At 43.7% G+C, this 72,089-nt stretch overlaps 2 protein-coding genes across 4 annotated transcripts in view; both read left to right on the top strand.

The window, feature by feature from the left end:
• The window catches only part of LOC105353823 (hemicentin-1), a 62,558-nt gene extending 58,574 nt beyond the window's left edge, over positions 1-3,984 (top strand). The window contains exons 7-8 of the mRNA XM_023950054.1: positions 2,898-3,001; positions 3,318-3,984. Coding sequence (XP_023805822.1) covers positions 2,898-3,001; positions 3,318-3,323 — 110 coding nt within the window. The 3' untranslated portion in view covers positions 3,324-3,984. The remainder of the gene's footprint in view (positions 1-2,897; positions 3,002-3,317) is intronic.
• A 42,898-nt stretch (positions 3,985-46,882) lies between these two features.
• gcm2 (glial cells missing homolog 2) lies at positions 46,883-68,101 on the top strand. Of its 3 annotated transcripts, none has more exons than XM_011473574.3 (9): positions 46,883-46,969; positions 47,040-47,166; positions 58,213-58,276; positions 58,611-58,799; positions 58,869-58,981; positions 65,650-65,775; positions 65,851-66,104; positions 66,894-67,128; positions 67,272-68,101. In XM_011473574.3, exons 2-9 carry the CDS (start codon positions 47,074-47,076, stop codon positions 67,584-67,586), a joined length of 1,389 nt encoding a protein of 462 aa, XP_011471876.1. In that variant the 5' UTR covers positions 46,883-46,969; positions 47,040-47,073; the 3' UTR covers positions 67,587-68,101. The 3 variants fall into 3 exon arrangements, with proteins under 3 accessions (XP_011471876.1, XP_020557738.1, XP_011471877.1); XM_011473575.3 differs by having other exon boundaries at positions 46,913-46,969; positions 47,045-47,166; XM_020702079.2 differs by having other exon boundaries at positions 46,903-47,166.
• Positions 68,102-72,089: the final 3,988 nt, after the last annotated feature.

Below are 72,089 nucleotides of genomic sequence, written 5' to 3'. Positions count from 1 at the left end.
GGCACTTTAACATTAGGACTGGGGTCATCTAGACCCACTAGACAGTGCTCTAAATCTTTTTTCTTCAATGATTTGTGATCTTCACTGGTGTCCATGGATTACATGAAATCCTCTCCACCTTTATCCACCTTTGTCATGGTAGGGAGAACACGTCAATGGTGTTCTTGACCACAAAGGATAGCACAAGGGCTATAGATTTTTTCGAAGTTGCCAGTGGTATGATTATTGTACAAGATTCGTTACAAAGAGCCACACTGTTGCATTGCATAGGAGCGCAGACTCAGAGGATTTTCGCCAAACTTGCTGGAGACAAAGGTATACATGAACAGACTGCTGCTGCGCTAGATGCATATTTTACTCTGCAGAGAAATATAGTTCTGGACCGACACAAGTTTAGGCTCCGAGCTCAGTACCCAGATGAAACGGTTGATGAGTTTGTAAATGCATCGAGAGAGCTGGCAAGGTCATGTGACTTTGGCGCACTGGAGAATGACATGCTACAGGATCAGGTAGTGAAAAATGCGCGATGAAATGGCTACGTGACAAGGTATTACAGGAAGAGGACTGAGTTTAGACAAAGCACTGTCAAATGCACGAGCTTTTAAAAGCCACACAGGCAGAATCGAAACTTTTCACGGAGAGTTTTGGTCACAGAAAAAGGGACAATCAAGTTAATTTCACCAAGAAAAGCACACACGCAAACGCTGGACGAGCAGCCGGAGTAGTGCGTGACAAAAAAGCAGCCAAGTGCAAGCTGACAGCGACACCCAGTGTTACAGATGTGGAATGAACACTCACACAGCGGATGAATGCGGTGCAAAGACAGCGATGCGTCTTTTCTGTCGGAAAACGGGACTTCAAGCACAAATGTGTTTTAAAAAGAAAAAGAACACATAGGCCGCATAAAGACAGGAATAGAGATCAAGAAAAGATAAAGTCAAGTAATCCATTGAGAGCAGTAGTACAGAATGCTTCTGACTCTGATTCAGATGACTTTATCCATGCTGTAAACTCTGAAGGCACTGAGACAATTAAGGTAAATGGACAATGGTTGAAAATGGTCATAGACACAGGAAGTGGCAGAAACTTCATTGGAGAGTATCTTAATAGGAGAATAGTGTCCAATAAAACAAAACTGAAACCAACCAAAAACAGATTTTATGCTTATACTCAGACAACTCCACATAAATGTGTAGATTATTCTAAGGCAGAACTGAGATGAAAGTACAACATAGTCATGGACAACACATGTGTGACTGAAGGTAATGTAGAAGCACTTCTAGGTAGAAAAGCAATTTTTGTGCATAAATGCCCCGGTGATGGTCAGAGGGGCCGTAGGCGCGAACTGGCAGCCACGCCTCTGTCAGTCTGCTCCAGGGCAGCTGTGGCTACAACCGTAGTTACCATCACCAAGAATGAATGAGGAGTGAATGAATAACGGACACACTGTAAGCGCTTTGAGTGACTTGAAAAGCGCAGATAAATCCAATCCATAAAATATATTTAATAACAGGGGAAAAGGTAAACACTGTAGAGCAGAAAGAGCGATTCAACAAACTCGTTAAAGAGTACCCACCAGTCTTTTAGTGAATTGATCAGATTAAGGGTTATAGTCATTAGGTTACAGTTGATAAAAGAAGTCCCTCCTGTAGCACAGGGTTTGAGGAGAGTCCCTTATCCCATGTTAGAACCTGTAAACCAGGAACTAGATAAGATGTCCTGATCGTACCAAAGAAGAACACAAAAGAAGTGAGGTTATGTGAAGACCTCAGAGAAGTCAACAGAGCCATGATCAGGGAAAGACACCCAGTACCAACAGTGGATATCATCTTACAGGCAGTTGAAGGAGCTAAAGTGTCCGCTAAGTTAGATGCAAGGAAAGGGTTTTGGCAGTGTGACTTGGCACTAGAACCCAGACCCCTGACGACGTTCATTACAAACACAAGTAGCTACCGCTTCCGAAAAGTAACTTTGGATTATTGAGTACACCAGGAGCCTTCCAGAAGGCTATAACACCATATTATGTGGAATGCCTACCATGGTTTGCTACATGGATGAACTTGTGGTGTTTGGAGAGAGGGAAGAGCAGCTTGAACAGAGACAAGTCTTTCAGAGATTTCAGGACAGAGGTTTAACTCTCAACAGAGAAGAGTGCATTTTCAAGTGCGCAGTTGCAGCGCTCTTGTGCTTTGCACCAGAACATTCACAGACATACAGAAGCACATTTGAGCAGTTGTTATCACAGATTGGAGGTTGTAACTCTAGATGCATGTATGGAAAATGGAAAGCTGGATCCAACATTCAAAGAGACTCTCATTGTACTGCTGATAAACACTCTTGACAACTCCTTTGAACTGGTCAACTCAGAGGATGGAGCTAAGGTGATCAGAAATGTCAAACATCTTCGTAAAAAACCACTGGAGGTTGACTTTGACATCCCTGAGCCTTCATTGTCCTGCAATGAACCAAACCATCATGAGACAGTGGATGTGTCAACTGCAGAGACCGCACCAGTAGTTGAGATCCCACCAGAACATGACCCCTCTGCATCTGATGTCCTCACTACCAGGAAGGGTTGGGTTATCAGAAAGCCCATCAGATACAGACAGTTTTGAATAGAAGAAAAAATAAAATAACATGTATATGTTCTTATAAGTTTTGTCACAACGGTATTTGACAAGAATTTTTGATTTAGTTTGAGAACAATGTGATTTTTTATTTTAGGAAAATGTATACGGAAGAAATGTTTTCTTTTAAACAAGGGAGGGAAATGCAGTAAGAAGTTACCAAAGACGGCAACGTTTAGCTGCAGAAGATTTTCTGTCAACTTTCCTCTAAATGTTCTTTCATGTTTCACAGTTTTAAAGTAAGAACTAAATAACTGTTTTCTGTTTCAGGAAATTTTCTTGTCACCATCATCATCATCATCGTAGTGGTTATAGTTATTGGGGTCGCTGCTGCTGTAATCTATCTGGTGATTTATAGCAGAAAAAAAGACACGGTAAAGTTCCTCAAATCCTGCTGTTGTTTAGTTGTGGAGGAAGTTGTTGTCGATCAGTGATTTTCAAAATAAAGTGAGGAGGTGAGAGTTTGTACATTTAGGACTGCTCTGTGTGAGGAAGACATGAAGGTCAGTTGATGAAGAGCAACAAGAAGATGATTAGTTTCTTTATTGTGTGCAGAGTCTGTCTGACATTAAGAAATGAGCTCAGAGATGAACATCCCAGCTGAGAATTTACATCCATGTGTGTTAGTGCACGTGTCTGTGCACGTCTTTGTGTTAAACACTAATGTGTGTGTCATCTTCTCTGTTACAGGAGTGATATGACAAAAATCCTTCTTCATGGAGTCAATCCTGTAAGTGTGTCTGTTTGCTGCCTTGTTCACAGGTTTGTGTTCAGTTTTTGCTCAGACAGCAGAATCTGAAATGCAGATCTAGCAGATGACCTTTAGGTGACAGAGGTCAGCTGCAGGTCTGTGGGCCTGCTTTCAACAAACACTCTCATCAGCTTCATGACTGCAGTTCAGCTTCATTTTTCCTCAACAGTCTTTGAGCTTCAGCTGCTCTGACTTTGAGGCTCCAGAGTCTCCAGAAGATGAAAAAGGACTGAAATGGAGCTGAGCTGCAAAACTGCAGAAAAAGACAGAAAGAAAGATGGATGGATGTGTTGAAAGTGTCAAAGCAGAGCAGAATCCCAGCTTGTGTTTGATCCAGGAGAAAATGTTGGACCATCAGGAATGTTTGGACTCAAGTCTTCCATTGAAAAACTAAACATGGATTTTCTGAAAATCTTTCCATCCAAACTGGAAACACAAACCACTGAACAACTTCTGGTTCAGGTTTCATCCAGCTTACAAGTTTCTTTCTAGTTTGGAATCAATGTGAAAAAGAGACAGTGAGCAGAAAATGTGCAGAAGTTTCTGAACAGAATAGAGAATGATTCTAAAAGATCAGAATAGAATAAAATCTCACTTTTTATCACACATGGTTGTTGTTTGGATCAAAGCTGGTTTCTAATCAAACAAACTGATTCACTTTTGGAAAAAAGAGGAAATATTGAATCAAATAGCACAGATGTAGCATTCTGGCGTCACAGTGAGAAGGTCCAGGGGGGTATTCCAGAAAGCATGTTTAAACTAGCCTGACTTTAACCCTGAACTCTGGCTGAAATCCACCTGAACTTGTTTACTCTGCATGTCGGTTCCAAAAGACCGGATATGAGTTAACGTAATTACGCTCGACTTGGTAATCCTGGGTAAATGCACGTAACATAATGCACATAACAATAAAAAGAACGAAACAATTTGCTCATAGAGCATTCATTCATTTAGGAATTTTCCAACATCGTCATTACAGAGCTTGACTGTAGGGGTGCTATTTAAACTCATCATCCTCTCCCTCCCTCTTAAGCATAGTAGGACAAAATGACTCGACAAAACACAGTAAAACAGCTAAACAACTAAACACATTCTGTCAAAAACCCACACTTAAACCCAAATCCGTCCAGACAGGCAAAGGGAATGGTATCCCACAATCCCTTGCGGCGCCGATCTAACAGCAGCACCAAAGTTACACCTACTTAATTGAATTAATTTAAACGAAAGGAAAATAATTGTCTGAAAACTGCGTGTTATTTTTAAACTGACTTGACAAACAAATGATTTATCTTAACTGAAGCAAATAATTAAGTTAGATCAAAGTCAAAAAGTTTATCTTTCCAACATCCATATGTGGTCTTATCACCCTCTCATGGTGGAAAAAGTATTATCTGAGCTTCTTCATCCACTAAATCATCTTCAAATGGACACGCCATGCTGCTTCACCTCTCTGAAAACAAACTAACCTTCAACTAAACCTGCTCCCAACCAGGATATGTTCAGAGCATGAGTTGCCATGGCAACTTGACATACCCTGAAACATACCTCCATTTCTGGAACCAAAAGCTGAGGTTATCAACTTCCTTAGCCTCAAACTAACCATGGGAGCTAGCATAACCTGCTTTCTGGAACACCCCCCTGGTTCAAATCCCTGCTGTTTGTTTCTGTGTGGATTTTGGATGTTCTCCTCATGCATGTGTGGGTTTTCTACAGACACTCTGGTTTTCATTCCACTGTCCAGAAACATTGTGTGTGTGTGTGTGTGTGTGTGTGTGTGTGTGTGTGTGTGGGTGTGTGTGTGTGTGTTTGTGATCTGTTCAGGGTGTCCTCTGCCATTACCCAACAGTAGCTGGTTTGACTCTGTTAAAGGGATAGAGCAGGTTCTGAAGATGGATGGATGGATGATGGACGGACGGAGAGATGGATGGAATCATGTTTTGATGGAAATGAGGAAAGGTCTCAGTTCATGTTTCTGTTAAACTTCATGATCTTTCGGGGGGGCGCTATGGAGCAGGCAAAGGAGTAGGCAGCATAGAAGACGAGCTCTGCTAAAAATAAATTAAAGTAATTTTGACACTTTATGCCAGAAAAAACACCAGAACTCTACTTGTCGTCATCTTAATCTCAAAGAATACTATTTATTGACGAGTTGAACCCGAAAAATGGCCAATAATCTTCGAAAATTCAAATACTCCGGAGCGGCGCCAACTACAGGACCCAAAACACCGACCGGCGAGGCGGGTTCACCACCCAAAGCTACCACATCACAACCTGGAGACCAAATGGACCCGTCGGTTCTGAAGGCCGAAATTCTATCCTCTCTGAAAGCGGACATTGCGGCAATGTTCAGGCAGGAACTAAAGACCGCGCTCACAGAGGACTTTGAAGCCATCAAAACGGAGCTGTTAGCTCTGAAGACCGAGCTGGCCAGCAGCACCGCAGCAGTCCGCTCTGAGGTGGAAACGATGAAAGCAACGATGACACACATGGAACACGCGCTTTCATCCCAGTCAGATGATCTAGTATCCCTTCAAACCAAGGTTGACAAACTCGAAACAGAAGTGAACAACCTGCGAGGGAAATGTCTGGACATGGAGGGGCGAATGAGGCGCTCCAACATCCGCATACTGAATGTCCCAGAGACCTCCGGCTCCAGCTCGCCGACAGCTGTGTCCAAACTTCTTAAAGAAGTCCTAAATATGGATAAAGATATCCTGATAGACCGTTCTCACCGAGGATTACAAACAAGAAGCCAAAACGACAAACCCAGAGTCATCGTTGCAAAAGTGCACTACAATCAGGACTGTGTTGACATTCTCCGCCGCGTCAGAGAGTCCGGGCCGCTCCGCTGGAAAGGAAAAGACATCTTCATCTTCCCCGATTACCCTCCAAGCGTGGTACAAGCCCGGTCAGCCTTCGGCGAGGTGAGGCGGCTCCTACGCGGGAGAGAGGGCGTCAAATACGGGCTTCTGTATCCAGCGCGACTCACGCACAACGGGACTGAAAAGTGGTTCCAAAACTCAGAGGAAGCCATGGCTTATGTGAAATCCAAGATCTTACTTGGAACATCAAATAACTGACTGTTGCTCTGAGTAAGTAGGAGCTGGAAAAAGGATGCGAACAAGGTTCCATTTGTTAGAAGCATTTATCTCAGTAATTACCGTTCTGTAAACACTTAAATACTTCCCACTTTGTTGTTGATCCTTGGAAAATCTTTCTCAAAAAGCTGTTTTATGTTCCCCCAGGGTCACATTTGTTAAGCAACTACAATCTGGGATAAATATGTTCTGATTTATACCTTACTCTTTTTCGAAATGGCATGAGGTGCCTGATAATTAATAATTTAATGTCATAGCAGACCTCTCTCAGTAGGAGGTACATCGCCCTTCTTTAAGCACTTAGATGTGCATTTACTTTTTTGGGGGTTTGTGTTGTCACTGCGTTCTGATCAGTGACGGTTTGGGTTTTACTTACTTTTACTTTATTTTTATTTTGAATTTTTTGATGTTTTGGTTTTCAATCTCAATTTGCATTTATTTTTTACTTCTCTTTTTAATGGTCATCCTTATTTCCAAATGAACATTTATATAAGGGACAAACCAGTAACTCAACTTCCGATCAAATATGACCACAACCAAAGTGGATTTCCCAAACAAACCAGCTGGGTGTGACGTAAATTTTATAAGTTGGAATGTAAAGTCTTTGAACACCCCAGTCAAACGTAAAAAAGTAATGAACCATTTAAGCAAATTAAAAGCAGGAATTGTTTTTCTTCAAGAGACTCATCTCCGAAATTCTGATCACTTTCGACTAAGGGGAGGGTGGATTGGACAAGCATTTCACTCGAACTTTCACTCTAAATGTAGAGGTGTGGCTATTCTTATTAATAAAAACATCCCATTTGTAATGTCCAAAGTTGAAACAGACTCCTCTGGGCGCTACTTGATTATCACAGGCAGATTATACAATACACCAGTTGTCCTAGTTAATGTCTATGCACCACACTGGGACGACAGCTCTTTCTTCCTAAATTTTTTTGCCAAAATCCCAAACATGGACACTCATCACTTAATATTTGGAGGAGATATGAACTGTGTACTGTCACCAAGTTTAGATCGTAGTTCGTCACGATCTGCAACCTTGTCCAGTTCAGCTATTCAGTTACAACGCTTTCTTAATACGAATGGCGTTGTTGACACATGGCGATTCCTAAACCCCAAATCAAAAAGTTATTCTTTTTTCTCTTCCGTTCACGGGACATACTCCCGCATAGATTACCTTTTTTTAGATAAACGGCTCCTCTCCCTGGTTAAAAAGTGTGAATATCAAGCTATAGTTATCTCAGATCATGCCCCTCTAATACTCACACTATGCATACCAGTATCATGCAATAATTACCGCCCCTGGCGGCTTAATAATACATTACTCTCCGATGAAAACTTTACTAAATTTATATCCTCTGAGATATCATTCTTCTTGAAATATAACCAAACCCCTGGAATGTCTTACTCTACTGTGTGGGAATCAATGAAAGCATATATCAGGGGACAAATTATATCCTACAGTGCGCAACAGCGAAAATATCACAGTTTAAAACTAGAAAAACTAACCAATGAGATACTTAAATTGGACATGGCACTTGCAGTCAGCCCGTCTGATGACATGTTCAAATTAAGATTAAATCTTCAAACAGAATTCAATTTGTTGTCAACCAAACATGTTGAAAACCTCATTAATAAAACACAAAGTAAAATCTATGAACATGGTGAAAAAATAGGAAAACTTTTGGCCCAACAACTTCATCAAAAAGCTGCTAGCAGATGTATTATTGAAATAAATGATCACTTGGGTGCTAAGCACAGAGATCATTTAGAAATAAATTCGTGCTTTCATAAGTACTATTCAACGTTGTATAAAACAGAATCTCACAATGATAGAACTTTAATTGATACATTTTTTAGAAAAATAAATGTCCCCTTAATAGAAGATAAAATATCCTCAGAGCTGGACAAACCCTTCTCTACCCAGGAGCTCATAAATGCAATTAAATCTATGCAAAATGGGAAGAGCCCTGGACCTGATGGGTTTTCAGTTGAATTTTTTAAAAAGTTTGCAGACCAGCTTTCCTCAATCTTACTTTTAGTCTTTGAGGAGTCAATTACTACAGGCTGCCTCCCCCTGACTATGCGACAAGCAGTCATCTCTCTTAACCCCAAACAGAATAAAAACCCTCTCGAATGTGGCTCATATCGTCCTATTTCACTTTTAAATGTGGACAACAAAATTTTCTCAAAAATATTAGCAGGCCGCCTAGAACAGGCTTTGCCTTCGATAATAGCTGATGACCAAACTGGTTTCATTAAAGGCCGCCAATCATTTTATAACGTTAGGCGTTTTTTAATATTCTTTATGGTCCCACTTCACCCGATATTCCAGAAATATTGTTGTCTTTAGACGCTGAGAAAGCCTTTGACCGAGTGGAGTGGGACTATATGTTCTACACTTTGAAACAATTTGGTTTTGGCGAAAAATTTATCTCTTGCATTAAAGTTTTATACTCATCGCCTCTGGCAGCTGTTCGTACTAACAATAACCTCTCTCCCTACTTTCCCCTTCAACGCGGCACTAGACAAGGTTGTCCTCTATCACCTCTTTTATTTGCCATAGTGATTGAGCCACTGGCTATAGCAATACGTCATGAAATCAACATAATAGGAATACAAAGATATGGCACTGGGAATAAAGTATCCCTGTATGCAGACGATATGCTTTTATTCCTATCCAACCCTTTAAAAAGCTTACCAGTCACTTTAAAACTCTTGCAAGAATTTGGTAAAATATCAGGATACAAAGTCAATCTTCACAAATGTGAAATTATGCCAGTAAATCCAGAAGCTAAGAAAATAAATTTGGACCCATTTCCATTTAAAGTTAGTCCACAAAAATTTAAATACTTAGGTATTTGGATTACACAATCATTTAAAGATATTTTTAAGGCTAACTACATCCCATTATTAACTCAGCTCAAGAAAGATCTAGAATGTTGGTGTCTATTACCCTTTTCACTGGGAGGGAGAATTAACACAGTCAAAATGAACGTGCTCCCAAAGTTTTTATATGTATTTCAATGCATCCCTTTGCATTTATCTAAATCTTTTTTTACAGATGTGGATAAATTAATATCAGTTTTTTTGTGGAATAACAGAAAACCTAGAATAAGAAAAAATATATTACAGCAACACCGTCAACAAGGTGGATTATCCCTTCCTAATTTCCAATATTACTACTGGGCGGCCAACATTAGATCCATGTTATATTGGAAAGATTTACAATTTAACAAATCCACAAACCCAAAATGGTTACATATGGAGGGAGCTTCTTGTCCTCATGCCTCTCTACAATCACTGCTTTGTTCAGAACTACCTTTTTCTGAACCTATATCGAATTACACCTCAAATCCCATAGTTAAACAATCTCTGAAAATTTGGAGACAATTTAGACAAGTGTTTTCCCTGAAAAGCCAATCAAAATGTACACCCACAAATAACAATCATAGGTTTATACCCTCTACTACAGATAAAGCTTTTTGGGAATGGAGCAGAAGAGGCATCGTTTCATCTGAGGACCTATTCATTGATGGTATGTTTGCATCCTTTGAGCAACTTGTAATTAAATATAATATCCCCCGCTCCCATTTCTTTAGATACCTTCAAATTCGTAGCTATATTTCAACTTCATTCCCTCATTTCCCGTCCTGCCCACCTGACTCACTTCTAGACTCCATTTTGAAACTTAACATAAACGTCAGGGGAACAATTGGGAACATTTACCATTTGCTAAACACATACAATGCAAATCAAAAGACACCTCTAATATTGCTAAAAACCCAATGGGAAGAGGATTTAGGCTTAAATATTACTGAGAAGATATGGGAGAAAGCCCTAGACAGAATATACTCTTCCTCAATTTGTTCACGTCACAGGATTACTCAATTTAAAATTGTACATAGACTCCATTGGTCTAAAGCAAGACTTACAAAATTCATTCCAGATATTAATCCAATTTGTGATCGATGTAAACAATCAACAGCCACTACCTCACATATGTTTTGGTCCTGTGCAAAATTAAGTTACTTTTGGCATTCAATATTTAAAGTATTTTCAGACGTTTTACAAAGGCCTATAAAGCCTTCTGTAATTTCTGCAATATTTGGTGTAATCCCACAGGATCTTAATCTCAACCACAAAGCACAAAACATAATTATCTTTGGGACCTTAATTGCTAGGAGACTTATTCTTCTCAAATGGAAGGATGACTTTCCTCCAACATTAAAGATGTGGATAAATATTCTCTTACAGTATTTGGTTTTGGAGAAAATTCGCTTCTCTGCTAGAGGTTGTACACAAGATTTTTATTCCACTTGGAACCCCTTCTTAAATTATATGAAGAACTTAGACGTCACTGCTGTTAGAATATTTGATGATTGACTCTGTATTTTAGAAATGTGCAATTGAGAGGTTTATTTCTTTTGACAATGTATATTTTACAAATTATTTGCAATTTGAAAGAGTGGTGCAGTAAGGGGAGGGAGGGGAGGTGTGAGGGGATCGGTTTTGTGTACTTTGTCAAACTTAAATCCTTGTACCCTCTGTTTAAAGTTGAAATACCAATAAAAAGACTTGGTGTAAAAAAAACTTCATGATCTTTCATTTCTTGTTTTTCATGTTTTTCAGCAACAGGATTTCTGAAGTAGCAAAAAGTGGAAAATACTTTGAGAATTCCAGACCAACAGACTACGGAGCGGTCAGGAACAATCAGGAACAACAAGCAGAAACAATATTGTTAAACTTTTGCCTCATCTGTGTTTCATCAGCAGAACCAACACAACAACATTCATGAATTTTGAACTTCCTTATGCATTTTGTTATAACATGGTCCATGGCTGGGGGGGGGGGGGGGGGGGGGGGGGGCGTCATTACACCCACAGCAGCAGAACATGAACCAATTAGGAGGGAGAGAGAGAGTTCAGGTGCAACAACAACAAACTACATCAACACAAAAACATAAGACTTCCAACAAGATGGTGGACGTTATGCCTGTTTAATTTGCTGGTCCCAACAAAACAGCAAAGAGACTCCTCAAAATTCATCATTAACAAACAGAGCGAAACAATCAATGAAAGGAGGAGTAGAAACCAGAGGAAAAATGAAAAAACAAGATCAGATGAAAGAACGAAATGTGGATAAAACCAAAGAAGACGGAGACGAACTCTCTGGAGCTAACCAGCTAGCTGTAACATGCGCTGTGGACTCGACTCCATTATCATTACCATTAGCGCGACCTAAGAGCTGACACGAAAAAGGACATGAACTCCTTGAAGGAGCAAATTACAGAAGATGTCAAGATGGAAATCAAGGAATTAACCCTTGTGCTATCCTACGCACTTTACTATTGGGAGTTGGGTCATCTAGACCCACTAGACAGTGCACTGAACCTTTTTTCTTCAATGATGTTAAATACTTCACATTGTGTCTTTAGATTCTGTTTTAAGAATGGCTTTATACCGTCAATTTGGTATAAATCGATCATCAAGCCAATTCCAAAATCCCCTCAAGCAGACCCAAGAGTCCCTCTGAATTATATCTTCTTGAATATAAATTACTCATGTATGGTATTAATGGTAAATTTTATACAGCAATTAAAGCTCTGTACAAGGCTCCATTAGCCTGTGTACAGGTGAATGACCTAAAAACATAATGGTTTTCTACCCCATTTGGAGTTAAACAAGGAGATGTTCTTTCACCAACTCTTTTTACTACCTATGTCAATGATTTAGCTCAAGAAATTAAGAAAACTAACTTAGGTATTGATATTAATGGAACTGGAGCATATTACTTTATGCTGATGATATTGTTTTGATAGCTGATGAGGAAATAAAATAACAAGGAATGTTAAATACAATGAATGACTGGTGCAACAAATGGAGACTCACTATCAATGGTGATAAAACACAAATAGTTCATTTTAGAAAGCCTTTTGTACCTCAAAGTAATTTTCTGTTTTATTTTGGTAAAACTATTATGTATACTGATACTTATAAATATCTTAGTTTTGTTTTTTTAATAAAACAAATATGATGTTCTCAGAGGAAAGCAGCTGTTATCAGATTCTGCTGGGAGGGCGCTTGGTGCAGTGATAATTAAGATGAATTAGTGTTAATTAGTGTAATCAACATATAAAATGAAAATGGTTCATCTCACATATTTGCCCCCCCCCCCCCCCCCCTGCATGTTTACATCACGTAGATACTGTTCGGGTCAATTTGACTCAGCAGTCAAACTGGAGGTACAAGGATTTCTTATTATTATTAGTATTTCTTTATTTGCAGCTGTGAGAAATATTTCACCCCAATCACACACACACACGCACGCACACACACAGGTGCATAGGTGTTGTGACTTTTGACAGGAATCATTTATGTTCTCGTGGGAAACTCCACCCACATTCAGTAGACACTCAACAGGGGAGGGGCAAAACATGTAAAAGATTCTCTGTATGGGAGTCCTTCCAACATTACACTCTGTCAGGCAGACCTTTACAACATGAGCAGCAGAAGCAGAACGATGACAGTCCAGGAGGCTCTGGAAGTCGTCACTGATCATGATCAGAAGAAGACTATCTTGAGCTAAATTCTGATTCTAATAAATCTGATTTTGAACCAGATGAGGGAATTATTATTGTTCCTCCAAGTAAGACATTCATATCAAAGAATGGTGAATTACATTGGTCTTCATCCCCAAATATGCGTCAGAGAAACCTGTCTGCACGAAACATAATAAAGACAGTTCCAGGGCCCACAAGGATGGCAGTGACTCATGTGAAGATCTCAAGACAAGCATGACCTGTGCGAAATGTGCAAAATTAATTTGCACAAAGCAGTGTGATGACTGGTCACTCTTGTGCTGTGTATATGTACAGACACACACACAAATTCATATTGCGATTGCTTGTCTGTTGTACTGTGATTTTGTCTTTTTCTGGTTCATAGTACATGTATGTAAAACAAAATTTCAAGATTATGTTTCAATGTTATGTAAAAGTATTGCATTTTATATGGTGGTCTTTCAAAAGTAATACAGTAATGAAAATTTTTTAAAAAAGTTTGAACATGTATATATTTTTTAAGAAAAACGAGTGAATTATCTAATAATTGAACCACTTCCTGTTAGAGGTAAGGAACACCATTTCACTAAATACTGGTAGAATAATTAGTAAAAGAGTTAGTAATGAAATATTCACACTGCTTGTTAGGATTTTTTGGGTTTCAGACATCTTTTGGATAATTAAACATGCACCGGGTTAAATTGACCCAGGAACATCATCTCTGTTCCTCACAAATAAACATAACAGGAGGTTTAAGAAAACAACAAACTAATAACACAATAACTATCAAAAATCCCAGAACAAACAAATTAACAGATGATCCAGAGGAAGTACTAGACATTTTTAAAAATTTCTACAAGGATTTATATTCAAAGCGCCTACTAGCAAGTGCAGACAATGTAACTAGCTTCCTTAACTCACTTGATCTACCATCAATAGGAGAAGTGCAAAACAAAGTATTGCCATCAGAAATTAAGACAGAAGAAATGAAATGTGCTATTAGAAAAATAAAGACCTGCAAGGCACTAAGTAGTGATGGGTTCCCTTCTGAAATATGCAAGATGTTTGAAAGTGACCTGTTACCTTTACTACTCAGATGCCTTAATTGGACATTAAAGGAACTATCCCCCCTTCATGGCAGGAAGCAGTTGTTTATCCTATCCCTAAGAAAGGGAAGGATACAACACTTCAGACCAAATTCTGTTTTGAAAGTAGACTTTTAAATATATTCATTAATATTATGTAAAAGATTTGAACTTTTTGTGTCGATCTAATAGAAGAAGACCAGACAGGTTTTATTAAAGAATTGCCAGAAACAAGACAGTATTAGGAAAGTCTACATATTATTAACCATGTACAAAAGAGGGGAATTAAATCTGCACTTATTAGCCTAAATGCAGAAAGGAACTTTGACAGAGTTAGTTGGGAATTTTTATACTTGGTGCCTAAAAAAATTGGGCTTGATGAGAATTCTATTAAAATTATTAATTCTTTATATCAAGACCCAACAGCAAGAATAAAAATACATGGAGATTTGTCAAATAAAAAAAAATTAGAAAGAGGCACCAGACACGGCTGTTGTTGAAGTCCAACGCTCTTTGCATTATACATTGAACCATTAGCTCAAGCCTTAGAAGGAAGAGAGATAGGCAACAAAAAACAGATAATTGGCCTCTTTGCAAATGACGTAATAATTTTTCTAGAGAACCCAGACAAAGAGCTTCCTAAAATGATGGAATTTTTGAAACTATTTGGTCACTACTCAGGATATAAAATTAATATAGATAAAACCCAAATTCTTACACTTAACTACTCCCCATCTAAACAAATTAAAGAAACGTACAATTTGAAATGGGAAAGTAATACTATAAATATCTTGGTGTCATACTTACTAGAGAGATTGGCAAACTATATGAAGCAAATTTTAACCCGATTGAACAAAACATGTAAAAGAATCTGCAAAAAACAGTTGTAAATTATATCTAGATTGGGGTTCCGGTTATGACGGTCACCTGAAAACACACATTACTCACTGCTCTGCTATCTGTACACTAAAATCCTTCAAAAACACTAAATCTGAAGGGGTTTGAGAACACAAAAGGAATACCGAGGGGTAACAAACCAACGCCGGACAAAAAAGTTGCGAGTTAATATGTATGTCTTAGTTGAATATAACACAAGAAGTAAAATTTAATTGTGTTTCTTGGAGCTGCAGAGGTCTGCAAAATCCAAACAAAGTGAAACAAGTCATGAACAGAATAAAATAGATGGATGGTCAGGTGGTATTTCTGCAAGAAACTCATCGTCTTGACAAAGATTTGAAAATTATTAAAAAGAAGATATTATTAAAAGAAGATGGCAAGGCAGTTTACTTCCTTTGGTCCCTATCTTCCCTGATCGTGTTCACCTGTGTCTTGTCTGCCCTGTCTGTATATAAGTCTTGTCTCTGCCTTCCTCCTGTGTTGGTCCATTATTCCTGTCTTGGTGTTCATGTCATGCTTTATAGTTCCCTGTTCCTCGCCACGCTCTCGTTTCATGTTTCACGCCACGCCAATGTAAGTTTTGTTCTGACATCCTGCTCTGCAGCGCTTTTTGTTTGTTTTTGTGAATTAAATCCGTTAGACTCCGATCCTCATGCCTCCGCCTCTGCATCTGGGTCCAACCGGCTCCCGAGCCACCCCCCACCATGACAGAATGGACCAACCATGTTTTCTGGACCCAGCAGAGCGGGACATGCAGCTTTTGGAGGCCTACTGCCTCGAAGCAGAGAGGACCAGGTCCTATTGGGACTTTGACATGCTCCAGTTTTGCACTCCTGCTATGGAAGGGGGCCGTCATGACTGGAGAGGGAGCCCGACGCGCCGGAGCCTGACTCCTGGCCCGACGCGCCGGAGCCTGACTGCTGGCCCGACCCGCTGGAGCCTGACTGCTGGCCCGACCCGCCGGAGCCTGACTGCTGCTTATTAAAGACCCACCCAGATGCCATTTCCAGCATAAATGGTTACAGGACAAAGAATTTATCAAATAATAGGAAAACGTATTGATGAGTTTTTCAAAATGAATAAAACGCAAACATCTGCATGTATAAGATGGGAAGCTTTTAAAGCGGTTCTTAGAGGTCACATCATTAGCTACACAGGTTCAAAATCAAGAAAGTGGAGAGGGGAGAGGCAACAGCTGGAACACAAGATTAAAACTCTTCAGGGAAAGGTAAACAAAGAAAATAATTTGTAACTGATAAACAAGTTAGCAAATTCAAGAGCAGAATATAATAAACAATCAGCTGGTTGAGCAGCAGCAAGTCTCTTAGGGCTGAAACAATCCTTCTATGATCAAGGTGACAAGGCAGGCAAACTGCTGGCTTGGCAGATAAAACAATTGGAGTTTAAAACACCAATAACATCTATTATATCAAATGACACAACTCTTGTAAATCCTGCAGAAATTAATGAAGCATTTAAAGAATACTACAGTGAGTTATACAATGCAGAAGAGAAAACAAATACTCAAAATGTAAACAATTTCTTAGATCAGTTAACCACTCCTCCTATAACTAATGAAAAAAGAGAGGCTTTAAACCTGGAAATCAGTAAAGAGGAAATTGGACATACAACTGATAGTCTCAAATCTGGCAAAAAAGCAGGTCCAGATGGTCTCCCAATCGATTTGTATAGAGAATTTAAAAATAAACTGGTAACGCTTTCTTCTACAGTACAGTACGTTCAGTGTACTTAAGTGGTTTTTACATGGTACTTATTGTGTAACTACTGGGTACTTACATGGTACTTTTTATGGAATTTATTGGGTACTTACATGGTACTTTTTTGTGTCTACTCTGTACTTACATGGTACTTACTGTGTATTTATGTGGTACTATTTGGTTCATACCTATGTGGTACATGCTGGGTATTTATAATATTCTTACTGGGTATTTACATGTTGTGCAAAGGTGTCTTATATGGTACTTACCACATGTATGTGCAAGGTAAGTAGAAATAAAGAACCTTGAATTTAAGTCTGCACTCGTATGTTTCATAGTATTTACCATGAATTTACCACAGAAACTACCCCTTAAGTACAATGAAACTGGGCTGTACATGAAAGTCAGCCCTATTTCCACTCTATTACATGGTACTTTCAGTAGTAAATGCTGGGTATCTTCACGTATTCCCTTCCCGTACAGTGTACATACACACTTGGTCTTCTGACCTCACCAAACGAGACAATGCTAACTTGTTGGTAAGGGTAAAGTAACTGCATTGTAAAAACATATTCTGGCCTGATTACTTCTTGTAACCTGACGCAAATGTAAAGAGAAACAAGACAGCAGTGAAAACAACAATCTTTAATGATACACTTCTGCAGCATAAAAAATGTCATCACAATGAAATTTGTTTAAGTTCTCAACAGCATTCCAAAAAACACATTACTGGCCTAAGGGTCGTGCTTTTGTCCGTCAAAATTCCTTCAGCAGAGTTTGGTAACGGTGCAGGACTTCTTCAGGGTTTCTAACTGCAAGAAAAATCACAATACAAGCTCAAATGAACATCTTCTTTCTCTTTCGGCTTTTCCCATCAGGGGTCGCCACAGCGAATCATCCTTTTCCACCTCACTCTATCACAGGGGTCGGGAACCTTTTTTGCCGAGAGAGCCATAAACGCCACATATTTTTAAATGTAATTTTGAAAGAGCCATACAATAATGTAGTGTCCCTTTCCCACACTGAGGCACGGAGACTTAACCTCTTTTAAGGTTCTTTATTCTGGTTACTGCAGACCACAACAAACGCCGTACAATTAATTCAGCAACTTCTGAATCTCTCCAGCGAGATGAGAGCGCTTCTCCCAACTTTATATTCACCTGCTCCCGCTCCAGCCCTCCCATTTCCCTTATTTGGCCCATAGCTGAACCCCATTGGTCCAAATTACCTAACAACAGGCTGAGCGACAGAACTGAGGGCCAATCAGATCTCTGCTTGATGCGTTCCAGAACTCCAGAACTTATAAGGCGACCCAACAGCCAAGTTAAACTCAGACCGCGACAATATGTTTAAAACTAAATATACAAATGAATGTGTGCATTTGATGTAATTTCAACATTTATAAAGTACAATAAGTCTGTGGATTCTTTTTAATAACATTGTTATGCTGTTGCTAATAAATGATGAGTATTTCTCGTGGTAGTTCTGCTGATGGTCTAGTCTGGTTGATACGTGGTGAGTTTCTGCTTCATGCAGGCGTTGAGACTTTAAACGTGATTGTAGGTCTGAATGTTCTGTAGATGTGACAAAGACTGCTCACATGCAGACGGGGAGCCAAACACACACTCACACGCTGCAGTGAGTGACAGGCAGCGGGTTTTACGTTTTTACAATCCCTGCGCGATTCACCTGCTGCCTGTCCCCACAACCCCTCACCCCCACCCTCTGCTTTCTTCCTCACACATCCCGTCTCCGCAACTGCGCGCTCTTTCTCAGAGACGGGAGCGCGCAGTTTTAGCCACGGCAATTCACAGGTTTTCAGCTGGCACAAACTCTGTGAAATAATAGATAATAGTAAACTGAAAGTGCTGGCGCAGATTTCTCTCTCTAAGCACCGCTACTACTGCCTCTGGCATCGCATCGCGCCGAGGACTGGTCTAATGAAAAAAAAAAAGTATAATTAAAGATTTGTCTGCGAGCCACATGTGACCATCAAAAGAGCCATATATGGCTCGCGAGCCATAGGTTCCCGACCCCTGATCTATCATGAACATCTTCTACCCTAACATTAGCCAACTTCATGTCCTCTGTTAAGACATCCATATACCTCCTCTTTGGCCGTCCTCTTGCCCTCCTGCCAGGCAGCTCCATCTCCAACATCCTTCTACCAATATATCCACTATCCCTCCTCTGAACGTGTCCAAACCATCTCAGTCTGGCTTCTCTGACTTTGTCGCTAACACAGGCAACATGAGCCGTCCCTCTGATGTACTCGTTCCTTATCCTGTCTAACCTGGTCACTCCTAAGGAGAACCTCAACATCTTCATCTCTGCTACCTCCAAATCAGCCTCTTGTCTCTGTCTCACTGCTACCGTCTCTAACCCATAGAGCAGAGCTGGTCTCACCACTGTCTTGTACACCTTTCCTTTGAGTCTTGCTGGCACTCTTCTGTCACACAACACTCCTGACACTTTCCTCCACCTGCTCCAACCTGCCTGCACTCGCCTCTTCACCTCTTTTCCACACTCCCCATCACACTGAACTGTTGACCCCAAGTACTTAAACTCCTGCACCTTCTTCACCTCAGCCCCCTGTAACCTAACGCTTCTACCTTGATCCCTCTCGTTCAGACACATGTATTCTGTCTTACTACGACTGACCTTCATGCCTCTTCTTTCCAGAGCAAACCTCCACCTCTCTAGCTGTTCCTCCACCTGCTCTCTACTCTCACTGCAAATTACAATGTCATCCGCAAACATCATTGTCCAGGGAGATTCCTGTCTTACCTCGTCTGTCAGCCTGTCCATCAGCATAGCAAACAAAAAAGGACTCAAAGCTGATCCTTGGTGTAGTCCCACCTCCACCTTGAACTCCTCTGTCTGACCTACAGCACATCTCACCACCGTCATACTTCTCTCATACATGTCCTGAACTACTCTGACATACTTCTCTGCCACTCCAGACGACCTCATACAGTACCACAGCTCCTCCCTCGGCACCCTGTCATACGCCTTCTCTAAATCTACGAACACAGAATGCAGCTCCTTCTGACCATCTCTGTACTTTTCCATCAACATTCTCAAAGCAAAAATGGCATCAGTGGTGCTTTTACGGGGCATGAAACCATACTGCTGCTCACAGATCTCCACCTTCTTCCTAAGCCTGGCTTCCACTGCTCTTTCCCACAGCTTCATTGTGTGGCTCATCAACTTTATTCCTCTATAGTTGCTGCAGTTCTGCGTGTCACCCTTGTTCTTAAAGATCGGGACCAGAACGCTTCTCCTCCATTCCTCAGGCATCTTCTCACTCTCTAAAATCCTATTGAACAACCTCGTTAGAAATTCCACTGCTGTCTCTCCTAGGCACTTCCATACCTCCACAGGTACGTCATCAGGACCAACGGCCTTTCCGCTCTTCATCCTTTTCAGAGCCTTCCTAACCTCATCCTTTCCAATCTCTGCTACTTCCTGCTCCACAACAACCACATCTTCCTCCCTTCTTTCCCTGTCATTTTCCTCGTTCATCAGCTCCTCAAAATACTCCTTCCATCTTTTCTGTACACTCTCCTGGGTTGTTAGCACCTTTCCATCTCTGTCCTTAATCACCCTTATCTGTTGCACGTCCTTCCCATCTCTGTCTCTCTGTCTGGCTAGCCTGTACAAGTCCTTCTCTCCTTCCTTTGTGTCTAACCTGTCATATAGCTCATCGTAAGCCTTCTATTTGGCCTTTGCCACCTCTCTCTTCACTCTACGCTGCGCTTCCTTGTACTCCTGTCTACCTTCCTCAGTCCTTTCTACATCCCACTTCCTTTTAGCCAACCTCGTCCTCTGGACGCATTCCTGTACTTCCTCATTCCACCACCAAGTTTCTTTACCGTCTTTCCTCTTTCCAAATGACACACCTAGCACCTTCCTACCTGTTTCCCTGATAATCTCTGCTGTAGTTTCCCAGTCATCTGGAAGCTCATCCTGACCACCCAGGACCTGTCTCAACTTCTGCCTAAATTCCTCACAAGTTTCTTCATTCTGTAGCTTCCACCACTTGGTCTTCTTTTCTGTTTTCCCTCTCTTCTTCTTCCTGACCTCCAGAGTCATCTTACACACCACCATGCGGTGCTGTCTGGCTACACTCTCTCCTACCACCACTTTGCAGTCATTAACCTCTCTCAAATGACCTCGTCTACATAGGATGTAGTCCACCTGAGTACTCCTACCTCCACTTCTGTATGTCACTCTATGTTCCTCTCTCTTCTGGAAGTAAGTGTTGACTACAGCCATTTCCATCCTCTTCGCAAAGTCCACCACCATCTGTCCCTCCAGATTCCTTTCCTTCACACCAAACCTGCCCATCACCTCCTCATCACCTCTGTTGCCTTCACCAACATGCCCATTAAAGTCTGCTCCAATAACAACTCTCTCTCCTCTCGGAAAACTCTCCATGACCTCATCCAACTCACTTCAGAATCTCTCCTTCACTTCTAACTCACAGCCAACCTGTGGCGCATACCCACTGACTACATTCACCATCACCCCTTCAATTTCTAACTTTAGGCTCATCATCCTGTCTGAGACTCTTTTCACCTCTAGAACACTGTTTACAAACTCCCTCTTCAGAATCACTCCTACCCCGTTTCTCTTCCTATCAACACCATGATAGAACAGTTTGTATCCTCCTCCAATACTACGTGCCTTGCTGCCCTTCCACCTTGTCTCCTGCACACACAGTACATCTACCTTCCTTCTCTCCATCATGTCTGCCAGCTCTCTGCCTTTCCCTGTCATTGTGCCAACGTTAAGAGTCCCTATTCTCAAACCTATGTTCCTGCCTTTTCCCTTCTCTCTCTGGCCACGGACCCTTCTGCCTCCCCTCTTTGTTCGACCAACAGTAGTCAAATTTCCACCAACACCCTGTAGGTTAACAGCATCGGTGGCGGTCGTTGTTAACCCGGGCCTCGACCGATCTGGTATTAAAGTGTTGTGGATGATTCGCATGGTTATTTTGGCAATTTTCACGCCGGATGCCCTTCCTGACGCAACCCTCTCTATTTATCTGGGCTTGGGACCGGCACAGAAGTAACTGGCTTGCAACCCCTGTGGCTAGATTACAAGCTCAAATGAACACAAAAAGCATAAAGACTTTTATAAAGTACAAAGTATATTTTACTTATTTAATCATTTCTGTAATGAGTTTGATAAATCAGTGTGAATTATTTATTGCTTTGACTGTAATGCTTGAAACTAATCAATTATCCTCATTTATAAATATGATAAAAACTGTTCAAAACTTAAATTTTTAAATATTGTTCTAAACATGAAGTTGTTTTAATATATAATGTCAGGAAAATATGTAAAACAACAAGACTAGATATTTACTTTCAATACTAAAAACACCCCGACTGTTTGTTGCAAATTCCCAGCGCACTTGAATGTAGCATAACTACCCCAAGGTGAACGTGCATTAATCCGAATGACTGGTTCATGCTTCTGAGGATCAGAGTAGGTCTTCTTCAAGTGATTTTCTAGCTCTTTTATGGGTGTTATGAATCTTCCACTCTTTTCTTGCTCAAAGAGGCCTTTCACAAAGCTGTAGGGATTGCTGTAAAAGAGGGATCTTGTCTTTTCTTTCCTTTTCCGTTATCGCCTGAGATATTCTGACCTTCGCAGCTTTGTTAGTTGCTTTTTTCCACTGCTTTCTAAGCTGCCTTCTTTCTTTCACCAACCTGTCAATTTCCCGTTGCCTTCTAGATTTTCACTGGATTGGAGATTCTTTCGACTGCCTTTGCCTTTTGTTCTTTGTTCCAAATCTCTCAGCCCTGTAGTTGTAAATAATGGATCTAATATCCACCATACAAACACCTCAAAGAAATTTACATGAACCAAACTCAACCACTATCACAATACAGCCCAATTTGGGGGAACACATTCTTCACTCCAGGTAGAGCGGATGCCACCTTTAAAATATGGGCAGCAAAAGGTCTTTCCACCATCCGGGTCTTATATTTGCCAGATTCTGATGTTATGATGTCATTTGAAGAGTTAAAAACTAAATATGAGTTGAGTAAAAAACATTTTTATTAATTTCTCCAGGTCAGAAACTTTGTAAGAAAAACACAGAAGACCCTCATTAAACCACAATGTTCAATTTTAGAAAAAGTCATGGTGAGAGAAAGTTCCAAAAAGACGCCATTTCTGAGTTTTATGATATGTTTTGTCTAATTCAAACGAAAGTCCACAATACAAAGTAAATACTTGGAAAGAAGATCTCCAAAAATAAGTTACAAATGAGGAATGGGAGGGTGCTTGTGCTGCAGCTCAAAAGGTATCAATTAACTCCAGACTAAAGTTAACACAATACAAATGTTAATGCGTACATATGTAACACCAGCGGATTTAAATATGTATGACAAAAATATAGCAAATGTTTGCCCCAAATGTATGAAAATGAAAGGAACATACTTCTACTGTACTTGGGAATGCAAATGCATCCAAACATTTTGGGAAGAAGTGAAACACAACAGAGAAAATTACTTTAAAGCAGATCCCACTAGAGCCAACTTTTTTTTTATTAGGTATACTTCCAAAAATACATAACTACAACTAAGATGAGAGAGCGTTAATAAATCCCAGATTGATTCATTGTTGGGTGTTGGGTTAAAAAAACCTGCAACATCTGAACTATTCAACAAGGCAAAAAAAGACAAACAGACCGAGGTACCTTTGATGAGGAGAACGAACAGAGAATAATGCCCTTTGACTCCAGCCAACGGGATGGACACCAGTTCCAACAAAGGGTTGACTCACCTAGGAGTCAGCTGTGGCCACAGTCTCCTGGGTCCCACCACACTCGCTGAAATCCTCAGGTATGTTGGTATCCGGCTCGAAAGGACCAATTTAATGTTGGGTTCAAACAACCTCCAACATCAGAATAACATCAAAGGAAAGAAAGACAAGAGAAAAAGGTACATTTTAGGAGGAGAACGAATAGTACCCGGTCACAATCTCTCTCCGCTCTGGCGCATATTCCTGTCCCCTCCCCTTTTATTAAATTTGTTGGGGTTTCCCTAATTTACATATGCGCTGAGCTCTAAGGAGGGGAAACAGATAAAAACACAGCTGCAGCGCTATCAGAAAATATTAATTGCAACATGTCCATCCGTTCCCAGTCTTCCCACACCATCTCTGGCCCTGCAAAGTCTTTTCTCACGGATAAACTAACACAGAGCGTCCTTTGATTCAGGTCTGGAAGCAGATAACATGCTGATCTTGGGAAGACGCTAGGACAGTCGGTTTCCTCCCAAGAGTTTCACCTCCTCCTTCCTGTGAAACAGAAACACACTTCTGCAAACATGATTATATTGCTACTAATAATAATAATTATAAATTTTATTTCAAGCGCCTTTCAGGTCACCCAAGGTCGCTGTACAAGGTTAAAATAAGAAAGACAGAATAAAAACATCAAAAATAATTTATCAGAGTAAAAACTAGAGTGAAAATAAAGACATAAAGACATAAAACAGGATAAAAACAGGATATAAAAACAGACAAATGAAGTTGTGTTAACTGAATGGATTAACTGTATGATTGTTTGAAGAGATGAGTCTTGAGTTTGGATTTGAACAGTGGCAGCGTGTCAGTATTGTGTAAATCTGGAGGAAGAAAATTCCACAGCTGGGGGCGGAGCGACTGAAAGCTCGGCCCCCCATGGTGGCAAGACGGGCAGGTGGGACATGGAGTTGGAGAGAGGAAGAGGAGCGGAGAGACCGGGAGGGAATGGAAATGTGAAAAAGGTCAGAAATGTAGGGTGGAGCCAGGTTATGGAGTGCTTTGAAGGTTATGAGGAGAATCTTGAAACTAATTTTTTGTTTTATGGGAAGCCAGTGTAAATTTTGGAGAATTGGTGTGATGTGGTGGGATAATGGGGTCCTGGTGATGATGCGGGCTGCAGAGTTTTGGAGAATCTGCAGTTTCTTGATAGATTTACTGGGCAAACCAAACAGGAGGGAATTACAATAATTGATTAGAGAAGTGACAAGACAATGAACAAGTACAGCAGGTTTATGAGGAGTGAGAGACGGGCAGAGACGAGATATATTGCGGAGATGGAAGTAAGCAGAACGGGTGATGTTATTAATATGAGACTGGAAAGAAAGTGAGCTGTGTGAGGATGACACCAGACTCTTGACCTGAGAGGAGGGAAGGACAGCGAAGTCGTTGATAGAGATGGAGAAGCTATTGGATTTGGAAATAGTGGATCAAGTGCCTACAAGGAGGACTTCAGTTTTGGAACTGTTGAGTTGGAAAAAAATTGGAAGAGAACCAGGAATGGATTTCTTGCAGACAGAGGGTAAGGGAGGAAGGAGGAAGTGATGAGGAGGGTTTAGTAGAAATGTAGAGCTGTGTGTCATCCGCATTGCAATGGAAATTAATGTTGTGTTTATGGAAGACAGGACCAAGAGGGAGGATGTAAATGATAAAGAGAAGGGGACCTAGGACAGAGCCCTGGGGAATACCAGCAGAGAGCGTGAAGGTGTTTGACCTGTGAGATTTAATCTGCATAAATTGACAACGATCTGATAAATATGAAGAAAACCAGGACAGATCCCATTGGCTTGGGGGGGTGGTCCCTTTGCCTGTGCTGGGGGGGGTTGGCGGGGGGCGCTGCTCGGGGGGGGGGGGTCCCAGCGGCACTGGATGGGCTTCCCATCTACGCCTGGGGCTGGGATCAGCCCTTCCCTGGCTCTGGGGCGGGACGGGACAACCCTCTTGGGGCCCCCGGGCGCTCTGGGTGTCATCCGCTTCGGCTGCGGGGTCTGGGGTGGGGTGGGGTGGGGTGGGGGGTCTTGTCGGCCCTGTCCTGTGGGGGGGCATTCTGGGGGAGGGGGGGGGGCGCTATTGGTACGGGGCAGGGGGGGTTGACGGGTCGGGGTCTCCGCTGAGGCCATCGGCGGTTTCCCCGGCCGGTTGGCTGCCTCGGTCCCGTCGAGGCCTGACCAGAGCTCTTCTAGGGCCGGCGTTTGGGGGTGGGGGCCTGGGCTTGCTCCAGGGGGGGCCGGCGCTTTCTGGCTCCTCTCCCTCTGTGTGGGGTGGGTGGTGCTGGGCCTGGGGTGTCGGCGCCTCCGGGGGTGGGGCCCCTGGGCTGGGTGGGCCTGGCCCCCTTGCAGGGGGGGGGGGGCGGGGGACAGCTGTTTGACCACCGGGGGACAGTCTACCAGCTGTCCCCAACTTACCCCCTTCCTCATATAACCTCATAATAGGGTGAGGGGGTGGGGGGCTTAGCCTGCGATGAGCCTTGGGGGGGGGGTTTACTAGGCAGTGGCCCCCCCTCCTATGGTTGCCGTATGGAGTGGGCCCCCCCTCTTTCGGTTTTATTTGCACCTTAGACATGTAGGGCCCTTGGTAGGGGGGGTGCTTGGACATCACTGCCAGCAAGCAGCAGATGTCCTCCTAGCACCCTACCCGCCAATTTTAACCGCACCTTAGACATTTAGGGCCCCTTGGTGGGGAGGGTGAGGGGACATCACTGTGAGTAATCAGGAGATGTCCCCTTAGTGCCCTACCCGCCAATTTTAACTGCACCCCCCTTAGTACACACACCCCTCCCCCCTCAATATATACATCCCAACATAAACACACACACATGCACACACACACCCTCTTAAACACACATATACGCACACACATTTTGCAAGGAAGGTGGGACCTAGGACCATCTGTCCCCTGCCTCTTCCCTGGTGGGGGGTACGGGCCCCTTTGCGGCGGCCGTGTCCCCGGGGTGCCGGCTTCCTGGGCCCGGCGGTGCTCTCTCCGCGCGGTGGGGGGGTTCACATTACATCTGAGCCGGGGGTGTTGGTGTCCCTGGGGGGTGGGTTCTGGTCCTTGCTCCTGAGCGCTGGGCCCCGCCAAACTTCCAACTGTGGCCGAGCCTGGTCGGGCCATATTTACAACACCCCTTGTGGGCCCTCTTTTTTCCCCGGGGTTCCCCCCTCCTGGGCGGGGGCGGCGGGCCCCTGCCTTGCTCCTCCCTGGACCAACCGTGGGCCGGGCGGATGGCCGCCTGGAGTGCGGGGCGGGTCTCCCTTGGGGGGTCCTGGCTCGTACCCGGGGTTGGGGCGGGGGGATGCCCGGAACTCCTGGGTGGTGGTGGGGTGCTCATCTGGGGCTGTGGGCGTCCCTCTCCGGTGGGGCCCTGCGTTGGGCTCTCCCGGCGCGGCGGGGGGGCTGTTCTCCTGGTTGGGCTGGGGCGGCCCTCTCTTTCCCTCTGTGCCTCCCTGCTCTCTGGCTCTGGGGGGCCTTGCGGCGGTCCTGCTGGCCCTGGCCTGGGTGGCGGGCTTGGTCGCCCGGGCGGCGGTTGTTCCCTGCCGGTTTCCGTGTGGCGTGGGGGGGATTCCGGCTGCCGCTGCTGCTGCGGTGGGGGTCTTGGGGTGGGGATGGCTGGGCGCTCTCCTTCCTTCTTTACACATTCCACCATCCATATTAGAAGAACATGAGCACTCACCTGAGCACGGGTGTTGGCTCACCTTTGCACTGGCGGTTTGCGTGACTGAATGACTGAAATGTTTCACACTAGTTGGTGTTAAGGCATAAGTATGCGTGTGAGCACTATCTGTTTTGTGTACATGTCGACAGATGGACATTTTTGCAACTAGCAGGTGTGTTTGACACTTGGGTGTGTTTGTGGACAGGCTCCGCCCTTTTTGTACTGCATTTGAGCCTTACCATGGTGATTAACAACCAGTAAACTTGTTGCTCTATGCTGCTTCATGGTCTTATCCCCCTTCCCCTCCTACTATCACCCTCCTTCCCCCCCTATTTCTAACGTCCCTCTCTCTTCTTCCCCTCTTTCCTTTTCCGTCCGGTCCAACACCAAAGATCTTCAAACATGTTTGAAATTAATAAAGTTTGGCCTCAATTACAAAAGGGGTTTATTCAGACATACCTTTGGTTTGTCTGAAGATTAATAACCCCTCTTGTTAAAGTAAAATATGTCCAACACAAGAGGCCCTCAGCTCTCATCTGTTTGCCCAGCTGTTGGACAGGACAAGGTAAAAAAAAAGAAAAAAAAAGAAAACCAGGACAGAGGGGTGTCAGACATGCCAATAGTCTGAAGTCTGTGAATAAGAATATTGTCGGAAATGGTGTCAAAAGCAGCAGTTGAATCAAGGAGAATGAGAGTGGACAATGAACCGGAGTCAGAAGCTAAGAGGAGGTCATTTGTGATTTTTAAAAGAGCGGTTTCTGTACTATGGAGTGGGTGGAAACCAGATTGAAACTGTTCGTAGATACTGTGTCATGATCTGGTCAGTCTCCTCCCCCTCCATCTCAGTTCCACTCCTAACCACCACCAGCTGTCGCCACTCAACCTCATCAGCCTGCAGTTTAAACGGAGACTCAACCCCATTATTCAACGCCAGATTGTTGTCCTCTATGGAAACCCTCACCACGAGTGACGTCAGGTGGACTCACCACCATAATCAACCCCCTCGGAAAACGGCGGACATCTCGGCCTTTGCTGAACGCTCTAACTCCTCCAGCCTCGCCACACACCACAGCCATCTCTTAACCATCGCCATGTCAAGCTACATCTTCCCGGAGAGGAATTTAAATAAACTCTTTTTACCTGCTACTCACCAGTTTTGTTTCTGGGTTCCAGCACCTGGGTCCGCCACGATAAGGATAACATGACATATTGTTACTGGAAAGATGAGCACGGAGCTGAAGAGCAACAGTCTTTTCAAGGATTTTGGAAATAAAAGGTAAATTGGAGATTGGGCGAAGATTATTAAAGTTGTTTGGGTCAAGACCATGTTTTTTTAAAACTGGAGTAATAGAGGCGATTTTTAGAGAATGTGGAACAATACCAGACATGAGAGAGGAGTGAATAATGTTGGTTATTGATGGGAGAAGAGAAAGGAGACAGGATTTAACAAGAGATGTAGGAATGGGATCGAGTTGACAGGTGGAAGGTTTAGAGTTGATGATGAGGTCAGAAATGGTTTGGGGGGGCGTGGCTTGACAGAGCATGGAGTGAGACGTGTTTGGCGGAGCAGAGCGGAATAATTGCCTTAAAGTATAATTCTTGGCACGATTGTGGAGTAAATTCTAGCCTGGACTTTGTTTAAAGTTGCGGTGACACAAAATAAATACTTAAAATGTCTGGAAAACCATCGAGAGGAAAGCAGACAACTCTTTTACAGGTGGGGCCCGCCACACCGACCCAGCCTGCAGCCCCCACCAGCAAAGACCCCGCAGGTGTCACGGTGCCTGGCGGTCTCCTCCCCCCTCCAGCTCTGCCCTAATGTTCCTGATTGCCACCAGCTGCCATCACTCTCCTCATCATCTTCTGTGGATTCAAAAGGAGATCAACGCCACTACTCGACGCCAGTTTGTTACCCCTTATGGTGACTGCTCTGGTTCTAGCCTCGTTACAGCTTTGTTCCAAGTCTCTGGCTCTAACTAATTCTTTGCTCCCTGTCTCAGGATCCTACCGCTCACGAGTGACGGCAGCACGGACCTTCCATTCTACGCCTCAGGAGCACGGAAACTCTCGGCAGCCGCTAACCGCTTCAAGACCCTCCAGCCACGCCACAGCCACGTCTAACCTGGACACTCCTCAAACCAGCCATCTTCACATCTGGAGCAAACAATAAATCCATTCTCATCCTCCACTTACCTGTCTTCCTTCTGGGTTGCAGCATCTGGGTTCCTCATCCTTGTGAAATCATGACAGAACAAACTGGCCAACTTCCGGACCCAGCTGATCCAGAGGGACTTCGTTTTGCCGTCAGCCAGCAAGGCATCGCCCTGGGCCGCCAAGCCGACGCTCTGTCGCAAGTATCCTCTGCCCAACAGGAACTTTTTCGGCGCCTGGATGGTCTAACGCAAACTTTGATGAATTTAACTGTCCAGGGGGCTACCCCCGCACCATCACCTCCCGCTTCCAGCATCGCCGCAGTTTCCGCTTCCGGTCCGTCACCTGAAAACTACCGACTGCAGCCGGAACCATTCTTCGGCGACGTCGAAGCTTGTGGAGGGTTCCTGCTGCAATGTAGTCTCCTGTTCCAGCAAGCCCCGAGGTATTATGACTCCGACCTCAGCAAGATTACCCTGATCATAAACTCACTCCGCAATAAAGCGCTGCAGTGGGCTCAGGCTTTCCTGGCCGCCAATCCTGTCACCCACCTATCGTACGAGCACTTCATTAATGAATTCAGGCTGGTTTTTGACCAACCCCGTAAGCGGGAGGAAGCCTCACGAAAGCTTCTGGCTCTTAAGCAGCGAAGTCGCTCAGTGAGCGACCACGTCATAGACTTCAGAATCCTGGCGGTGGAAGCCGGCTGGACTGATCCAGCATTGAGAGGGGTCTTCTATCAGTCTTTAAATGAAGTCATTAAGGACCACCTGTGTTCGCAACCAGAAACCCACTCTTTTGAGGAGCTCGTCACGGCGGCTCTCCGTTCGGACACCCGCTTACGTGAACGACAGCATGAAAGACCTCAGCCTCCACGCAGAAGTCCTGCTAATCCACCACAAGGTACGGCGGCACACATTTCTCCTATAACCCAGTCTGAAACCTCTCGCAGTCAGACCGACGAGCCCATGCAGATTGGACACTCCAAGCTTTCCGCAGAGGAGAGGCAGCGACGCCGGATCGAAGGGGCATGCTTTTACTGCGGAAAACCAGGACACCAGGTACACCAATGTAGCCTGCGTTTAAACTCCAAAACCCCCCGCTAGAGGACAGGCCGCGGGCGGGTCAAGTCTTGTCATCTTCTAAAGATTTTCTCCGCATTCCTGTCAAGTTAAGTCATGTTTCTGAAACTCTGGATCTCCACGCTTTGATTGACTCCGGCGCTGAACAGAATCTTATAGATCACAGTCTAGTTACTCGCCTGTCCCTGCCTACAGAGTCCCTTCCTTCCCCTATTAGAGCCGCTGGGTTGGGGGGTCAACACCTTTCGGTGATTACTCACCGTACGGAACCGGTGTTATTAATTACTTCTGGTAATCATAGAGAACTCGCCCGGTTCTTCGTAACTCAAACCCCCCAGAACCCCATTATTCTGGGGTACTCTTGGCTTCGTCACCACAACCCGCAATTTGATTGGGTCCATCGTCGTATTATTGGTTGGAGCGAGTTCTGCCTCGCTAACTGTTTGCAATCCGCTGTTCCACCCGCTAATTCTGCCTCCGTTAAATCTCCTGAGGAGATCGATCTGTCTAACGTGCCTAGTTGCTACCACGATCTTCACACCGTTTTCAGCAAAGTTAAGGCTGGTGCCTTACCTCCCCACCGGCCTTACGACTGTTCAATCACTTTATTGGACGGCGCTCCTCTCCCTAAAAGTAGGCTGTTCAATCTCTCTGGCCCCGAGAAAGCCGCTATGGAGGTTTACATTCAAGAGGCACTTTCCTCGGGGCACATTCGTCCTTCTTCCTCCCCTGTCGGTGCAGGGTTTTTTTTTGTCGAGAAGAAGGACAAAACCCTCCGACCGAGCGTAGATTATCGAGAACTAAATCAGATCACGGTAAAAGACAAGTATTCCCTTCCGCTCATCAGCTCTGTCTTTGACTCGATTCAGGAGGCCCGTATCTTTTCCAAGCTTGACCTACGAAATGCTTATCATCTCGTACGGGTCAAGGAGGGTGATGAATGGAAAACCGCTTTCAAAACTCCTCTCGGTGATTATGAGTATCTCGTCATGCCATTCGGGTTAACAAACGCTCCTGCCGTGTTCCAGCGCCTCATAAACGACGTTCTACGGGACTTTATCGACCGCTTCGTTTTTGTCTACCTTGACGACATACTGATCTACTCTAAACATCCTGATCAGCACAGAAACCACGTTCGTCAGGTACTCCAACGATTGTCTGAAAATCAGCTTTTTGTCAAAGCCGAAAAATGTCTGTTTCATTCCACCGTCGTCCCCTTCTTGGGGTACATCTTCGAGGCAGGTAGCATTCGACCCGACCCCGCTAAAATCGAGGCTGTCTCCAAGTGGGAACCCCCTACCACGCGTAAGAAACTTCAGCAATTTTTAGGGTTCGCTAATTTCTATAGGCGGTTTATTAGAAATTACAGCTCCATCGCGGCTCCCCTCACGCGACTCACTTCCACTGTTCGGGCCTACCAATGGAACTCGGATGCCCAAGAAGCTTTTGACACTCTCAAGAACCTCTTCGTTACAGCCCCCATACTAATACAACCCGACCCAGCTAGACAATTCGTGGTCGAGGTTGACGCCTCCGACTCAGGCGTCGGGGCAGTATTATCTCAGCGGGAAGAGTCCTCCAACAAATTGAAGCCCTGCGCTTTCTTTTCTAAGAAACTGACCCCTGCTGAGCGCAACTATGATGTGGGCAACCGTGAACTTCTCGCTATTAAATTAGCATTGGAAGAATGGCGACACTGGCTGGAGGGTGCGGTTCATCCATTTATTGTCTGGACTGATCACAGGAACCTTTCATTTCTTCGCTCCGCCAAGAGACTGAATTCCCGTCAAGCCCGCTGGTGCCTGTTCTTTGACCGTTTCAATTTCACCATAACCTACAGACCAGGAAGCCGCAATATTAAGCCCGACGCCCTCTCACGGAAGTACTGCTCCTCTGATGACCAGGACGGCACCACGAACCCCATCATTCCCTCCACCTGCATCGTTGGAAACGTTACCTGGGACATTGAGAATAAAGTGATGCAAGCTCAAGGTGAGGAACCCAATCACCCAGAACCTCCTGACGGAAAACTTTATGTACCCCGATCTCTCAGGTCCGACGTCATCACGTGGGCCCACGCCTCACGTCTTGCCTGTCACGGCGGGGTCACCAGGACTCTCTGCCTCCTCCGTCGGCGTTTTTTCTGGCCCTCCATGACTAAGGACGTTAAGGAGTATGTGGCTGCCTGTACCACCTGCGCCCGCTCCAAGACCTCCAACTCACCACCGTCTGGTCTCCTCCATCCGCTGTCCACTCCCGGGCGTCCTTGGTCCCACATTGCCCTGGACTTTGTAACCGGTCTCCCTCCTTCTCAGGGAAACACGGTCGTCCTCACCGTCATAGACCGCTTCTCTAAATTTGTCCTTTTCATCCCGCTCCCACAGTTGCCCACGGCCACCGAAACCACGGAGATCCTGGTCCAGCATGTATTCCGTCACCATGGTATTCCTGTGGACATTGTCTCGGATCGGGGCCCCCAGTTTGTCTCCCAGGTTTGGAAGGCTTTCTGTGGGGCCTTGGGGGCCACAGTCAGCCTGTCCTCAGGCTATCATCCCCAATCTAACGGCCAAGCTGAAAGAGCTAACCAGGAGCTCGAAACATCACTGCGTTGTCTCGCCGACCGGAACTCCTCTGACTGGTCCAGGTATCTGGTTTGGGCCGAATATGCGCACAACACTCACCCCTCTTCTGCCACAGGCCTGTCCCCGTTCGAGGCTGCTCTGGGGTTCCCGCCTCCGCTGTTTCCTTCCCACGAGTTAGACCTCGCTGTCCCCTCTGTTCAGGACCATCTCCGCCGATGCCAGAGCATCTGGCATCAGACCAAGGCTGCTCTGCTCCAGACTAAGGAGACCAATCGCCGTACGGCCAACCGTCATCGTGTGGTGGGTCCTACATATCACCCTGGTCAGAAAGTCTGGTTGTCATCCCGTAATATTCCTCTTCAGGCCACCTCCCGCAAGCTCGCCCCCCGCTTCATCGGTCCCTATACTGTGGAAAAGGTCATCAATCCCACCTGTGTCCGCCTCCGCCTCCCAGCGGCTCTCAAAGTCAATCCCACCTTTCATGTCTCTCAGGTCAAGCCTGTCGTTGACAGCGCGCTTTGCCCGCCATCCGCCTCCCCTCCACCCGCCCGGCTCATCGATGGTGCCCCGGCTTATACGGTCAGTCGGATTTTGGATGTCCGCCGCCGGGGTCGCGGCCACCAGTTCCTCGTGGATTGGGAGGGTTACGGTCCGGAGGAACGCTCTTGGGTCTCCTGTTCCCTGATCCTGGACCGTGCCCTCCTTGCTGACTTTTTCCGTGCCCACCCGGATCGGCGTCCCGGACCGCCTGGAGGCGGTCGTTGAGGGGGGGGTACTGTCACGGTGCCTGGCGGTCTCCTCCCCCCTCCAGCTCTGCCCTAATGTTCCTGATTGCCACCAGCTGCCATCACTCTCCTCATCATCTTCTGTGGATTCAAAAGGAGATCAACGCCACTACTCGACGCCAGTTTGTTACCCCTTATGGTGACTGCTCTGGTTCTAGCCTCGTTACAGCTTTGTTCCAAGTCTCTGGCTCTAACTAATTCTTTGCTCCCTGTCTCAGGATCCTACCGCTCACGAGTGACGGCAGCACGGACCTTCCATTCTACGCCTCAGGAGCACGGAAACTCTCTGCAGCCGCTAACCGCTTCAAGACCCTCCAGCCACGCCACAGCCACGTCTAACCTGGACACTCCTCAAACCAGCCATCTTCACATCTGGAGCAAACAATAAATCCATTCTCATCCTCCACTTACCTGTCTTCCTTCTGGGTTGCAGCATCTGGGTTCCTCATCCTTGTGAAATCATGACAGCAGGTGAGGAGGAACTAGCTGCGGCTAGCTTAGCGGCCCACACCGAAGTTATTAAGCAGGATATTCTGTCATCCCTTCGGAAAGACCTGGTGGACACTCTTAAAACAGAAGTCCAGAATGTTTTGGGAAGCGAGTTGGCATCTGTGAGAGCGGACATAAACGCGGTCAGATCTGAAATACGGGAGTACAGAGAATCCGTCACATCGGAGCTGACGTCGCTCAACGCCACGGTGAGAGGGATGGAGGAAAGCCTCTCCACCTGCACAGACGATGTTACACTGCTGCAGAACGACGTGCACCGCCTTAACGCCATAGTTGAAAATCTCCAAAACAAATGTGAGGATCTAGAGGCAAGATCACGGAGAAACAACATCCGACTGGTGGGCGTACCGGAGGACAAGATCTGCTCTACAGCTTCCATTGCAGCGCTGCTTCAACAGGCTTTCAGTTTGAAAGAGGCGCCACGGCTGGACCGGGCGCACCGCGCTCTCTTCCCGGCTCCGGGGCGGGGGAAGCCGCCGCGCGTCATCGTGGCCCGCTGTCATTACTTCCAGGATTGTGCAAACATCCTTCGCCTCGCACGGGAAAAACAGCGGATCATAATGGATGGTATGACTATTTCAGTTTTTCCAGACTACTCTGCAAAAACCGCAAAAGACCGTGCGGCGTTCAATGACGTAAGGAGGCAGCTTCGTGGGGTGGAGGGCGTGCGGTTTGGGATCCTCTTCCCAGCCCGGCTCAGAATCACCTACAAAGGCGAGGAAAAAACATTCTCCTCACCAGAAGAAGCCCAAAAATACATCACTCAAAATATCAAACAACGCTGAGCAGGTGATCAAGAACGCAACATTCGCATCTGAAGAGTATTATACTGTACAGCATTGAACTAAGTTCAAGTTATTTAAAACAAGTTCAACTCTGTTCAAATGTTCGAGCATATACTCTTTTCCCTATAGCTTTACACTACGTTCTGTGTCATCATCTGAGTTTGAAAAGGGAATTATGCTCATGTCTGTATTTATATTGACGCGTATATATTTATCTTGGTTTAGAGGCTTAATCAGGTAAATAGGTTCGAACATTTTTTTTTTGCAGGCTTTGGTTGCATCTTTATGCGTGCCTTTTTTCTATCCACTTAAATTTTTGTTTATTTGGGTGGAATTTTATTGTTCTGCTCCGCTTAGCAGGTGAGCTAGTGCACCCTGAGCACTTTAGTGCAAACTTTCCGTGTAGTGGGAATGTGGATGCGATCTCCACTACTTTGTTCTTTTTGTTCTGGGGAGATCGGCACTCATTTGGGGATCTTACATTTATTATATTTATCTTACATTACTTATATTGTTTTTTTACTTTACACTTTTATTGCTTTTATTGCTTTTTTTTACTTTGTACTCCATGTCAGACACATCTATCTCCTTGTTTATTGCTTTATGAGTAAACCTAAATTAGGTTCCTCGGATCCAACTCGTTTTATTAGCTGGAATGTAAAGGGTTTACAGCATCCTATTAAACGCAGTAGAGCTTTTTCTCACCTGAAAACTTTCAAACCAGACATCATATTTCTGCAGGAAACCCATTTACACTTAAACGAACATTCAAAATTAAAACAAGGCTGGATAGGTCAAACCTACCATTCTAAATATGAAAATCGATCTAGAGGTACAGCCATACTAATCAGAAAAGGTGTGCCGTTTACACAGACAAAAACTGTATCTGACACCAAAGGTAGATATGTCATAGTTGAGGGGAAATTCTTTGGGATGGAGGTGATCCTAGCTAACATTTATGGCCCAAACTGGGATGATCCACAGTTTTTTATAAATTTTTTCGCTAGCCTCCCTGTGACAAACACACACCATTTAATACTAGGTGGATATTTTAATCTTGTTTTGAAGCCAGAGATTGACAGATCAAGTCCAAAGTTCCCACCTAAATTATCCAAATCTGCAAACTCAATCATATCTTTTATGAATTCCTACAAACTATTTGATCCCTGGAGACAAAACAATAAAACTACCCGACAATATTCATTCTTTTCGCCTGTCCACCAGTCATATTCTAGAATAGACTTCTTTCTAATTGACCAAAGGTTCCTTTCTTTAATAACTAATAGTCAATATCATAGTATAGTGATCTCTGATCACTCCCCTGTTCAGTTTGACCTAACCTTCCTAGAAAATATAGTATTTCGACGCACATGGCGTTTGGATCCAATGTTATTGTCTCATAAACCCTTCCAAAGATACATATAAGACCAAATTGATTTTTTCCTTCAAATTAATACCACACCTGGAATGTCTGTCACTGCTATCTGGGAGGCACTGAAAGCTTATCTCAGGGGACAAATTATCTCTTTTGCAGCTCATAAGAAAAAAGAGCACGGTCGCCGCCTTGCCGATTTGTCCCAACAAATTAAAGTAGTAGACCAGAAGTACGCCAACTCCCCAAGTCCCCGTTTATATAAAGATAGACTACTACTACAGGCAGAGTTTAATAATATTTCTGTTGAACAAACTGAGAGGTTACTACTTAAAACAAAACAAACCTATTATGAGCATAGTGAGAAGGTTGGCCGACTACTATCCCATCAACTTAGACAATCCTCTGCAAGCCGCACTATAAGTGAGATCGATACGGGACAGGGACAAAGGTCCAATCAGCCCGTGATTATAAATAACCAGTTTAAAAAATTCTACTCAAGCCTGTATACTTCCCAAGTTTCTGCTTGCCCCTCCGAGATCCAGACTTTTTTTTACCCTTTTATAATCCCACAGATTAGCCCTGAGGACAGAGCCAGATTGGACTCTAAATTTTCAGTTGAAGAGATTGCACAAGCAATACAATCTATGCAAAACGGTAAGACACCTGGCCCAGATGGGCTACCAGCAGAGTTTTACAAAACATTTTCCTCTAAATTGTCCCCTTTTTTATGTAAACTCTTTGAGGAAATCCACACGGTTAAAAAACTGCCACAAACTATGAACCAGGCAATTATCACTGTTCTTCCCAAAAAAGGAAAAAATCCATGTGAGTGCAGCTCGTACCGGCCCATCAGTCTACTGTGCTGCGATTATAAAATTTTTACTAAAGTATTAACTCGTCGCTTTGAATCGGTAATCCCTAAAATAATAAATCCAGATCAATCAGGCTTTATACCCGGTAGACAATCATTTTATAATATGCGTCGGCTGCTGAATGTGCTGCACACTTCCCATTCCGTGTACCAGCCAGAAGTTGTCATCTCTCTAGATGCAGATAAAGCATTTGATCGGGTAGAATGGGAATTTTTATTCGCCACTCTTGAGAAGTTCGGATTTGGTCATAATGTAATTTCCTCGATAAAAACAATTTATTCTACACCCATGGCTTCAGTATGTACTAATTCTACATCGTCTGACTATTTCCAGCTGTATCGTGGAACAAGACAGGGCTGCTGTTTATCACCATTTCTTTTTAATTTGGTCATAGAACCTCTGGCCATTGCCCTACGAATGGATGATCAGTGCAGATCAGTGGAGTCCTCAGACATGAAATTCATAAAGTCTCCTTGTATGCAGATGATCTTTTAGTATATTTATCTAACCCCAAGCAATCAATCCCAGCATTTTTTAACATACTAAACCCGTATAGTAAAATATCTGGTTACACTATAAATTTCTCCAAAAGTAATCTCTTTCCAATCAATGAATTGGCAGCAGCAATAGATTATACCCCCTTTACTTTTAAAAGAGTTAAAGAATTTACTTATCTTGGTGTTAAAATTACACACAATTACAAAGACCTCTACCTCCTCAACTTAAAGATTTTGTCAGAATAAATCAAGGAAGATCTGAAAAGATGGTCTTCATTGCCCATGTCTTTAGCTGGGAGAGTAAATATAATTAAAATGTCTGTCCTCCCCCGTTTTTTATATTTTTTCCAAATGATCCCTTTCTTTTTACCAAAGACAATGTTTAGAGAAATAGATAATATGATCTCATCTTTTATATGGTGCAGAAAAGTTCCAAGAATGAAAAAGATGTTTCTGGAAATGCCAACATCTGCCGGAGGTCTAGGCTTACCTAATTTTATATCTTACTACTGGGCGGCAAACATTAGTAAGATACCACATTGGTTTTCCACATGGGGTAGTAGCCAGGGTCCAGCCTGGGCTAAAATGGAGGTAAATAGCATGTCAACAGTTGGTCTTGTTTCAATTGTGAGTTCTCCAATCCCTATAATTTCACATCCCCAGATTCTTAATCCAGTTTTAAAACATTCCCTAAAAATCTGGTTTCAGTTTAGAAAACACTTTAGCTTTACTCGTCTTTCCTCTTTTTCTCCCATAGTCAATAATCCCCTTTTCCCACCGTCCCATATCGATGGTGCATTCCAGATGTGGATAAAAAATGGGCTGGTATTTTTGAAGGACCTTTTTTACAAAAGAAGTCTAATGCCCTTTGAATCAATACATAAAAAATACAATATTCCCAGATCCCACTTTTTCAGATTCCTCCAACTCAGAAGTTTTGTTAATAAATATTTTGATCCCTCAGAAGCTTGCCACATTGACACCATGGACGACTTCCTTGCTTTAAACCCTCATACAAAGGGCAACATATCTAAAATTTACAACAAGATCCAGGGTATTAAACCACTTTCATTGAACAAGACCAGGCTGGCATGGGAAAATGATCTTGAGGTTACATTTTCAGAAACATCCTGGCAACTCTGCTTGGAACGGATTCACACCTGCTCTATTTGTATTAGACAGCGTCTTATTCAATTTAGAGTGTTACACCGTCTTCATTATTCAAATGAAAGACTTTCTAGGATCTACCCTGATGTCAGTCCTTCATGTCTAAGATGTAAACAAAGTCCAGCCTCTCTAGGACATACGTTCTGGAACTGTATCTCACTGAGGAGCTTCTGGACAAATATTTTTGAGGTCCTTTCACTGATTTGCGAGACAAAGGTTCCATCCTCCCCACTCACTGCTGTTTTTGAGGTCAAAATCTCTAAATTCAAAGGGAGGGCAGTTGCCTTTGCAACAACAATAACCCGTAGGATTCTCCTCTTCCAGTGGAAATCAGATAAACCTCCTTCGTTTAATGGCTGGATTACAGAAATGCTCTCTGTGTTGCAACTGGAAAAATTGAGATACAGCAGGGAGAACAGCTGTGAAAAGTTTATGGAAATTTGGACACCCTTTACAAATTATGTTAAAAATGTGAGTCTAAGCTGAAGCCTCTTTGCATGTTTTAGCCTAATAACCTAAACGTGAAGATGTAGAGGTATGCGTACACAAGTGTGTGTTTATGTATGGGTCTATAAGTGTTTAAATATGCATGGGTACTTGTGTTTCTACCGATAGAATAGAGAAAAACATTTGAAAATTTCTGTCATGGATGTACACTTTTCTTTCCTTTTTTAAAACTTTTTTTTTAATTTATGTTTTTTTATGTTCTTCTAAAGTTATTATTATTATTATTATGTTTTGGGGTGGGGTGGGAGGGTTACTGTGCAGTTTCGTGTGTTTAAGTTTGTATCAAAAAATTTCTGAAAATAAAGTTTAAAAAAAAAAAAAAAAGAAATGGTTTGGACAGAAGGAAGGGAAAATCTTGAAAAGGTTGTCAGAACCGAGGGATGAGTGAAGGTGTCCACTCCAGAGAGCTAGACTTGTGAGCTGTTGATGGATTATAGAGATCTTTGAAACAAAGATGGGCATTAAAGCGTTGCAAAAGTCAGGTGAGGAGAGGTGATTAGGAAGAGAATCAGGGTTTTTTGTTATATTAGAAAGAAGTGAGTAAAGGGTCCTAAAGCTATGTCGGTTTGAATGAATCAGGCCACAGTAATGGGAAGTTTTAGCAGAAGCTTTAGAATCTTTATAGAGGATAAGTTTTATTTTGAAGTCTTTCCAGTTTTCTGCCTTTAGCTTTGAGCTGACGTAGTGCAGGTGTGAACCAGGGTGCAGAGCGGGTGAAGGAAACTGATCTTGTTTTGAGGGGTGCATGAGTATTTAGAAGTGACTGCAAGTCATTGTTATACTGTACAACCAGGTCGTCAGGTGTGGCATCAGGATTCACTCTGGGAAGGTTGTTGATATCGGCTGAAAAACTAGCAGTGTTGATGTCTTGTATCTTACGGAATGATATGATGCGTGGACATTTGAGTTTGGACAATGTGAGCAGGAGATTAAAGGTGATGAGCTTATGGTCAGTGAACGGGAGTGTGTGAGGTTTACAATCAGAGGGAGTAAGTCCAGAGCAGCACACTAAGTCCAGCATGTGTCTTTTGCAGTGAGTAGGAAAATGAATAAATTGCTGCAATCCAAGGCTATCTAAACAGTATAAGAAGTCTTTGGCAAGAGGATTATTACAGTTATCTATGTGGAAATTAAAATCACCAAGAGTAACAATGTTCTGGGATTGTGAAGTGAAATGGGTCAGGAGATGCGAAAAGTCATTTTGAAAATCCTTGTTGTATTTTGGTGGACGGTAGACTGTAGCAACTATGGTGGGGGCAGGACCAGGAAGAAGTAATGCAGAATATTCAAATGAGCAGTAAGTAGGAGCAGAGACAGGAAGGACTTTCCAGGACTCACGATAAATAATCAGAGCACCACCACCTCGTGCATGTGTGCGCAGCTCACTGGTGTACACAAATCCAGGTGGAGTTGCCTCATTGAGTGCAGTGAAGTCCCCAGGTTGCTGCCAAGTCTCTGTGAGGCATAAAAAGTCCAGCTTTCGGTCCGCAAGAATGTCCTGGATCAGCTGGCCCTTACTGGTTGGAGAGCGGATGTTGAGGAGACCAAGGCTGACTGTAGTAGAGTTAGTGCAACAGGGAGGAGCCGGAGTAGAGCGGGGGAGAGCACGCTGTGGTCAGCGCCTCAGGCGGGCGCCTCTGGGAGGCAGTCAATGTTTGATTTTCTCCCAGCATGTCCCTTCACAGAAGACCTGACTGTAATAATAGTCCTAATGGGATAGACTGGGGGGGCAGCAGGTCTTGGAACGGAAGCAGTGTTGATGGTTCGTTGAGGGAGGTGGGAGGAAACCAAATCTAGTCAGTCACTTCCACAGACCGATGTCTGCACAGATGAAGAGGAGGTTTGGACAGGTGTGGGCATGATGGGGGCAGGTGAAGTCTATATATTACCTACATAGCTAGGTAATTCATAAAAGCAAATAAGAGATAACGTACCGGTATATACATTTTTCCAACAGGAGCGCACCTGTCCTGTGGCCTTTGGGCCCAGGCGCCGGGGTCTATCATGCTCCCCAGTGCTGGAAGGGCCCACGTAGGGGGGCTTCTTCTGCACCTGGCTGGTTGAGTGGGTGGTCCCCCCCCGTCAGGGGTGCCCTGGTCCGGGGTCTCCTGCCCCGTCTCTCCTGGTCTGGCAGGTCGGGCTAGGGAGGATCTAGTTCCTCTAATGATCACATGGTTCACTTTGGCATCGTGCATGCATCTCCAATTATTTTTTATTTTGCTCTAAAATTTATTTTTTTGCTTTCGACTTTTTTTTTTGCCGGCAAGACAAGCGAAAGAGCTCTGCGGCAGAGCCAGGTGCTATGTCCGGAGAATCGCTGCTGTGTGGTGAAACACAAAGCTTGGGCATCCCAAATCTTATGACATTCTATAATAATAATAATAAATTTTAATGGGCAGCCGTGGTGCAGCGGTAGGGCGGTCGTCCCACGATCGTTATATTGCAGGTTTAATTCCTGCCTTGCACACCCATGTGTCGAAGTGTCCTTGGGCAAGACACTGAACCCCACCTTGCCTCTGGTGGGAGGTTGGCGCCAGTGTTCGGCAGCAGAGCCGCCGCCATTGTGTGAATGTGTGTGTGTGTGTGTGTGTGTGTGTGTGCATGGGTGAATGGGACAGTGACTGTAAAGTGCTTTGGGCCTTCGAAAGAAGATAGAAAGCGTTATATAAGTATACGCCATTTACCATTTAAATAATAATAATAAATTTATCATTCTTGTTTTTATTTTATCTTTCTTGAACGAATGTGGGTCACAGAGACGCGGTAGTTACCGCTGAAAGCGGCTTTTGCGGCCGTACGGAGAGCATATCCGTGTTAACAATGACTTATGACGTAAATGATTATTTCGTTTGTACAAATTAATTATTTCATTCACACAGAATATTATCTCTTTGGAACGGAATATTATTTTGTGCGAACAAGACATTAATTTGTCGGAACCAGATATATTTTATTAATTCCATGTCAGGACACGGGCTAAGTATGTTTTTGCATGCGTTGTGTGAAATCTCGCTTTTTTCTAATCTTTGATTTTGCAGAGTTAAGTTTCATTTTGATGTGACAAAGCTGCCATCAAACAGCTGCTGATTGGTCCAGATTCTAACCAATCAAATCACCTTATTTATCTAACAGGATGTCTGCTACTGAGGCTCAGAAACTGAATCAGCTCTTTTTAACCTCAATGTTGTCTTTTTGGATTTTTTTAAATCATTTTAACTATAATTCACACTTTCTTTCTTTTTTAGCATTGATTATTTTTATATTAAGTGAGATTCGTGAATTTATGGCTGAGGATCTCCTGAAACTGTAAAGTTTATCGGCTGAAATTAAATCAACAGGTCTGTGTGATCTGTGAATCCTGCAGAGCAAATTATTGGTAAAAAGCTTGATTTTCTTTAAGATCTGTTTAAAACAAAACAATAAAAGATTTAAAGCACATATTATTTATGCTGCACACGTGTTTGGGATCAGATGAACAGCAATAATAAGCAAAAGAATGATGGCTCACCACAGTAGAATTAATGTATTTAACAGAAGAAGCATTTTTACATTTTATGTCCATTTTCACAGTGTTTCATGTTTTAGAACTCGTGATCGTTTCTCCAAAGTTAAAAAAGCAGTCATGAAAAATGCTATTTTCTCATAATATTTCAACATATATTGATGAAAATAAAACAACAGTTCAGATACAAATCTTAAACTTCCTGCTGGACGGAGTCGGAGCTCAGACATTTATTTTTTCTGCTGCAGACATTTTAAACATGTTGGTCTCTACACTGACATGAATAAATATTGAACTCGGTTTTATTTTAGCTGCTTTGCTGCTCCTTCTGGGTTTAACTCTGAGAGAAACGGGCCCGAATGATTGAAAACGGCAGAATCCTGTTAGAACAGAACCCACACAAAGTCCATGTCTGCCTCCAAGCACCGTCAATATCAGAGAGACACCTGATTGGTTAGAATCTGGACCAATCAGCAGCTGTTTGATGATTTGATGATTTCCGTTTGCCACGTCAAACCGAAACTTAACTCAGCAAAATCAAAGATAGGAAAAAAGTGAGATTTCACACAACGCACGTGGAATTGTGTTTTGCAAAAAAAAGTTTTTTGAAAGCAAAATAAAAAAAATTGAAAAGCAAATATTTTATATTTTCACTTGCTTAGAAAGTTTTGTGTGCAACGTGGTGGCAGAAATATATCTCCATGCCCACGTGCATGTGCTCACTGGCACACTGCTCCCTGTCTGCTTCATCCCTCCTCCTAACCCACAGTGTATTGATGGACAGATGTCTTCTGCTTATCTTAGTGTCAGAACTTCACTTTTGGATGTAATATTTGTCTTTCTGCAGATCTAGCATAAATGTTTCACAGCTTAAAATCATAACCTATTCAAATCAGCAACTTGGCACTTGGATCCCCTCACTTTCTACCTCTCGCTGTTTGCTCAGTTGCTTGACAGAAAAGTCAGAAAAAAGACATTTACAAGCATCAATCTGTACTTCGACTAGAAACCAGCTGTCTTATAAATGAATAACACCTTTCTAAATGTTTGCTGTTTTAATGACAAATTGGAATCTGAATAAAGTTATCCTACTTCTGCGGAATAATTGGATTTCAGACACAGAAAAATGTACACGAGCCTGTGTTCTAAAAATAAATTTATAACTTTTGAACAATCTGGAAACCATCAGAGATGATGTCCTAGTTCCTCTTCGATGGTCTTCTTTTTAGCTGGCCTTCTGGAAACCGACTGATGGTTCTAACGCCTGTCCTCCAGCAGAGGGCGCCCTCAGACTGGTTTTGTGTTGGAGGATGATGTAGATGTCAGACCCAATGAGTTATATCACTAGAGGAGACATCACGTGGTTCCTCATGGAAGGAGAGCACCGCCATCTTGGTGAAGTCAAGTCACTGCTGCAGTGCATGCATGTGAACACATTTTTTGCATAATACCAGTTAATTTTGCGGGTTTCAACTGCCAAAATCAGAGCACTGAGTCCATGAAGGAGGAAAGTATATCATTTCACAGGTAAGTACTAATTTTTTTTTCTTTTAATGCTGCAGGGGCTTCATTAATCATACACACGTTGACATGCATGATGCTGCAAGGCTATTATCAACATGCTGCATGATGTTTGTATAATTTGCTTTTGACATAAATGTACATTTTATTTTGCTAAACTTGAATACAGCATACTAGGCTATCATAGTAATATAGATTTATACATTTCTGACTCAGTGACTGAACTTTTCTTACAGGTTTCCAATGGATTCAGACTTAAGGAAAAAGTGGATCTTAGCAATAAAAAGATCTAACCCAGATGGATCACTGTGGTTACCAACTAGTAATACAGTCTGGATATGTTAGATACATTTGTGGAAACAGATTTGATAGGAGGCCAGACTGTTTGCTTGAAACCCGACACAATAACATCTGTGTTACACAAACTGATCACTCACATGAATCAGTAAATCTATTGTTTTTCTTTATTGTTGTAGTTGTTGCTTTTTTAGGGTAAATCTGTTGTTCACTTTTGGACTTCTTTTGAATATTTATTTTATTATTATTATTATTATTATTATTATTATTATTATTATTATTATTATTATTATTATTATTATTATTAGTATTAGTATTATTATTAATAGACTTATTATTATTATTATTTATTGACTTATTATTTATTTATTGTTTGTATTGACTTACTATTGATTTGTTATTATTATTATTATTATTATTATTATTATTATTATTATTATTATTATTATTGACTCATTTTTGGGTTTTTCTAAATAATTTAAATTACATGTCAAAGAGGTCTAAAACTTCTAAATGTTTAGAAATTATTTTTAAAAACTCTTTGAAATTATTTTTTTCTTTGTAAGAACTCCTGCAACAATGCATTTTCATTAAAGTTTGAGCTTTTAAGGCTGCCTGTTTCTCTTCTTTAACAACAACAAATGATCTATCTATATATATATTATATATATAAATATATATAGTATATAAAAGCTACCTAGACACCACTAAAAGCAATAGAAATTATTGTCATGTGGGCGTCGTCGACCTCACCAAGATGGCGTCGCGCTCCGCCACCGTCGGCCAGGCTTCCCAAGCGGGCGTGTCTCCTCTAGTGATATAACTCATTGGTCAGACCCATGATTCCAGCATTGCACTAGCTCCATTACAGAAGGCAGCCATCTGCAGAGGATCAGACCTCTAGGGACCTGGAGGTCCTACTGCTCAGTGCAGCGGATAGAAAATAATAAACATTGCTCTGACACCAACCCTAAGACTGGAAAAGATCCAAGTATGTTCTGATAGGTCTTATCTATCCTAATCCTAGAACTGGTTCTGGTCTGCTATAGTCTCAGTCCAAGCCTGTTCTGATCTTGATCTGATAAAGTCCTGGGTCCAGTCTGCTTCAGTACTGATCTGCTTTGGTGTGCGTTTGTTATGATGTTGTTTCAAGTTGACCCTTTCCTGGCTTTGGTCTGCTTAAGTACTGATCTTTGTCCAGGTTTGTTGTACTTAAGACAATTTTCTGCTCTGATCCTGATCCTGGACTGAGATCATCCTGCAGGTCCAAGTTGCCTTCAATCACAGCCCCATTATTGCCCTTTTCTGCCCTTGGTTCTGGTCCATTCTGGTCCTGATTTGATCTAATCATTGTCATGTTTTTTTGTCAGCATTAGTCCTGGTTCTGGGTCTGGTCTCCTTCAGTCCTGGGTCTGGTCTCCTTCAGTCCTGGTCTAGGTCTGGTCTCCTTCGGTCCTGTTTCTGATCTCCTTTAGTCCTGGTCCTGGGTCTGGTCTCCTTCAGTCCTGGGCCTGGGTCTGGTCTCCTTCAGTCCTGGTCCTGGGTCTGGTCTCCTTCAGTCCTGGTCTTGGGTCTGGTCTCCTTCAGTCCTGGGTCTGGTCTCCTTCAGTCCTGGTCCTGGGTCTGGTCTCCTTCAGTCCTGGTCCTGGGTCTGGTATTCCTTCAGTCCTGGTCTTGGGTCTGGTCTCCTTCAGTCCTGGGTCTGGTCTCCTTCAGTCCTGGTCCTGGGTCTGGTCTCCTTCAGTCCTGGTCCTGGGTCTGGTCTCCTTCAGTCCTGGGTCTGGTCTCCTTCAGTCCTGGTCCTGGTATTCCTTCAGTCCTGGTCTTGGGTCTGGTCTCCTTCGGTCCTGGTCCTGGGTCTGGTATTCCTTCAGTCCTGGTCTTGGGTCTGGTCTCCTTCAGTCCTGGTCCTGGGTCTGGTATTCCTTCAGTCCTGGTTCTGGTGCACATTCATTAATTAGTTTGTTTTTGGAAAAGCAACGAGGTGTTTGCAAAGCAAACACACCCACACACACACACACGCGCGAGCTCACCCAAACACACACTCGGCTCTCCTCTCTGTCCCTCTCTCTCTCCTCCTCTGCCTCCTCGCGCTCACCTGTCCTGTCAGTCTTTCAGGTAACTCTCGCGGAGTCGCACGTGCTGATTTCACGTACTTTGAAACGTTTTTCATTGAGTTCTCATTAAGATCAGAAGAATCTGGACCAGAACCAGAACCAGTCATGTCCCGGGCAGAAGAGGGCGAGGAAACGGACTGCGTGTGTTCGATCGGGATGAAGTTCTCCTGGGACATAAACGACCCCAAACTGCCGCAGGTGCGTGGACCGGAACCGAACCCTGCGCCGTCCGGTTTGACATGTTTACTGGTGGTACTCGTGGTGAAATTGTGCTGGTATCGAACCTACGAGCTCAGAAGCGTAATCGAGACGAGAGAGATGAGCCGCAAACGGGCCGAACCGAGCTGGACTGTAAGAATAAAAACTGGGTTCTAGGAGAACCGTCCGAACCACCGATACCGGGCCTCCTGGATCAGCCGTAAATATAATAAGATGAAAACTGTGGCTTCTGGAAAATGTACTTTATTGCGTTAAAGACTGGAAAACCTCATTTGAAATATTCTTTTCGATTCGATCTGTTTTTATTTTTAACGTTGAAAAACGTGGTTTTTTTTTTTAGATTTTCAAAAAAGAAACGAAACTAAAAGTCCAAAATGAAATTCCGTTTAGAGACAAATTTAAACGTGAAAAATGAAACGCAAACAGCTCCAAAATAATCTTCCAATCATTAGAATTATTTATAAATATTCTCAGTCAAACACTAAAAGGCCAGAAATGATTGTAAAATGAAGAAGACGCGCGTGCGCCGCACTTTGATCTGGAGCTCAGAACTGCGTGATGACCACCGAACCGAACCACATTCATTGTAATACGAGGTTCGGTGTTCAAGCAGAGTCCAAATTTATCTTCATAATTTGAAGCTGAACAAACGCGGAACCAGAACCGGGCCTTTGGGCCTAAAGCGGCTTTATTTTGATTTTTCTTTTTGTTGTTTTCTGATTATTGTCAAAGAAAAAATAAACCGTAAAGAACTTAAAACATCGGCCTTTTTTATTATTATTTTTTATAACATTTAGGCCCCCAAAGGACGACTCGGGGCCCTGCGCGCGCGCGTCTTCTGCTGCCACCCTCGGCAGGGGCAAATGCAGCAGACTGACACGTTTGGGGCATAAATGCCGAGAAACGGCGCTCATGTGGAATGATGGTCAAGGCTTTAGTCAGATTCAGTGGCGGTAGGATTCCGGTCTGTGTGTCAGAAAGTGGATCGCGATGTGAGTCCACGCGTGGACACTCGTCACGTTCAGCGTGGAAGCAGATGCTGACGCGGCCTCGGCACCACGATGATCTTTCTAGAGAGGAGATGTCACGGGTCACGCGTGTTTCAGCGTCAAGGACGGAAAGAGTCACGGAGGAGCAAACCGGCCGGTCGGAGGCCGCGCTGCTCCCTGATTGGCTGCAGAAGCTCCGGTTGGGTTCTGATGCAGGTGAACAAGGTGGACCATGACCTGAAGACATGAGGATGCTTTCATAGATGAAAAACAAACTCTCTGAATAGAAAGAGCTCACAGCCTGACCCGTCGTGTCTGTTCTGTAGTTGAGGGGAGACAGCCTCACTTTTTAGGGGAATTTGCTGATTTGCTTTAAAGCTCCTCCAACACATGGAGGCATTTGGACGTTCAAATCCTGTTTTAAAATCAGCAGATATATTAGATATTAGCAATCAAAAACACGTGATACAAACTATTACAGAATAGGCCTACTTGTACTTGTTGCTATATTGTAATGAACCGCACAGGATGACCTTAAATCACCGACACCTGCAGAGGTAGAAAGGACAGATGTTCTGCTTGGTACTTTACTACTGACTTACATAAAAATGTTTATTATCGGTAAAGTTAAAGTACTGGAAGCACAATTGGAGAAGCAACCTTAACTTTAATACATCTAAATATTAATAAATAAATACATAAATATTGGCTACTTGGAAAAAAGTAGATAACCTGGATTTAATGTTAGATTTTGGGATAGACTGATTAAAAAACTAATAAAATCCAGATAATAAAGCAGGTCACAGGATTTTATTGTACAAAAAACACCAAATAGTTCAGTGGCCTTGCAGTGGAGTGTCCACCCTGAGACAGGAAGGCTGTGAGTTCAAATCCAGGCAGTCATGACAAATGCTCTTAATGGGAACAGCTACAAAATCCTGACCAAAAATGAGGATCATCAAGAAGATGTTAATAAAAGGTATCCGATCCAGAACGCTTCTTCTGACCAATAGAAAGACTCGCTAACAGCTGTTTATGTCTCTTTAGACGTCCATGGGATTTCAGCTGTTTGGACCGGTTACTATTTTACTTTCGATGCTTGATCCGTTGGATCGGAGGGTTAGACCGAGCGCGGCTGTGGCTGCAGCCCCCCCATGGGATGAATCCCATGCAGAGAACACGTCGCTCACCTGGGTGAAAACGAAATAACTGACAACGAATGGGACTTCTACTTTTAGCTTGAAATGCCCTCTATTTAGATCTTTAATATAGGCAATATAATTGTTTTCATGATATTATATTTGTGTGTGTATGTGAGGCCCACTGGGCCTTGAAGAAAGTCTCTCAGAATATTTAAAATATTTACATGTCCACTCTAATCATCTTCTTATCCGTCGTCAAAGCGTCCCAGAGATCTTTTAATGATGACGAGGCTGATTTTTGGCAAAATCCCCAAATCAGAAATGCAAAAATACAAATTCAAAATGACAAATGACAGAGTAGATTTAACAAACACTATTTTATTTTAACAAGGAAATATCCTCAAACACAAAGTTCAACCAAATACAAGCTGTACAAATGTTTGCAGCAGATGTTTTCAGAGCCGTCAGTAGTTTGAGCGTCTCGTTAAGACAAAAGCTTCCGGCGCTCGACAGAGTATCTGTTTCAGACGCTAAAACGAATCAGTACTCCCGCTTTGGACAGCTACAACATTCAAATGGGTTTGGCGGCGTGTGGTTTGATGCTCATAACCCCAGAGGTCAACATTTCCGTTTTTACCCACCAGCTGGGCAAAATTACCAGACAAATTATTACATTTTCTACAAAGAAAAACTATAGTTGTTGTTTAAAAAATGACATGTTTAATGGAAAGAGAGAAAGTCAGAACAAAGAAAACATCCGATAAAAACAACAGTTTAAGTGACTCAGATTTCTAATCAGTCTTTGCTCTTTGGCATTTTCACACATCGTTGACGTATTTTTTTTTATTATGCTCTATGACAAATGAGTTGTTTCTTCTCTTTAGCACAGCTAAATGCCCCCATGAGGGGATACAGAGGGGGTGTCAGCCAGTCACCGGTAGTCTGAACCCACTGAGGAGGGAGGATTTTTCTCTTAATTTTGTTAAGAAAAAGCAATAGCACGAAGTCGTTAATGTCTTCTAACCGTCAAGTCAAATTCAAACCTGCTGAGAAAATAAAGACACATTTGCCAACTGCAGATTGACAGAAAAAGCACTTTTCTCATCCAGCTGATTGATTTTTACATGAAATCAGAACAACAACAGCCTAAAAACACGATCATGTTTGGTTTCTGGACATTGACAGTAAAGATGCAGCTCAACACCGGCTCTGTAATGTTAGACACTGCTGATAAAGTTTTATTCACAGTGGATTCATGTCTGTTATTGTGTTCAGAAAATGCTGTTTTTGTTGTTTAATGTTTCAAATTCGTCGATTTATCGCTCAGCCAGATAACATTAGCGGCACAACAGAAGGGCGAGTATTATTGGAGCACAGTTTTGAGGCAGATTCTGAGGAAACCAAAGACGTAGACGAGGAGGAAGAGGAGGAGGAGGAGGAGCTGCAGTGAGGCTTTGGCCTGTTGCTGCGTCACAAACATTTTGAAATGGCGCATTTTCTTCCTTTAACGATCCCTCACGATTGAAAAACAGAAACTCAGCTTTAATCATCAGTTCTTTAATAAATGTCCTCCATTGTGAAAAAATGTTAAAAACACCAAAAACACACTCTTCTTTGAAGTGGGTCTGTAAGTATAGGGTCTTTTCAATAAAAAACTCACTTTTTTTTAAATCTGAACATTCTTTCTTTTTTTGCATCAAATTCTCTCTTTTGATGTTGTTTCTTTCATGAAACATGATCTGTCAAGCCTATGCAGTGATTACTGACAACCATGTGACATTTGGATAAGCATGAGCCAGCTAACAGCTAACACATTGCTTTAGCCTGGAAGAGAGGAGTTGGCTCGTTTCCTTTGACTGTATAAAAGACCTGGACTAAGCGACCTCTCCTCTCCCGCGTGCTCCACACAGGAAGTTCCTGCTGACTCTAAAGCCAAAATTCCATAGACTTCTATCGAGAAATAGAAAATACTAAACTGGAAGCTGTTGGTTTCATGCCGTCCGACTTCCTAAATGTCAGGTTTTGTCCTTCATACTGACATTGAAGTAAGTGTTTTCATAAAACGTTTTCTTAAGTCTTTATTCCAAGTAATTACTAAAGAATGACAAAAGTTTAAAAACATCTGTTTTGCTTTTTGATGCACATCAAATTTGTGTGTCCAAGAAACCAACGTCAGCCGTGTTACCCACTGAAAATGCCTCCTTAACCCTTGTGCTATCTCAGATGACCCCACCCCCCCTTACATTAACGTGTTCTCCCTACCATGACAAAGGTGGATAAAGGTGGATAGATTTCATGTAATCCATGGACACCAGTGAAGATCACAAATCATTGAAGAAAAAAGGTTCAGAGCACTGTCTAGTGGGTCTAGATGACCCAACTCCCAATGTTAAAGTGCCTAGGATAGCACAAGGTTACATCAGCAGTGCTTTGTTTCAAAGTCACATGATCAACATCCTTAGGAAATGTAAAGACCGTGTGGCTAGTCGTGACTTCTCTTCAATATTTGACTGTGCACATGCAGAGTTGATTCATGGCTAACTGTTCACGTAAACTTGCTTTAGATATTAGATTTCCAAAACTGCATGTCAGGTTTATGCTAAGATGAGTTTAATAAGGTTTAGGGCCCTAAAGAGGCTGAAATGTCAACCGTGTTACACAGATGGAGGTTTAATGTGAGGATTTCTGTTCAAATTGAGAGACACACAGCATGACGTGTTTTAGGGGGATGGTTTTGACTGCTGGTGGGAAGCAGCACCTTTACAGGGCTCAGCGTGATGCTGCCCATTAGAGAAGGGCTGCATAACCCACTGCTTTTCCTGGCCACACCGGGAAGATGTCTGATGGTACTTGCATGGAGATACCATCAGAAAGTTTCCTCCTTCAGCCTCCGACCTCACATTATGTGGAGATCGATGGGGACATAATAATGGATTGGATTTATCTGCGCTTTTCAAGACACCCAAAGCGCTTACATTATGTCCATTATTCATTCACTCCTCATTCATACTTGGTGACGGTAAGCTACGGTTGTAGCCACAGCTGGCCTGGGGCAGACTGACAGAGGCATGGCTGCCATTTCGCGCCTACGGCCCCTCTGACCATCACCGGGATCATTCATACACATTCACACACTAGTGGAGCCACACTGGAGGCAAGGAGGGTGAAGTGTCTTGCCCAAGGACACAACAACATTTGGCTGGTGGGAGCGGGGATCGAACCGCCAACCCTTCGATCATTGGACGACCCGCTCAACCACCTGAGCCACTGTCGCCACATAAGCTCCAAGGTCAAAGAATTGTAAACCAAAAAAACACAAAGATAAAACTGCGTGAATTTAAAGGAAAATTAAGATGAAAATGTCATGAGCTGGTCAGGTGAGGGTATGGATAAGGGTGTGGAGAAGCCACAGTCAGCCAGCACAGGAAGAAAGAGTGAAACACCAACAAAAACCAAACTATCACCTGCAGACATCACATAAAATAGCATTTCTGAGTATTTCTTTATTCAAATCATGGTGTATTGAAAAATCCTGTAGCAGTGAGGCAGCTGCTCCAATCGGAGGGCCTTCAGGCGAATAGATCCACATACGTCTTAGTTTTCCTCGTCTGAGCTGGAATCAGTAGAACACAGTGGTTTTCCAAATAAACTGATTTTCATTTCATGAAATGGGTGAAGTCATATTCACAGTTAAAGGAGTGAGCGTGGTCCGAATGACTTTTAAAATGCAGTGCAACAAACAGTTCTGCACTACATAGTATTTAAGGAATTCAGACATAGCCTCAAAATATTTTGTCAATGGACTCCAACACGCACGCACACAATTGTCCGAAACACAGTTGACAAAACAGTGACTTAATTATTTTAACATTCATTTGAGCTTAAGCTTGCCAATTAATTCATTTAGCCTGTACTACAGAAATATATAGTTTACTTATCAAAAAATAATCTTGCTATCTTGAGTTCTAACTTGACAACAAATGTGCCCCTAATTGTAGAAGGACCCTTTTGCTGTAGTGCAAGTGATTCAAGTTATAGAGACTTGCCAACCAGATGCCTCAGTTAAAGTTTGTGATCTTCAGTTGAATGTTTAAACCGTTTTTATTGTCAAATTCTTCCTTGGTGCCTTTCAGAGGAAGGGGTGTGGGAGTGTTTGCCATAGAAATAAGGGTGCAACAACGTATTTGAAAAATAATTTGATTAATGTCATAATTTGTGGTGGACGATATGATTCATAGTTGATATCAGTTCATATTAATCGATCTGGTTGGATCCAATTCTCTGACCTAATATGGATCCAGATCCTCTTCATCCAAACTTCCTGCAGTGAGACTCAGACAGAAATTCCTGCTACTGAACAGTTTTCCAGATTCTTGGATTTCTTCCAGATCATCAAGTGGAAATGAAACAAACAAGTGAACTAGAATGAATGTCAAATCCATTCACATGTTAGTTTCCTAAAGTTCACCACTGTTGTTTTTCCACATCCAAAGAATCCAAAGGGAACATTCTTAGAACATTCTAGACACTGGATGGTCACAGGACTTTATTCAAAGTCTGTCCACACATTGGACTGGAATGAAGGACTGATCCGTTTTTGCTGCATCATGTGTGTTGTCCGCTGTGATTGGTTGTTATTCCTTTATAGTCAAATAAACCTGCTGTTTTTTGATCCAAATGTTTTTTTGCCATCACAACTGCCCCAGCCACAGCTGGCTAAGACTGTGGATACTTGTCAGTGTCTAGAGGAATCCCACAAGCCAGTCAGAGTTGGTAGTATTTCTTTCAGCTTAACAGCACCCCTCACCTTTGGGGATTGCCATTGCGACAGGCATCAGAGAGCCGATGGCCACAGCTGCAGGGCAAGAGAGGTAAAGAACCCTGAGACTAAAAGTCCTCGGCCTTCCTAGGTACCTACTTGAAATTCTCTTAGATGTTGAAATCAACTGCACCTTCTTCTACTCACACTTCCCACACCAACACACACAGACATGATACAAAAGGAGGGTGGTGGTCACAGATCTTCTCTCTCCTCCTCCTGTGATGGGGGGAGACAGCTGCTTGGCCTCCTTGGCCTGATGACCCTTTCTCCTTCCTGGAAGGAGAAGACCTCTGGCTATGCCATGAATCAGGGAGCACATCACATTTGAGCCTGGGGATGTTCGTGTTCCGGTGATGCCGATTCAGAGTCTCCTTATCCTTCCAATACCAGGGATCCTGGTCAGTCTGCACTTACCATTATTGTCATGGCTCCCTGTCTCTTGCTGGTACCCTCCTCTGGGTCAGGGAGGATCTGCCTTTGCCTGGCTCTCTGCTGGTGTGGTGATCACGGCTCCTGGGTGGTGGTGGACTGCTTGTCTGGGGCTTGAAGGCGTTCTCATGTGGATAGGGTTTTGTGCTGTACCCTTGGCACAGCTGGAGTACTGTTGTCTGTCTTGGATGGGGTTTGTGCTCTCCATAATCCTGCCCCCCCTGCTCTTTGCTGCTGGGGGTCCTTCTGACTCTGGTCCAGGTGGCTGGAGTCTGGTTGGATTGGAGGCAGACTCCCTCATTCTGCTTCTCTGTGCAGGCCTCTGGGGGTCCTAGTTACCATTGCCAACTCCCCTACTGCTGGAGGGTTTGTGTAGGGGTGACAAGGCACACCCTCTTTTTGTTTTATTCTCTATAACATCATCATCTACTGTAGAACACAGGCAAACATCCATCCTTCGATGTTCTGAGCCTGTTTTATCCCTTACGGGGTCACGGGACTGCCGGACTCTAACCCCGCCACTGCTGGGCGGAGGCAGGGAGAGGTCTGTTGCAGGGCCACACCGGCAAACAACTGAGGACTATACTGTATATGAACACTCACCGGCCACTGTATTAAGCACACCCTCCCATTCATTCATTCATTCATTTTCTTTACCATTTATTCCCTTTCGGGGTCACGGGGTTGCCGGAGCCTATCCCAGCCACCCTCCGAGCTGCTTGTTAATGCAAATTTCTAATCAGCCAATCACATGGCAGTAACTCAAAGTAGACATGTTCAAGATGATCTACTGCAGTTTAAAACAAGCATCAGAATGAGGAAGAATGGTGATTGACTAATTACCTTTATTAATGACTTTGAACGTTGTTGTCGGTGCCAGACGGGCAGATCTGACGATTTGCTGATCTACTGGGATTTTCACCCACAACCATCTGTAGGGTTTACAGAGAACGGTCCAGAAAAGAGAATATATAAAGTGAGCTGCTGTTCTGTGGGCAGAAATGTTTTGTTGATGCCAGAGGTGAGAGGAGAACGACCAGACTGGTTCCAGCTGATAGAAAGACAACAGGAACTCAAAGAACCACTGGTTCCGACCGAGGTCTGCAGAAGAGCATCTCTGAACACACAACATTGGTTTAGACCGGGGGTCGGCAACCCGCGGCTCTTTAGCGCTGCCTTAGTGGCTCCCTGGAGCATTTTCAAAAATGTTTGAAAATATAAAAAGATTGGGGAGAGAAATATATATATATATTTTTAATATGGTGTCTGTAGAAAGAAAAACAAGACACAAACATTCTTAACGTTTTCCAATGCTGTAAGAATGTGTAGAATAAATATTAAATTTCAACATTTTTGTCAATGAAGATTTGAGTCTTAGCCTGCGACACATGTTTCTACCAGCAGGGCAGCAGACCGCTAGGCAGGTGGCTGATGTAAATGAACCACCGTCAGTTCCGTGCATTGCTTGATGAAGTTGAAAACGAATATTCTGATCTCCTGCTACACAACAAAGTCCGATGGCTGTCCAGGGGTGACGTTTTGCGTCACTTTGTCGTCTGTTTCGAACACGTGATCTGCAGGCGCCGCAAATGCTTGAAGCTGTTCTGACATTCGAGCGCAAGCTGACTGTCTTTGCCAGAGATGTACAGCGAACGAAGTGGATGCTGCTGTGGTTTACCCCCTGCAGTGACTTGCTTGGCATTTGCACATACACTGACCAAAAATATAAACGCAACACTTTTGTTATTGCTCCCATTTTTTATTGTATGAACTCAAAGATGTGAAACATATTCCACATACCCAAAATAACCAGTTCTCTGAAATATTGTTCACAAATCTGTCTAAATCTGTGATAGTGAGCACTTCTCCTTTGCCAAGACAATCCATTCCACCTCACAGGTGTGCCATATCAAGATGCTGATTAGACAGCATGATTATTGCGCAGGTGTGCCTTAACTTTATTAATTTGATTTTATATACTTTACCTTTTCAAAGGGCTGTTGTTTTCTTTTTTATAAATGCAGGCTGCGTTTTATTGCACTCTGTTTAGTTCCCAGAGAGGGGCACGTCACGCACGTTCCGTTTTGTTGTTTTTTGTTCGAATCCTCAAAATAAAAATGACATAAAAAATCAGATTTCTTTATGACATTTCTTTAATTTTATCAAATTAATGAAACATAATTCATTGATATTGTAATGAAGTTAAATTTGCACAACAGAGCAGTCACTTGACCTGTCGTTCTCTGCAGAATGCAATGCAGGGCAAATAAACATTTAGTTGTTAATGCTCACTATGTATTTGTAGCAACTTCATTTTGATAGAAGGCTAATATAGCTATTATATATACATATTGCATGTGTTGCCTTCATTATAAGGCTTAAATAGGGCTTTTAATATTTTGCGGCTACAGAAATGTTTGTTTTTTGTTTTTTTCGTTCAATTTGGCTCTTTCAACATTTTGGGTTGCCGACCCCTGGTTTAGGCTGTCATCAACAACACCTACATGAATAATAATTTCACACATTGCTGTGATTTTATCTGTGTTTAACAATAAAGCAAATAATAATATAATTTTTTTTAAAAACTGAGAATAGGAACCAAGAGGAATGAACACAAAAGCAAATAGGATTTTTCTGTGTTATTGAGTTTGAATGAGACAGAGCGGAGATGTTAGACTTTGTGGTGCTGCTCTGATTCTGATTGGTGGATCCAAGCAAAATATCTGTTAAGGAAATACTAAAGCTCATAAAAACTGTCTTGATTTTCTTTATCAAATTATATATTATGCAATATTTATTTAAGTCTTGTGTTTTTAGTGATTTAGTGGGCATATTTAACAGTGATGTGGTTTTGAGCAGATGGCAGAATTTTGGGAAGCTGGAAAAGAAGTGAGAAGGACGACATAACTGCTTTATTTGCCTAGTCAAGGGTCTAAACATCTGAACTTTTCAGGTTTTCTGAGTGATCCTTGACCTGGAAGGGTTAGTATCATTCAAATATTCCAGACCTTCCAGAAGCACAAACTATTGGAAGGTTAGCTGAAGGTCTTTGGAGCTGCTGACTCAGCTCTAAGTCTTGCTGAACCATTTCATTGTCAGTTGAAGGTTAAGTAGAGGTTGTGAAGAGCCTGCTGACATAGCATGCGCTGATGTTGTTGCTCAAACACCAAAACTGGTTTTCATATTTGTGTTTTCACTCAAACCAAAACAGTGAAAGAGACTTTGTCAGCTGATCTTCAGGCCGCCCTGACACTGATCAATATCTACCCCGTCCTATAAACCGCCCAACTGCACCTTCTTTTTGAAACATAAGAGCTGCTGATCAGGTTCTAATTACAACACGTAAAATATTTGCAATGTCCAGTTAAAAAACTGGACACTGTCCAAGCATGTCATGCAGGCTGAGCACAGAGACCTATAGAGACGGCCTTTACTGCCAGATAGACTGATTGTTCTGTAATCTGTTTGATTCTTTTGGATTCTTCACTGCAGGCAAGCATTCATTCTGTCCTCTTTAGATGTTTAGTGTAACAAGAGTCAACCAGAAGACTCCTCCAACTTTGACCCGTCTGTCTGTCTGTCTGTGTCTCCTTCTGTCTGTCTGCACTTGTCTGACTGTCTCGCTGTCTCTGTCTGTGTGCAGGACCTGAAGCAGTTCGACCCCTTCCAGGAGTGGACAGATGGTTACGTTCGCTACATCTACAGCGGTGAGACATTTTGAGTTTACCGTACAGATGAAATGCCTCCTCAGCTGTGAATAAGTGTTCTGATTGGACAGTTGAACCTTTAGGTTAATGAGCAGATGTGTCTGTGCAGTCAAGCATCTTTTCTTGTTGGCACAAATCCTAATAAATACAGTTTTTAGGCCAACGTTTTATTGTTTTGACTTTTACTAACTGAATCCATGGGAAACTGCAACAGTGGCAACAAAAAGCAGGTGAAAGGTTGAACCTTTTTCTTGGACCTCAGATCATACAGCAGTCTTTGAGGAGCGGCTGAACACTTGGGAGGTTTGAACTTGCGAGTCTCTTTGTTTTGCAGCTGAAGATAAAAACGCTCAGCGACATTTGTCGGGCTGGGCCATGAGGAACACCAACAACCACAACTGTCAGATCCTGAAGAAGTCCTGTCTGGGTGTGGTGGTCTGTTCTCGGGGGTGCTCGCTGCCAGACGGATCCAGACTGCAGCTCCGACCCGCCATATGTGACAAAGCTCGGCAGAAACAGCAAAGTAAGGACTGAGTGAGACCATGTGTCCGTAGTCCCTGCTAGACCAAACTCATAACGATGTACGTTCCAGAAAAGCTCTGCCCGAGCTGCAGCGCTGGTCTGGAGCTGCTGCCGTGTCGAGGTCACAGCGGCTATCCTGTCACCAACTTCTGGAGAGTGGACGGAAAATCCATCTTCTTCCAGGTAGAACCGGTTCAGTACTTTGTCACTCAGCTGAACGGAAACGTATGTGCTGAAAGAGAAATCGGGTCCAGAGATCTTTAAATGATGTATTTAGCAAAAAACTAATACAAATGTTATTTTATGAAAAATCATTAATAAAGAGAACTTTCTTTAGATCAGATTCCAATCGATCATTTTGATTCAAAATTATGGCCTGCAGCCGTCACAGACTGCAGGGACCAGGTTGTTTTTGTCGACATATCCGATATCCGAGCCAAAAAGGCCTGAAAAAAAGTGTTACAATCAGACTGGAAAAGATTAAAGTGTTGAGAGGAAGAGGGTGATGTGAGTGTGTTTATGGTGTTAAAAATTGCTTTTGGGTTTCTTTTGTTCATTGAAATAAGTTTGTGAAAAAATGTTGACCTAGCTTGCTTTATCATATCATTTAGGGTGGAGGGTGGCTCTTTAAGATGCAGCCTGTGCACTTCCAGTTTTATTGTTTTCCATAGACGTTCTACTTTACGACAAAGTCTTCTGAAGGAACGAATGTCAGCAGTTATCCAAGGAAATGACTTATTAGAAGTGACGCTCTCTCTGACAGCAGCAATTGTGTTTATAATGGTTTCACAGTGACTGTTAAAAGAGTGCAAAAAAGAGTCTACACTGTCAAAAGGGTTAAAAGAATTTGTATCAAACAGATCTGTGAATCTATCCGACTCATTCTGACGTAAAATTCGTCTCTGCATTCTAACAGGTGTGGGTGAAGGCGGGTGGGGGGAAATCACACTAACCCTTGTGCTATCTTAGATGACCCCACCCTTACTTTGATGTGTTCTCCCTACCATGACAAAGGTGGATAAAGGTGGAAAGATTTCATGTAATCCATGGACACCAGTAAAGATCACAAATCATTGAAGAAAAAAGGTTCAGAGCACTGTCTAGTGGGTCTAGATGACCCAACTCCCAATGGTAAAGTGCCTAGGATAGCACAAGGCTAAAGAAAATTCAGCAGTGATCACCGATGTGACTGTCTTTAACTCTAAGCTGCTTAATATGTAGACTTAGGGAAAAGACTATGTCCAGAGTGTGCAAAATTCAAATATTTAGTTATAAATAACAATTCTGAAGCAGAGACACAGGAAGAGTCATGAATGTGAATATTAAAATCACCCAGTGAGAGTACAGGGTTCAAATTGATAATACCTGATTAAAACTCAGCAAACTCGTCTAAAAATACCCGTGCAGGGCCAGGAGGTCGGTAAATTAAAATGCAATAAAACGGGGAGTCAGATCCAACCTTAGTGATCTGCAGTTCAAATGAGCTGAAAGAATCTGAGCTCAGCTTCCAGCCGGAGGCTAGAAGACTACCAAATGTCCTGGTAGATGGCGGCCAGTCCCCCCCAGACTGCCCCGTCCCACAGATTGTTGAGATGGATGCGCTCCATCTTCCGCTGCCATGTCTCTGTCAGGCAAAGGAAGTCCAAGTGCTCCGATGTGAAAGAGTCATTCAGATGAAAAGCTTCGTTAGTGATGGAGCGTGCGTTCAACAGGAGTTGATCCTCAGATGATCCCCAGATTTCCCGGCAAAGGGGTCGCAGGGTTCAGGCGTTAACTCCTCTATGGCGCAGACCGGGCAACCAGGGCCGTTTTGTCAAACCCCGTTGACAGGAGTCAGCCAGCTGATCACAGGCTCCAGGGAGCGATAGGAAGAACAGTGGCGACTAAACTCTTTGAATTCAGCCTTGGTGTGTCCAGTAAAACCTCTCAGATGGGTTTTTATGCGGATCATTTTACCACCTTGTCTTCCATGGCAACGATGGCGTCTTTTCCTTGGGGGAGGGAGAGCCGTTGGGCGGCAGAGAAAAGCAGGAACTCCCTCTAGAAAAGCGGGCAGGGGTTTCTGACCACGAACATCTTGTGAGTCGAGACCTGTGCTTGGGATCCAGTAGTGATTTTTGATCATACACCAGCAGGCGGGTAGATTTTTGGGTCATAACCATTATTAAAAGCAAAAATATTAAAACGCAAAGCAGGAGCAGACGGCAGGCCGCACACACTGGCGCCGTTGTGTTAGTCATAATGTGTATGTGTAAATGGAGGGGGGGGAGGGCAGAGGGGAGGGTTAGTTTTAGTTTTCTAACTTTTTTGTATTTTGTTGTTTTTAATTGTAAAGCGGTTTGAGCTGCACACATGAAAAGTGTTTTTTTAAATAAATAAAGCTTGATTGATTGATTGATACCCAAACCCAGACTTTCCGTCTGTTTTGTCAATATGAAATGTGAACAGGTTTTAAAATGAATACCACAGCTGATCGCCACTCACAGCTGACATATCCAGTCCTGTTGCTGCAGGTACGACAAACCACAAATGCAGGACTGTTTGTTTCAAACAAACATAGATGAAACACTATTTCAACTTTGGTTTATTTTCCTTGTGCATTATTGTTATGAAAGCACTTTTTTGACTTCATGCCAAAATATGTTTAAAAATGTTATTTGACCTGCTGTTTGTGAGTAAATAAACTTTCAGATCTATTGGAAATGGTGTTAGTTCACATTAAAGTTGGTAACGGCACCGTTGTTAAGGAGAACATTTCTAATTGGTGCTTCATGTCATAAATGTTGCTGACCCCTGGTCTAAACAAAGGGATGAGGGGAAATCAGTGGAGGCTTACATCCGTGCTAGTATTCACACCCAGAACTCAAGTTAACTGCCGATGAACTCCTGCTGCTCTGTAGACACTTTGTCCAAGAAAATGTCAATACTTTTAAAATGTTGTCTAAAGTCTGCATTATTATAAGTAAAAGACCTCTGGAAAAACTTTTTCCATAGATCAAAATATGATTGAAGCGCTTTAGAAGCAGGGACCACAAAATCTTTTTTGACAGCCTGTCCCTTGGTTGGGTCGGATCTGTTGTTTCTAACACAAACACACACTTTACGCAAACAAGGAAGGAGGGGCCATTGACCTTCTATTCCCTACCCCATTCCTTGTGGGGGAACCAGGCCCTCAATGGGGTTGGGGCCATCAATGGTGTTGGTCCCTTGCACACTGGCTTCCTGGTCCTGCTTGTCCTTTCTCCACATGAGGAGGGGAATCCCTGAGTTCTCTGGCTAGGCCAAGAGTTGAGGATCACATCACATCTGAGCCTGGTGGTGTGTCCATGTCCCCGTAGAGCTTGTTCTGGTCTTTGACTCAGAGTGCTGGACCTCTTTAAAATTTCTAACAACACGAGCACCTGGTTGGTCCATGTTTGCCACACTGGTAGGGGACCCCCAGTTCTCATGGACACTCTCTTATTGGTCTGGAGGGATTTCTCCTCCAGCGGATGTGGCCTTGTGCTGGGCCCCTGGGGAGGACTGTTGGGGCGTGCCCTGTCTGTGCTCGTCTGCCCCTCTGTTCTCTGGCGCTTGTGGTAGAGGTAAGATCGGGCCTAAAAAATCCAGCCCGACCCGACCCGACCCAGGCCCGCGGGCATTAAAGCCGAACCCAGCCCGAACCCGACCAATTAACTTGATTTGCAGGCCCGAGCCCGAGGCAAACCCGAAATTTCACTTTATCTCATAGTATTTTTGGCAGAAAAAAGCGCAAGATTTCTTAAGGTTAAAATATCTACATATTTTTATGATCATGATAAATGCATTTGCACAACGAAATAACGCTGGAACACAGAATAAGAGGCCGGACAAAGAGAGTGAAAGAGAGATCTTCATGCGCACTCGCTTCATTACGCGGAGAAATACTGCAGCCACGGCGGTGCCTGTTTGCCTTTTCCCTTCCCTTGTCTTAAGGTTCGGTGAACGTTCTCCCTCTGAGTAAGAAGCTGGCTGTTCCTTTCGGTTTGTGCGGTAACCGTTCTGACATACAGGATTAATAAAGAGCTGTTTGACAACCGCCAGCCTAAGGAGCTTCTTTGCAGCTGTTAAAATATAGTTATTAAAGAAGTCAGCGAGAGAGAAGCCCGGCCCGACCCGAACGTAATGATTGTCATTTAGTAATTCGGGTCGGGTTCTGATTCGGGCTCGGGCTTAAGATCTTACTTCTAGCTTGTGGACCCTGTGACGGTCCTGCCGGCCTGTGTCTGGGTGGCTGATATTTGGTTGCCTGGGGAGCAGGTACCTTCGCAAAGTGTCTCAACGCAGGTGTCTGGGGGGTCCTGACGGCCACTGCTGCCTCACCTTCGGCAGGGGGCTGCACGTGGGGACGACTAGGCACTCCCCCGTTGTCTCATTTTCTCCATTCCACACGCATCATCGTCCACAGCAGAACATGGACACTCACCTGATGACAGGTGGCAGCTCACCTTTATACAAACAGGTTCTTGGTATTTGTATAGGAACAATATATGCTTGCCATGTTTTTGTTTACGTTCATATTGTTTGTGAGGTGATCAGTATGGTTTTGTTAACGTGTTGACATGTATGTGTGGAAAGGCTTTTGGAGCCAGCAGATTATGTTTTGAGTGTGTGAATGAGAGGGGATTCGATCAGGCCCAACCCTCAACGGTAATAATGGTAAGGAGGCCTCTTTACCAAAACACAACACCACAGCCAAGACGCAACTCCTTCAGAACAACACTAATAAACAATTGATTGAATTACCAAGAACAGTGTCCCAAAGATTAGATGACAGAACCCCTCTGAAAATATAAAGTAAAACTAAAGCTCCAGGAAGCCTCCAGCCAAGTCCGGCCAACCCACCAACGGCCCTGCCAGTGGTTCTGACTGTGTCCTGCCCCACTCACTGACTGTATAAGAGAACTGGACTGAGTACATGTGATGTCACCATAGAAAAGCTAAACGAAGCTAATTCAGTCGAGCAAGACAGCGGTTATTGGTCCTAGTCGGTCTGAGTCTAAGTTTCTATGGCAACTACTGTCGCCAATCAGGAATGAGCTTGTTCAAAGCCCACGCCCCTTCCAATGACAGTGAGTCAGGAGAACCTGACAATCAATCATTAAGCTGGGGGTCAGCAGGCACCACATGCTTTTACTGAGGCATCTAATTGGTCTGTTTATAACTTCAATAATAATAAAGAAAAAAAATCATGAAAAAAATAGAGTTATCAAGAACATGTTTGAAAAAACTTATGAGGGCAAGAATGGTTATTCTGACCAATAAAATAACTAACAGCTGTTTATCTCTCCATAAAATTCTATTGGATTTTGGCTTCTTAGAGCCATCAGGTACTTCCTGTTTGGAGCGCCTGGGGGAGGGCCGTCTCTGGTTTTGCGGTGCGTCGTGCGGTTGCTGTTTATCTGCTGCTGCTTTGGTCTGGCAATATAAAAGATATAAGGGCTTGAACCTTTCACTCTTGTTTCTGCCGTCGTGGCACGCACCTGCTGAGGTACAGCCACATAACCGCTCAGTCCAGTTCTCATGTACAATCAATGATGGAGGGTTAGGGCGGTCGACCTCTGATCGGAAGATTGCAGGTTCCGGCCCATGTGCCGACGTGTCCTTGGGCAAGACATTGAACACCACCTTGCCTCTGGTGGAAGGTTGGCGCCAGTGTTTGGCAGCGGAGCCACCATTAGTGTGTGAACGTGTGTGACTGTAAAGCACTTTGGGCCTTTGAAGAAGGTAGAAAAGTGCTATACAGGTATACGCCATTGCTTGCATCCATTATACAGTCAATGCTCGTGTCCCACCCGTTGACAGTCTGTGAAATCACCTTTGGCCGGGCTGTGATTACAAAAGCTCCCTGCACGTCCATATAATGTAACGTTAACAGAGAGTTCACAGTCACATTGATTTAACAGCAGCTAGCAGAGTTACTTAGCCGTCATCTGTCATTCAGAACTTACCAGTCTTGAACCAAATCTAAATTCTTCCCCTTCAGCTTCCCCCTACCCCTACATTTAGCCCTCCAAATGGAGAGTTGTGGCAAAATAGTGTCTTCGAAATCGGACGTGAACAAAAGCTCTGCAGAACGACGTGACGCGGAGGGATGTTGAGCCCTCTGCTGCGAGGGTTAGCCCGTAACCCCCTGTGCTTTCCTATGGGGTCAAGATGACCATTGACGTGTTCTCCCTACCATGACAAAGGTGGATAAAGGTGGAAAGATTTCATGTAATCCATGGACACCAGTGAAGATCACAAATCATTGAAGAAAAAAGGTTCAGAGCACTGTCTAGTGGGTCTAGATGACCCAACTCCCAATGTTAAAGTGCCTAGGATAACACACGGGTTAAAAATGCGATTTCGGAAACCTTAGCAATAATCCTACTATTGGAGGGGTAGGGAGAAGCCGGAGGTTTAGGATAAGAATTGGGATTCAGCCGTTGTGTAACTTCGGACAAAGTTGTTCGTTGTTGAGTCTCAGTTTATGTCAACATACTTTTTAACCTTTGAATGTTGGAGACATAGCAAGTAAGAAGGCTAAAGTCAAAATCAATTCATGAGTTCCTGCTGTTGAAGTCCAAGTGAAGTTTAAATTTGTTGCATTCATGATTTGAGTCCAAGTCATGTGACTCAATTTAACACCTCTGGAGGTTAACAGGATTACTTCCATTTGGCAACATTTGATTTATTCTGGTTGACTGAAAGTTAAAACTATAGGTGTGGATATGGAAGTTTGGGATCTCAACAGCATCTGTTAAAATGTTGGGTTAACCCAGAGGCTGCTGACTGACTCAGCAATGCTGATTCCTGCAAACTTTATGTCTGCTGTTGCTGTTGTCTTCCAGGCTAAAGGGGTCCATGATCACCCAAGACCAGAATCTAAATCGGAAACTGAAGCCAGAAGAAGCTCAGTAAAGAGACGAGTGAACTCGCCTCCATTCACGCCCAAACGAAGACTTATTGACCCTCAGGTGGACTCCATGTCAAAACGGTGTGGATGTACATGTAGATGGCGTGTGGGTTTTTACTCTTTTTCTGTGTTTCAGGCCCTGGGCCCCGCCCTCCTCTGTGTGGAGCCATCAGATAGAATCTCCTTCATTGAGCCCAACTTCCCACAACATTATCCAGCATTCCAAAGTCCAGAGCCTTACTACAGTCCCCACAATCCACTGGGTGAACCCCCTCCCTCCCTGCAGAAACCAGCCAACACCAAGCTCTTCATGAGTAGGCCCAGTTATGAATTCCAAGGATACCTGACCCCACCTTCATACCCCATGACCTCTGACCTCTGTGACCCCAGGTTTGGCTCCCACACTTTAGAACAAGGGGACTGGCCCAAACCAGATTCTGAACTACCTCCACATTTTTAGCAGAGGAAACAGTTAAGATGAGCCCCTGAAGCTTAACTTAGCATCTGAACTGGAAAAAGTTGGATTGATGATATAAATCTGCTGGGAACCCTTGAAGAGATCAGATCTTCTACATTTGGGTTGAGTTTCAGTAGAATTTTCTTTCAATCTTCACACATCTGAACCGTAACGTGACATGAACCTAAGCTATACAGTTTGAAATGGGACTGAAAATTCTGAAACCCCATTCTGTTTATGAAACAAGTCAGTCTAGATTTAGCAGAAACTGGGATCAGGCTCACAGGTATCCAGGTAACCACGGCCTGAGTCTTGCTCCAGTTTAACTTTGACAACTTTGTGAGCAAAGTTTTAATAATTAACATTTCTGGTCCCTTCCAAAGGGTAACAGCAGATGTCAAAAGTTTGATGCCACCAGATCCTGGTGGGGTCTACAAACAAAACCGAACTACAGTGTTCTCTTTTTTATCGAGGAGGTTAAATATTAAGAAGAATTTGAGATTGAGACTGGAAGACTCCTCACTACACACTGAATACACCTCTCTCTCTCTCTCTCTCTCTGTGCATCCGTAGATCTTGTTGTTTCAAAAGTAGCTCGCAAAAGTGTGGGCACCCCTGGTCTAAATGTTTGAAATCATACAAAGACGAAAAAATAAATACAGTTTGACACTTGTAATTTGGTCTAACTCTCTGTTTGATCCTCTGCCCTTGGTTGTTTGCAGGGTGGGGCCGGTCTTGGGTTCCTCCTCAACCTCATCTTCATCTTCAGCTCCTCTGTCCTCCTCCTCTTTTGAGCCCCAGACAAAGCCCCCTCCAGCTTGGAAGGAGCTGCTGAAGAGCACTTCCCCATACGGGGACAACCACCACTACTACAGCGCGGAGTACCCCTGCCGTTACCCTAGCAACACACCAGGGTCACCCGCGCCACTGCAGACAATAATCACTACCACAACCAAGGTGATCACCTCCATAAAGGCACCCCCCTACTGCACAGAATGCACATGGGTGTGGTGGGGGGGGGGACTATGGTCACTCTGAACAGCAAATGTGCTGTCAACTTCTGCAACAATAAACATGTCAGCCTTTCGTCTCGTTCTTAGGTGTCCTACCAGCCGTGCCCAAAGCCTCCAGGTGCCCTGCCCCAATACCAGTCGTGCCCTAAACCCTCAGCTGGACTCCAATCCTACCAGCCCTGCACCCCCCCCAAACAGCCGGGCCTCTCTGCCTGTTCCTCTCTGCTGGACGACATTTCCTCTTCCTCATATTCCACTGAGGTGAAGGTGACAGAGGAGTCTGGGGGGGTCATCAAGTCTCTATCGTTTCCTCCCGAGTCCCTGCAGACCAAAACGGAGCGCGCTGATGGCTACGACTACCACTATGCCTACCCCAACACGTACCGCTACAATGACTACTAACGTGTCTGATGTCACGGTAACTGCTTCTCCTGTCGGTCACAGAGGATTTCTGACCTGATCAGCCCCACTTGGGAGCCACACCACGAGTTTTAGAATATGTTCGGAAACCTCCAACTGGATGGCAAGAACCTTGAACACAAGGTGACAACTCCCACCTGAAGATTCAGTATTTAAACTTGTGGGGTTCCTGGAGCTTCAAACCACACCCCCCAACCTCTCTCTGGACTGGGTTGGTCCCTGAGCAGAGCCAGGATCCAGCAGTTGCTGCTTTGTTTTTGACTGAACTACTACACACACTGAAGGCTTACTGGAAAAGTGCAGATAAAATCAGAGAATCAAACCAAACCAACTGCGAGCCAACTTCACGGACCGATTCGGTTCAAAACCTGCAGACAAGAGGTGGTTTTATCCATCGGTTTGGCAGCCAATGTGGAGAATCTATATTTAACTTTTACTCACATGTAACCTTCAGAAATGACTACTGCCATGATAATAAACATAATTTATAAAACTCCCTTCAAGCAGCGTCTGTGTTTGGATGTAAACATCCTAAATGATCATGCAACCAGATTGAAATAGACCTGGACAAAAACCTGGACCTGAAGGATCCCTGGTCCCGGCTGAAACGCAGGAGAAAATGGTTGATTAGGTCTTTAGGTCCTGATCTAGCTTAGAAATTTAAATATTCATGTAAGTATCCACAGGAACCACTCTCTACTGGAAGATTTTGAGGGGTCTCACATTAGATTCCAAGTAAACAAGTCCTTACACACATTCTTCAGACAGGGACCCCCTCACACACACACACATACAAAGTTATCCTGAAAAGTCAAGTTTTGGTTTTAGCCTTAATTTGACCCACAAAAACAGAAACAAAAACCCGCTCTGCTGATCTGTCATGAAGCTTGGCCAAGGCTGGGGGCCTGTTGGAACCCCTGTTTTGTAGGACCCCTCCCTACAAGTGAGAGCCAGCAGCAGCGGATCAAAGAGCTGCTGTTTGGACTCGAGCTGAGCGGAGAACAAATGCTGTTTTGACAGAAACGGGTCTGGACAGGACTATCTGCTGTCCTGCACCTGAACCGTCCACCCCTTCTTCCAAGAAAACACCTCATTCCTGCAGTCTGTTCCTAAGCTTCTCTCAGACACCGCCTCTTTGTTCTGATCCAGAGCCCCTCTGGTTCTGAGCCGTTTCTTTTTTGTCAGATTGCGGTTCTACTGTATCGGCAGAAGAAGAAGTTGTGTGAGTATTTTTGGATGCTTTAGGGAAAAGAAATAGTATCAAGTTGAAACCTGCCGGGTCCAGGGACGATTTGGGGATTAAAGTATCTTCTGACCTGATCATTGGCTGCACTCAGCTTCATCCGAGTGAGATGTGTTTTGCAGGTGAACTCATCTGTAACAGGTAGGAAACAGATCATTGGAAAACTGCTCTGAAAACTCTAAGATGCGCTGGGACAGCAGTGGAATTGGACTGGACAAAGCCCTTTGGTGCAGCAAACCGAATCAGCTGGGAAAGCATGACTCTGTGAAAGAAGGCTGCTCTCTGATAAGCCGAAGCCGAGCCCATCAACTATCACCTCACCTGTAAACCTGGTGAAGGGGGAGATAATCCTGAACCATGTAATTCTATATTTTTTCCAACAGTCAACTCATGCTGCTCCTTTATTTTCCTCCTTGTCCTGCTTTCACACACGCCTTCATCTCCTTCCTCAGCCTCTTCTTCATCTATGTAGAATAAATTGTCCTGTCTGCTGACATCAGATACCTTTCCAAACAAAGACACATCTGCCTCCCCTTCACTCTGATGTGGCTCCGCACTAATGGATGTTTTCAATGTGATGCTACATGACTGTGAATCAGATGGGGGATGTGTGGTGAAGCACATATGCAGACGACCTGACAACCCAGTCAGAGCGGATGAGTCTGACTGATTTCAGTCTGAGCAGGACACAGACACAGGAACACTATAAGGGGGGGGGGGGGCCCAAAGCATGGATCGGCCCGTTTCAATTAATGAGTTTATTTCATCACTCAAGAAGTTCATGTTAATTTACAGAGGCCCCCTTTCACCTTTATCGCTCAGCAGGAATTCCTAATGGGCCCTGCACTGCTCTCTGCACATTCTCCCTCTGAATAAGTTCCAACAAGGGTTCGTATGCAAATGTACTAATCTGTCATTTCAGGTTTTGTTAGACAAACTTCAGAGTTCACATACATCATCATGGCGCTGTTGTCCAAGAGCATCACAAACACAAAATCCAGTTCTACCTTTACATTAACCCTTGTGCTATCTTAGATGACCCCCCCTTCCATTGACGTGTTCTCCCTACCATGACAAAGGTGGATAAAGGTGGAAAGATTTCATGTAATCCATGGACACCAGTGAAGATCACAAATCATTGAAGAAAAAAGGTTCAGAGCACTGTCTAGTGCAGGGGTCGGGAACCTATGGCTCGCGAGCCATATATGGCTCTTTTGATGGTCACATGTGGCTCGCAGACAAATCTTTAATTATAGTTTTTTTTTCATTAGACCAGTCCTTCTCGGGCGCGATGCGATGCCAGAGGCGCGCAGTAGTAACAGTGCTTAGAGAGAGAAATCTGCGCCAGCGCTATCAGTTACTATTATCTATTATTTCACAGAGTTTGTGCCAGCCGGAAACCTGTGAATTGACGTGCCTAAAACTGCGCTCCCGTCTCTGAGAAAGAGCGCGCAGATGCGGAGACGGGATGTGTGAGGGAGAAAGCAGAGGGTGGGGGTTAGGGGTTGTGGGGACAGGCAGCAGGTGAATCGCGCAGGGATTGTAAAAACGTAAAACCCGCTGCCCGTCACTCACTGCAGCGTGTGAGTGTGTGTTTGGCTCCCCGTCTGCATGTGAGCAGTCTTTGTCACATCTACAGAACATTCAGACCTACGATGACGTTTAAAGTCTCAACGCCTGAACGAAGCAGAAACTCACCACGTATCAACCAGACTAGACCATCAGCAAAACTACCACGAGAAATACTCATCATTTATTAGCAACAGAATAACAATGTTATTAAAAAGAATCCACAGACTTATTGTACTTTAAAAATGTTGAAATTAAATCAAATGCACACATTCATTTGTATATTTAGTTTTAAACAAATTGTCGCGGACTGAGTTGGGTGGCTGTTGGGCCGCGTTAAAAGTTCTGGAGTTCATTAAAACGCATCAAGCAGAGATCTGATTGGCTCTCAGTTCTGTCGCTCAGCCTGTTGTTAGGTAGTTTGGACCAATGGGGTTCAGCTATGGGCCGAATAAGGGAAATGGGAGGGCTGGAGCGGGAGCAGGTGAATATAAAGTTGGGAGAAGTGCACTCGTGTCGGCGGGAGAGATTCAGGAGTTGCTGAATTAATTGAACGGCGTTTGTTGCGGTCTGCAGTAATCGGAATAAAGAACTTTAAAAGAGGTTAAGTCTCCGTGCCTCAGTGTGGGGAAGGGACACTACATTATTGTATGGCTCTTTCGAAATTACATTTCAAAATATGTGGCGTTTATGGCTCTCTTGGCCAAAAAGGTTCCCGACCCCTGGTCTAGTGGGTCTAGATGACCCAACTCCCAATGGTAACCGTTGTGCTCTCCTTTAACATCGGGAGAGCCTTGGATAGCAGAAGGGTTCAAAATGATAACACTGAAAATGCTACTGTCTTCCTTGCACTCATGTTGACATTTCTGTGCTGATGAACAACTGAAATCAAATATGAATAGAGAAAAATGTCAAGATTTTAAGTAGAAAAGGTTTCAGGTGGTTTGTTGTTGACTTGGCTTGACTCCCCATGTATGTATTGTTCACTCATGTTAGCTTCCTTGCTTAGGTACGTAAAACTGAGGACATGTTATGAAAAGAAAAATGAAAGAAATGATAAAAATCTTGATTATAAATGATTGATAGATGCTGAGATGCTTCAGACGTTTGCGTCTGTCCGCGGCTCGAGCTGCTGGCTCACAGACTGAAGGAGGTCCCAAGGGAGTGTCTCCTGAAGAAGGAGGACTTCCAGCTTCCATCTAGGGTTCACGCTGTAGCTGCTGCAGTGAGCCGACGATGGGCACATGATAGATGGCAGCAGTGGCCCCTATAAACAAGCTGCAGTTGCACAAGAAAAAAGAAAATAATTTTAGCTTCAAAGCCACAAAATCAAAACTGTGGAAACAAAGATCCAAACAATCAAATGGCGGTAACGGCCCATTCCATGCAGCTTGAAGCCACTGTGAGCTGCAGAACTTGCGTGCAATTGCTTGTTGCAAAGCTTTCATCCTGGTTGTTGCTGGTGTCGTGAGAAGCCTTATCAGAGGACAACTCACAGAAATGTACTGTCTTCTTAAAGAGGCATGACAGTGCCGGCCCGATCTCTATCGGGCCTTCTCCGATAGCATCTGCAGCCGGATGATGTTTGCATCTTTTGTGACTCAAACTTGATAAGAACCACAGAATTGGCATGACCACTGCACTCAAGTTTGACTCTGCCAGGAAAAAGTTGC

Source organism: Oryzias latipes, chromosome 20 (genome assembly GCF_002234675.1).
Source record: "Oryzias latipes chromosome 20, ASM223467v1".
Classification (NCBI taxonomy): Eukaryota; Metazoa; Chordata; class Actinopteri; order Beloniformes; family Adrianichthyidae; genus Oryzias; species Oryzias latipes.
The sequence above is the reverse complement of the archived record's forward strand: the minus strand, read 5'-3'. Positions and strand labels throughout refer to the sequence as shown.

Bases quoted from the DNA above. Each gene is read 5' to 3' on its own strand.
- gcm2 (XM_011473574.3), top strand. From the start codon at position 47,074: ATGTCCCGGGCAGAAGAGGGCGAGGAAACGGACTGCGTGTGTTCGATC. The intron at 58,982-65,649 runs GTAGAACCGGTT...GTTGTCTTCCAG, and splicing joins GAAAATCCATCTTCTTCCAG to GCTAAAGGGGTCCATGATCA. The intron at 65,776-65,850 runs GTGGACTCCATG...TCTGTGTTTCAG, and splicing joins GAAGACTTATTGACCCTCAG to GCCCTGGGCCCCGCCCTCCT.